At 37.8% G+C, this 72089-nt stretch overlaps 2 protein-coding genes and 1 non-coding gene across 3 annotated transcripts; 2 read left to right on the forward strand and 1 right to left on the reverse strand.

Annotated features, from left to right (window-relative positions):
- The first annotated feature begins 31068 nt into the window (after positions 1 to 31068).
- Positions 31069 to 31175, forward strand: LOC127125137 (small nucleolar RNA R71). Its single transcript, XR_007804596.1, has one exon. It is a non-coding gene; the product is annotated as a small nucleolar RNA R71 (small nucleolar RNA).
- A 3233-nt stretch (positions 31176 to 34408) lies between these two features.
- On the reverse strand, positions 34409 to 36006 carry LOC127121060 (putative pectinesterase 10). The gene is made up of 5 exons (XM_051051676.1): positions 35741 to 36006; positions 35491 to 35659; positions 35114 to 35302; positions 34773 to 35017; positions 34409 to 34651 (listed from the first exon to the last, which is right to left on the reverse strand). The coding sequence occupies exons 1-5, from the start codon at positions 35998 to 36000 to the stop codon at positions 34489 to 34491; spliced, it is 1026 nt and encodes a 341-aa protein (XP_050907633.1). The 5' UTR covers positions 36001 to 36006; the 3' UTR covers positions 34409 to 34488.
- Positions 36007 to 38378: 2372 nt separating this feature from the next.
- Positions 38379 to 39533, forward strand: LOC127121642 (uncharacterized). Its single transcript, XM_051052098.1, has one exon. The coding sequence runs from the start codon at positions 38379 to 38381 to the stop codon at positions 39531 to 39533; it is 1155 nt and encodes a 384-aa protein (XP_050908055.1).
- The last annotated feature ends 32556 nt before the right edge of the window (positions 39534 to 72089 follow it).

The following is a 72089-nucleotide window of genomic DNA, read 5'->3' on the forward strand; positions in this document are numbered from 1 at the left end:
GTCCCTCAGCATGCTTTGTGGAGTACCCATCAACTGTCTTTATGGTTATCCAGTTACGGACAATGTTGGATCAGCAATAAAGCACTCGACTCTACATCTAGGATCCATAGTGGTTTCAGGTCGAAGAATGGTATACACTATTATCACCATGATAATAACTTATGACACTTTGCATAACTTTCTATATAGTATTCTCATAGTGGGTCAATCCGGTATAAATATTACTCCTAATGTTCATACCTATGTTTAAGACTTGATAACTCTTTATCCATGATCCATGAGATGTGATCATCAGTCTACAAACATAATAGTCTTAATGCTTTAATGTTATCCCACTTCACACTAAAGCTCGACTATGGATACTTTAAGAATATTGTCCTTATGTTTAATGTGCTCTCATGATTAAGTCACACTTAATACATTAAACGAACTACCTATTCCAGGGACTTTATTAATCAACCATAATAAAGAAAATGCCTTTTATTATTAATAAATAATTCGATACAAGTACCAAAAGTATTGGCCTCTAGGGCTTACACCAACAATCTCCCATTAGCACTAGAGCCAATCAGGCATACCCCTTATGCCCATTGATCTAGTATGGCCATCATGCTTCTCCTGCGCAAGAGGCTTTGTCAGTGGCTCAACAATATTGTCAAGTGTAGGTACTTTACATATTTTCACATCTCCTCTATCTATTATCTCTCCAATGAGATGATAATGCCTAAGTATGTGTTTGGATCGTTGGTGAGATCTAGGCTCCTTAGCTTGTGCGATAGCACCATTGTTATCACAATAGAGACCAATGGGATCCACAATGCTAGGGACTATGCCAAGTTCACTAATGAACTTCCTGATCCAAACAGCTTCCTTTGTTGCACTTGAGGCAACAATATACTCGGCCTCGGTTGTAGAATCAACAATTGTATCTTGCTTTGAACTTTTCTAGCTCACAGTGCCACCATTTAAGCAAAACACATAACCAGATTGCGATCTAAAGTCATCCTTATCTGTCTGGAAGCTAGCATCGGTGTAACCAATTACAGCCAATTCTTCCTGACCTCCATATATCAAGAATAAGTCCTTAGTCCTTCTCAAGTACTTAAGGATATTCTTGAGAGCTACCCAATGGGCATCACCAGGATCAGATTGGTACCTACTCGTTGCACTTAAAGCATACGAGACATCTGGTCGAGTACATAACATGGCATACATGATAAATCCTATTGCAGATGCATATGGAATCTTATTCATGCGTTCCCTTTCTACCTTAGTTGAAGGGGATTGTGTTTTTAATAGACACCGACCATGTTGCATAGGTATGAATCCTTTCTTGGAATCATGCATATTAAAGCGTCTCGGCACTTTGTCTATGTATGTACTCTGACTTAGGCCAAGCAGTTTTTGTGATCTATCTCTATAGATTCTGATTCCTAATATATAGGCTGCTTCACCTAGGTCCTTCATAGAAAAACATTTCCCCAACCAAGTCTTTACTTGTTGCAGGGTAGGGACATTGTTTCCAATGAGTAATATGTCATCTACATATAATATCAGGAAAACGATCATACTCCCACTAACCTTCTTGTAGACACAAGGCTCATCTTCGTTCTTGATGAATCCATATTATTTTACCGTTTCATCAAAACAAATATTCCAGCTTCTGGAAGCTTGCTTCAATCCATAGATTAATCTTTGTAGCTTACATATCTTTTGGGCTTCTTCTGGTATGTCAAATCCTTCAGGATGTGTCATGTACACATCCTCAAGAAGATTTCCATTAAGGAAAGCAGTTTTGACATCCATCTGCCATATTTCATAATCATGATATGCAGCGATAGCAAGTAAAAGCCGAACAGATTTAAGCATTGCAACTAGTGAAAAGGTTTCATCATAGCCAACACCATGAATTTGTTTGTATCCTTTTGCAACCAGTCTTGCCTTATAGGTATGTACCTTACCATCCATATCAGTCTTCTTTTTGAAGACCCACTTGCATCCTATAGAGGAGGCTCTACCAAGGTCCAAACTTGGTTTGTGTACATGGAATCCATTTCAGATTTCATGGCTTCTAGCCACTTCTCAGACTCGGGACCAGTTATGGCCTCTTGGTAGGTCACAGGATCATCTTGATCCATGAGTAATACATCACCTTGATCTGTTATGAGATATCCATATCTCTTAGGTAGGTGACGTATCCTACTTGACCTACGCTGGTCTTGTTCTACTTGAGTTGGTTGCTCTTCCACAACCACTTGTGTTTCCTGCTCTAATTCCTCCATAGGTGTATCGATGCTTTGTGATTCTTGAATTTCTTTAAGCTCTACTTTCCTCCCACTGGTTCCTTTGGAAATAAAATCCTTTTCTAGGAAAACTCCAGTTCGAGCGACAAACACTTTGCCCTCAGAAGGATTGTAGAAGTAATACCCTCTTGTTTCTTTAGGATACCCTACAAATAAGCACCTGCCAGATTTGGGCTCAAGCTTAGTTGAAATTTGTCATTTCACATAAACTTCGCAACCCCAAACCTTCATGTAAGACATATGTGGTTTCTCACCACTCCATATCTCATATGGTGTCTTCTCAATCTTTTTGGATGGAACACGGTTAAGTGTGTAAGCTGCTGTCAACAGTGCATGTCCCCAAAAGGAGTTTGGAAGATCGGCGTGACTCATCATGGATTGGACCATATCCAACAGGGTTCGATTTCTTCTCTCAGATACACCATTCCATTGGGGTGTTCCAGGAGGAGTGAGTTGGGATAGGATCTCACACTCTTTCAGATGGTCATTAAACTCTAGGCTTAAATACTCACCACTTCGATCTGATCGAAGAGTTTTAATATTCTTACCTAGTTGGTTTTGTACTTCATTCTTGAATTCCTTGAACTTTTCAAAGGACTCTGATTTGTGTTTCATTAAATACACATAACCATATCTACTGAAATCATCAGTGAATGTGATGAAGTACTGAAAACCTCCTTTGGCTGGTATGTTCAGTGGTCCACATACATCAGTATGTATGAGGGCCAAAAGATCATTAGCTCTTTCACCTTTTCCTGTAAATGGAGACTTTGTCATCTTTCCAATTAAACAAGATCTGCATGTCTCATATGATTCATAATCAAAAGAGTCCAACAATCCATCTTTATGGAGTTTGGAAATGCGTTTCTCATTTATGTGGCCTAATCGACAATGCCAAAGGTAAGTTGGATTTAACTCATTAGGTTTCATCCTTTTAGTATTAATGTTATAAACTGACATTTCAAGATCAAAGACATATAATCCATTGTTCATTTGAGCAGTAGCATAGAATATATCATTCAAATAAATTGAACAACAATTGTTCTTTATTATGAATGAAAAACCGAACTTGTCCAAACAAGAAACGAAAATAATATTCCTGCTAATTGCTGGTACATAATAACAGTTCTCTAACTGAATTATTAAACCACTAGGTAAAGTCAATTCATAAGTTCCTACGGCTAAGGCAGCAACCTTTGCTCCATTGCCAACTCGTAGGTCGACTTCACCTTTTGCCAAATCTCTACGCCTTTTTAGTCCATGCACATTTGTACAAATGTGAGAACCGCATCCAGTATCTAATACCCATGATGCAGAAGTAGATAAATTAATTTCAATAACAAAAATTCCTGAAGTTGGAGTCTCTACTCCATTCTTCCTATCTTCCAGGTACTTTGGGCAGTTCCTCTTCCAGTGTGCGGTCTTACCGCAATGGAAGCATGTGCCTTCTTTTTCTATACTTCCACTAGGCTTAAAAGCAACAATAGTGGGTTTGGGTTTGGCAACTTCCTTGCCTTTCCCTTTATCATGTTTGAGGATAATCCTCATGTTTCGCTACTAATCCAGAAAATTTGTCCCAGACAATTTTTCCTTCTCAAGGTTTGATCGCAATATGTTGTTAGAGGTGTTTGTTGTCATGGTTATCTACATAAGGATTAATGAAAATATAAGTATCATTGACATATTTAATTAGGCCTTTTAATTAAACATGCTCCCACTATTTTATTCAAAACAAATGACCCTCATCATTTGATTCGGAAAATCCCGTTGGAAGACTTTCTAGTGGGTCGAGATCCATATTTCACTTCGTTCTAAGTCCGCGTAGGCGGATTACACAAAACTAGGTTATTTAGGTAGGAACTCCTTCCAATTGTATCTCATACAATTCTCGAAAATTTCAGTTGGGTGAATAACTCCTTATTCCATTCCATCATATGGATCATTCCTAACTCTTGCTTCTAAACATATATATATAATCTTATTATAATTTGTTTAGTTAAGTTTGACCCATTGTTTTAACAGTTGGATATTACAATTATCCCATCGCACCTTACTAATATAGAACATGCACCTCGCGTAGGCGAAACCTACATTATTCGATACTAGTCTTGATGAGTGTTAAAACTTGGAAAGCATAAACTTAATATTTATTTTGAGGGAATTGCAATTTTTTATGATCTCACCGGCTTGTTTATCATATAAACCGTCTCTCACATGCATCAACATACATTCACATGCATCAACATACATACAAACATAATGAAACAGTTATGACCCCTAGTGCAATTGTTCTCCCAAGCCAATGAGAGAACCTAAGCTAACCTACAACGATCTAGGCTTCTCCAAGCAAGATCTTCAAGGTTGTCCTCCTTTGGCACTGACTTCTTTGCTTTCTTCATATCATTACATTACAAAAGAAACTCGTTTTACATACGAGGGAGTGAGATGAGAAAAGAAGTTACATTTGGGAGATTAAGAGAGAGGCACGACACGCAGGTCGTATTTTAAAACCCAAAGCAGAATAAAGGAAAACTAAGGCCATAACCGATCACCACAAGACAATAATAAACACTTTATTATTATTATTATTAATTCCTTTAATTAATTAAAACCAAATTAAATCTCGACGACCGATCACCACATTTTAATGAACAATTCATTTAAAATCAATGTCTCTTTTCGCATCAACACTTGATACTTTTAAAGCACTGAGTTAGCCGAACGGGTGAATTTTGCCTTGCGTTAACCGGTTAACCATATGCATTAACCAGTTAACATTGTTTGAAATCTGTTCAAAAAATTCTTTTCTGCCTTGCGTTAACCGGTTAACCAAATGTGTTAACGGGTTAACACTGTTTGAAAATGTCTTGGAAAACTGTTTTTCCGCCTTGCGTTAACCGGTTAACCAAAAGCGTTAACCGGTTAACACTGTTTGAAAAACTCAAAAATTTTATTTCGTATTGCGTTAACCGGTTAACCATATGCGTTAACCGGTTAACATTGTTCCAAAAAGTGTTTTAGAAAGCACAACTCTTGTGGAGTCATAACCCCAATCGCATAACTCTCTGACAACACAACCCTTGTGCCGTCACTAACCCTGATGGACCAATTTCAGACCGTCAAACATATCTCGATTGTTGATTCAGTATGATTGATCAACATGTCATTGCTTCACCATACTAATATCGGATCAAGAAGCAAATGACCATTGATCGCTCAAAGGAAAACAATCATTGAGTGTTTGAATGAACGAAACGAGAACACTATATCATATATATAATGTATTTTGCATCAGGATTACATATATCACATATATGACTTGATCGATCTCAATTTAATCTTTGATTCATTCTGTCTTTAATCATATTAATACAGAACAAAAAACAGTTATCAGATTCATGGTTTCGTAAGTGGCTCTGATACCACTGAAGGAGAATTGCCATCCAAGGCGCAACAGAATTTAAAATTTCTCCATTTAGTGATCCTTACGAATGGGCATGGTCAGTGATAAAATCGTTACCTCTTGTGGCGATTCAAACCTTTGGTGCAGATCTCTTGTAACGTCAAAACCTTGGATACAAATCCACGGGGCGATCACGAACGTTGAACGATGACAATGTCTCTACTTAGTCCACACGAACGAATTCCTTCAATCGCAGTGGTAGCTGTTATGAATGAAGGCTTTGAGTGAGAGAAAGAGAGATACGAAATTCCAACTCTTCAGTTGTGTTGTATTCCCATACATTGCTTATGCACAAGAGTTCTATTTATAGAACCACTTGTGTGGGCTTTAAGCCAAAAAGCCCACTTAAGTGCATTTTTCCCATATCTCATAATATGCCAAAATCATTTAAGTATTTGGTACCTTACCATATTTCGTATTCTACTTAAGGGCACCATACATTACGGTATTCCTTAATTATTCTATCTCTCATCAATCCGTTCTTTGTGTGTGACCCTATAGGTTTTCGCGACGTTGGCAATTATATTAAATCACACATTTAACATAATAAACAGTGAGCGGTATCTAGCAACACATCACTGCTACCCAAGACACGAAAATGTCATGTGATCTGACAAAACCTCCTGTGATAATAATTATGTGTATACTTACCCCTTTGCCCTTATGTCTATATTGAACACAAGGTATAGACCGTGTCACCCTTGTCCAGTTCAATATTGGGCCCATAGACATTTATCCTGTTACGCAGGATGGGCAAATTCCATCTAGGACACTCATGTCCCCCAGCATGCTTTATGGAGTACCCATCAACTGTCTTTATGGTTATCCAGTTACGGATAACGTTGGATCAGCAATAAAGCACTCGACTCTACATCTAGGATCCATAGTGGTTTCAGGTTGAAGAGTGGTATACACTATTATCACCATGAGAATAACTTATGACACTTTGCATAACTTTCTATATAGTATTCTCATAGCGGGTCAATCCGGTATAAATATTACTCCTAATATTCATACCTATGTTTAAGACTTGATAACTCTTTATCCATGATCCATGAGATGTGATCATCAGTCTACAAACATAATAGTCTTAATGCTTTAATGTTATCCCACTTCACACTAAAGCTCGACTACGGATACTTTTAGAATAGTGTCCTTATGTTTAATGTGCTCTCATGATTAAGTCACACTTAATACATTAAACGGACTATCTATTCCAGGGACTTTATTAATCAACCATAATAAAGAAAATGCCTTTTATTATTAATAAATAATTCGATACAAGTACCAAAAGTATTGGCCTCTAGGGCTTACACCAACACATCGCCCTAAAGAAGAAGGAGAGGTTTGAGTGGACCCTCGAATGCAAAGAGGTTGTCACCAACGTTAATAACTTTCTCACATCGCTCCCATCTTGACTCACCCGAGAGATGGGTTACCATTGTTGCTCTACTCGGTCACTTATCAGGCGATGAGCTCAGTCCTCGTCCAAGAAATTGACAGGGAAGATAAATTTATGTATTTCGTAAGAAAAATGTTTAGAGGCGCCAAGGTACGCTACCAAAATATCCAGAAGCTGGCGCTAGTTGTCATTGTGGTGTCAAGGAAACTGAGATCGTACTTTTAGGGTCACAAAATATTGGTAAAACCCAATTATTCTGTTGATATGTTTGAACCGCAAGTGCACAGTTGTGTCAAGTAGTAGAAAGATAGAACCTACAAAGAGATGGATGATTATCGAATTTTTACTTTAACTTTGTTTATCTAAAACGATTGCAAAAATGGTTGTTTAGTGCAAATTGAAAATAAAATTAACATATAATTAAAAGCAGGACTAGAAGTTATGATCATCCATCTAGACTAACCCTTATGACCATCCATGTTTTAATTACGATAATTTCTAAGTTATTTTTACAGAAATTTAGATAAATGTATGCGACACCCACTTTCACGGTATGTGCATCTAGACGTGTTTCAGTCATGGCTAAGCACTTCAATCAAGAGCGTTACGCCTCATCACGCGACGTCGCATCTTGATTGTTTCTCAACTAAGGTCAAGTCGCCTTATCAATGGCGCCTCAAACTCAATCATTTAGTAATCCCCTTTTGAATGTTGAATCATTATCTTTCGATACATGATTGACATCTATATTGCCTTTGCTTTCGCAATCGACATAGACGTGGATAAGAGTTTGAATTCTAAAATAAAATAAACTTATATTTCTTGTAATTAAAAATGAATGATTCAATCAATGTTTCTCATGATATGTAATCTCATAACCACATGTACCTATGGATCTACTCATTCATGGTGAGATGAACAAAATCAAACAATTTATAGACATTGTAAGTAAATAAATAAAGTAAAGCAAGCAAGAGTGATTACTTTGAAATAAAAAATAAGGCAAGATTAAAATACCAAAAATGAAGAATGATTACAAGAGTAACAAGAACATAAGCTTAAAAATTCAAAGCAAAATACAAAGAGAAAATAACAATTGTAGTGTATGATAGGTAGTAAGTGATGATATTTCTTCAAGCCAAATCCTCTATTTATACTAAATTAAGGCATAATTTATTCATGCAAACCAATAATTTCGAGCTTAACTACTACTAATCACTAATCATCAATGCTTCATAGGTTATGGGTGCTAAAGGGTCACAAAAACTGCTCAAAAATCAAGATTACGTAACTGCCTGGCAAGCTGACATGACTTGTGTTAGGGGATACGACCAGGCCGTGTCAGCCACAACTTGCTTGTATGGGGATGAATCCAAAGGGCCAACACGGTATGTGTCATGGGACACGGTCAAACCGTGCCGGTTTTAACAATTTTGTATGGGAAGAGCCCATTTTCACGCAACCTTTGGCCTTTTTCGCTCTGATTCGGTCCAATACCCTCTTATTACCTGAAAACATGAAAGGAATGCCAAAATGCAACAAATATAACTAAAACAACGCAAACACCCATGAAAAAGTTAATAAAATAAGCTAGAAACACGATGCGTTTACCATTTATCATATGTTCAACAAGTCTTGAAGAAGCCTGATCTAGCATGAAGAATGGTATCATGGGCGATGGAACTAGTGGAGTACGACATCCAATATGCCCCGAGGGAAAGCATAAAATCACAAGTTTTGGAATATTTCGTGGCATAACTCAAATTTCTTTTAGATGAAGAGACGCCCACAGAGTGGGTGTTATCTGCAGATGGCGCCTCCAACATAAAAGGGATCGATGTTGGAATAGTCATAGAAGAACCGATGAATATACTCATCGAGCAAGCTTTAAAATTAGAGTTCACTTTGAGCAATAACCAAGTAGAGTATGATGCTCTTATCGGCGAAATGATAGTTTCCTTGGAAATTGGAGCCTCTAGTTTGAAGGCTAAAACTAATTCCTAATTGGACACCAACCAAGTCTCTAGGAAATACTGAGCCAATCAGCCTCAACTGATAAGGTATTTATAAAAGGTGCAAAATATATCGTCTCGCTTCTCTTTCTTTAAGATAAAGCATGTTCTGCATGAACAAAACTTCAGGGCAAACCTTCTGTCTAAGCTAGCCACATAAAAGATGGCGGGTTCAATATACATATATCCAAGAAACCCTCGCCTCCTCTAGCATATAGGTTGAGGAGGTATACTCCCTGGAAGTTATCCCTGAATCTAGTTGGATGTCGCCTATACTGCGCTATCTACAAACTGGAAAACTACCACTAGACGAGGGAGATGCAACAAGGATCTGAAAATAGGCTGCTAAGTACACCCTACTAATTGGAAAAATATATAGAATATGGAGAGATTCTTCCATGTTGCGATGTCTGGGCGAGCATGAAACCACCTTGGTTCTTACAGAGGTACATAAGGGTGCTTGTAGCAGCCACATAGATGGGAAAATCTCACATACAAACTGTTAAGGACAAGGTATTATTGGCCTACCCTATTGAAGAATAACACCTCATTTGTCAAAAAGTGTGATTAATGCCAAAGATATAATGACATCCACAACTCCCTAACATAATTTCTCCAATCAATGACTTTGCCCTTGCCTTTCTACTAATGGCGTGTGGACATTCTTGACCCTTTTTCCTTGACGCTAGGTCAACTAAATTCCTAATAGGGGAGTTGATTACTTCACTAAATGGATAGAAGCATAAGTTGTAGTAAAAGTTACAGCGAAATAAGTGCGTCATTTATATGGGTAGAAGATTATGTGCATATATGGCCTCCTAGGGGCCATCATCTCTAATAATATGACACAATTTGCCAGCACTATGGTCACCTACTTTTGTAAAGATTTGGGGGTACAAATGAAATTCATATGCGTTGTACACCCTCAAGCTAACGGTCAGGCCAAATCGACGAACAACGTGATTATTAAGGGGCTCAAAAAGAAACTTGATGACGCCAAAGGCTTGTGGGAAGACCTGTTCCATGAGATACTTTAGTTGTACCATACCACCCCGTATTCCACTACCAAGGAAAATCCATTTTTCACGATTTACAGGGCGAGCGTCATGCCACCCGTTGATATTTACACACCCTCGTATAGACAATCCCAATTAAATAAGGAGGTGAATGAGATAGGCTTGAAATATGCAGCAAATATGATCGACGAGTTAAAAGAAGTTGCACATGTTCGAGATTTCATTGCCAAACACATGGCTGCTAGGAGATATAGCTCCAAGATTAAACTAAGAGAGATGTTGGAGAGCGACCTTGTCTGGAAAGAAGTAGTTCTACATGCACAACAGGGAAAGATAAAACCTGATTGGGAAGAACCATACTACATATATCAGAAGCTCCCACATGGAGCGTATAAGTTGCAGGAGCTCGAAGGTCTGCTTTTGCCTAGGACATGGAACACTTTTCATCTTATATACTATTATAGTTAAAATTATCTATAATTCTCCATTAAACATCATGTATGTGTACCTCTGAATAATTTTAAGTAATTGATCCCCAACAGGGATGCTCTTTCCTAAATATCTTATTTGTTGGACTTCATGGTAAAGATCATTGTCGCTCTTCAGGGTAACATCTCATTTGTTGGACTACATGGTAAATATATTTATCGCTCTTCAAGGCAACATATCCTTTGATCGACTTCATAGTGAAGATCCTTGTTGCCTTTCAAGGCAACATCTCTGTTACTGGACTTCACAGTGAAGATCCTTGTCGCTCTTCAGGGTAACATCTCCACTGCTAGATTTCATGGTGAAGATCCTTTCCGCCCTGCAGGGCAACACATTTGTTTCTAGACTTAACGGTGAAGATTCTTGCCACCCTATAAGGAAACATCTCCATTATTGGACTTCACGGTGAAGATCCTCGTCGTTCTTAATGGTAACATATTTGTTGTTAGGCTTTATGGTTAAGATCATTTCCGCCCTCAAGGGCAACATCTTTGTTGTTGTACTTCATGGTGAAGATCATTGACATCCTCTAGGGAAATATCTCTGTTGCTGGACTTCATGGTGAACATCTCTGTTGCCGCCCTTTCAAGGCAAAATCTATTTTACTGGGTTTCACGGTGAATATCCTTGTCTCCTTTCTGGTCAACATCTTATTTGTTGGGCTTCACGATGAAGATTTTTGCCGCCCTTCAAGAAAATACCTCCTTTGTTGGACTTCATAACAAAGATCATTTCCGCTCCATATGGAAACACATATAAGATAATTAAATCCCCGCTTGAGGGAATTAGTGTATCCTCGGGCGGGACGAAACTCAAGGGTCACACCTGAGATGGGTGATGGATGTCCAGCAAGACATATGATTGCGACTTAATGAGTCGAATTTGGGGTACAAACTGCAAGTGCACAGTTCTATCGCGTAGTTTTAAAAGATATCGATCCCACAGGGACTTATGAATCGATATACCGTTTTCTAAGGTTACTTCGTAAAGCTAAGGCGGATAATACTTTGATTGTTCGGGGGAAAAGTTAAAACTAAAATAAGATCTAAATTAAATATTAATTAAGCGGATATCGGTATGTAGTTCGTCGTAATTAGGGAATCAATTCTTCGTTGGTTTCTTGGTTTTAAAACAAATCCTTTCAGTAGACACTATTGATTAAAAGTCTTATCTCAAACTCTCGCTCTGTTGAATAAACTATGATTTTATATTAACGTAGCTGTCACTTATTAGTTAAGTCCAAAATCACTTTTTGAAAACAATAGAATCCGTAGAAACTCTTTTTAAGAAAACACTAAACGTTTAAACATCCTTGTCTCAAACTCTCGCTCTGTTGACTTAGATTATATAATTAAATTCAAATGCTTAACTCTCGTCCTCACATTCAACCTTTAAAAATACTTTTTGAAAAAGATTAGAATTTAATTAACTCTAAAAATTGCTTTCGCCCTGATCTAGAATTAATGTCCAATTTACACTGTCCAGTTAAAAACTCAAACTCTCGTTCTATTGATTTCAACTTCTTTATGTCTTTTACTTTCGTACAAAACCTTGTTATTAAACCTGTAAATTGAGACCGTAAAAAGAGTGTTTTTATTTTTAAATGTAAGTAAACCAACTTAGTTTTGATTCCTTCATTCCGCTTACTCTACATACCGATACCTAAATAAATTAGCCAGACATGCTTAACAGATCTAAATAATCAGCATGCATAAATAATTCCATCTCAGGCAAATAATATAAATAAACAGTAAAGCAGAGCATATATAAATTCAAACAATAATTAAAGAACCTGAATAATTTATAGCAATCTCGAACACTCCACCACAGACCGGTTGGATTTGTTCTTGAATTCTTCAATCGGACAGGAAAATAAAAGTGAAGGAATAAAAGTCTAGGGTCTAACGTAAGGTTAGATCTAGTAAAAGATACACAATAGTTTCCGGTGTAGAAACTATTGTGCGAAAAATTAATTAAGTGCTGAAAGATTAACTGGAAAGGAAAGTAAAAATAAGAATTGCAATTAAAAGCAAAAACAGTAAAGGAAAAATAATGGTATGCTTGCACGGCTGGTAGAAGAAAATTGAACGAAGCGGCCCGTCCCAGGGTTTGCCAAAAGCTACTATTTATATTGGTCACTTGTTGTAACTGTTTCCAGAGGTCTTCCGTGTAAAGAGTCTTCACGTTGCAAATGGTCAAGCGTAACAATAGGCCTCAACGTCTTTGTTGCGCTTCTGAAGCCAAAAATATAGGGGAATGGTGTGACGTACGTCACACCATGTGTTACGCTCATAACACAAGTAGGTAGGGCGTGACGCTCGTCACAGCTTGTGTGACGCTCGTCACGGGCGCAGCGCCTTGCTTTTGGGCTGGGCTTTGGCTTGGTGGAATTTGCTTCGTTTCATTTCTTTTTGCACCTCCTTTTCTTCCTTTTTCACTTGTGCTTCAAATAAGCTACCTGAGATAAATAGAAAGAAATACCGAGTAATATCGAATAAAATGAAGTAAATTGAAGTAAATAATAATATAATTTAATTAAATCGAGTCCTAGAATGTGATATTATTTCATGTTATCAAACTCCCCCATACTTAGACCTTTGCTTGTCCTCAAGCAAAATACAGTATAGAACTCGTTTTAAAAATTTAGCCAGATGAAATTTCAAAACACACATCAATTCGTACTAGGTTGCAAGTAGATTTTGTTTAGAAGCAACTTGAATTTAATCTCGACATCAAGAACTACCGTTACCACATCTAATAATCTTACCTCATGCAAACCAGTTCGAGTCATGCTATTATAGCTAGCCTGGTTCTTTTTCTCTTATTTCACCCGTTTTCATTCTAGCGAAATCACATTAAGCCCTTTATCGTTTCACGCACATAGTGGAGTGATCGGTTAGTGATTCTGATCCCCTTTTTAGCTTGAAGCTCTGGTACATGAGTCAGATAACTTTGTTATTTAGTCCATTGCGAATTGCGGGGGATCGGACCATAGTCCTCCCTACCAAGTTCAGTACCAGATACCTGCTGAACCAACTCATAATGGGTCTTTCGTATTATGTTTTTGTATGATCTGCAACCTTTAGATTAAATGATCTGGTAAGGATCACCTAACTTAGTTAGTGCATTTCCTGATATATATTTTTATTTTGGGAATCATTCACTTATATTCATCGGCCCTCCACGTAGTTTGCTATTAAGATGGTGCTGACTTCTTGTATAAACTACTCGGGGTTACTATAAAGTTAAAAATCCAGGGACTTGTATAACAGTTGCCTTTCTGATCTAACAAGTTGAGGTTTGTTTAGAGTGTTGGGGTGGTAATAGTTTTTGTCTTAATTTGTTCAAGTTCGATAAAATACACAACCTTTATACTTACTGAGTGTGTTGAATTTTTGTTATGGCTCATGAAAATTTTTGAGGGAATAGATAATAGAAAATTTTCACACTAGGGACTTAACTTAAAATATATTATAAGATTTTTTTTTTAATTCAAGGGAAATAACAATGAAAAGAAAGGTACATACTTGAAGAAGGGAGGATAGAAAGAACACGACTTTCCCCCCATACTTAAATGAAACATTGTCCCCAATGTTTCAAGGAAATCAAAAGAAATACAAAAAGAAAAGGAAATTAAATCAATGCTGCCTTCCGCCTCTTGTTCTTGGACCTGGTGATCGTTGACGTACTTCTAAGTCGTCAAACCTACTGAGCAACTCAGTGAACCGCTGATCGGTTATAGCATTCCTCGCTTCCTGTTGTTGTTGCATTTGGCGCATCATTTGCATCATTTCGAGATTCTGCGCTTGCATACCATCAATAGAATCCATGATGTCGTCGTTGGTTGCAGGTCTTCTTCGTCGACGACGTCGTGAGGATGAGCCAACTGCATTATCGGAAGGGTTGAGCGGGACTGATTGTTGTGCAGGAGCATGATCACCTAGCTCCATTTCTTCGAACTCGTCTGTAGACGGGTTTGCGTGTGAAGGCTCGGTAGCTTCGGGAGCATTCAGATCATAGAGGTGGCGGTTGGGGTTGGTGACATCCGTTAGGGCAATGTTGGGTAGAACAACGCTTGGGACTTCCTGGTTATTCACCATAAGGTAATATTTTCCGCCTACTCTGTTCTTAATTAGGCGGCTGGACTGACAGTAGCTTATATCCATAAATAGGGGAGGTAAAGATTCTAAAGTTTGGAGTCGGTCCCCTAGGTTTAAGCCAAGTGCTATGGTGGTGATTAATCCTCCAATTACAAAAGGTTGACGGCCTCTAGCACATAATGTGCGGATATGATGAAATAGGAAGGAGGCGGCGTTTACCTTAGTATCCGGTTCGAAGACGCATTCGAGGAAGAATAATTCCTTTGCGTTGACTTTGCTGTTGTTCGGTCTTCCAAAAACTGTGTTTTGCAGGATGCGGATAAAGTACCGGATAGTTGGGTTATGTATATGGGAAACAAGGAGCTCTTCCCAGTTGTTGGCATTTACACCGGATATTTTCCTAAAGAGGTCGAAGGCGTGTATGTTCCACTGGGAATTCGGAGGGATTCTCGGGTGGACTTGACCTTCTACAGGGAACTGTAGCATGATACTCAATTGGTTTTGGGATAAGGAGTATTCGGTGTTGAACATACGGAAGGTTGCGGTACTGGTTAAGTACTCGTCTTCACCGGTGGGAGTGTTGTACGCATATGAACTTAAAAATTCTAAGGTTAGGGACGGGTAGGTAGGTTGATTATGCGTGCATAGAAAGGTTAAATCAGCAAGACGGAGCATCTATTATATACCTTGAAGTAATCCTAATTCTTGTAAACAAGTTAGATCAGGATACCTGGTAGAGGTGACACCTCGTTGTTGGAAACGCTCGAACTGCTTCCTTTGATAATTGTCATCTTCGGATCAGAAGATGATATTTCCGAAAGCTGGGTTGCCCGCCATATCGGTAAGTGGTTTGAAAGAAGTGAAGGTAATAGGAAGAAATGTAGTTTATAGAATGATTTGTGGTGTATGAAGAAAGGTATGGTGGGTATTTATAGGAAAAAAAATTGGAAGTTGGAAAGGGAGTGGTTGAAAAGTAAATAAATGTGGGTCAATGTGAATAAATGGGGAAGGTAAAAAGGTAAAGTGGTGTAACGGTCGTCTCCCAACGGTTAGTAACGTTAACATGGTCAGACGGTGTCACGCTCGTGACAGGGGCGTTACGGGCGTTACAGGCACTTGGTGTGACGTCCGTGATAGATTGTGTGACGCTCGTCACACAGTCTTTCTGGCACGTTACTGCTTGCGTTCTTTCTAATAATTATAGTAATTTATTTTTATTATTTTGTTTTGCTTCAGTTTATTTTATTTGGCTATTGTGATACTTTAAATTGCCTTGCATGCTATTCTACTTTCCATAATATATATATATCTTTAATAAGTTATGTAGGTAGCATACAGTAGAAAGTATTATTGCTAGATATTGCATAATTCATAGTAAAGTAAAATAAATCAATAGCTTCATAAAATAATCATAATGTAACATTGGAGGAGAAAACAAAAAAAAAATGCGAAAGAGAAACAAATACGAACATAATTTGAAATAACATTAATGAATTATCTAACTAAAACTAAATAACTAAGAAAAACAACTTCTATCCATCCGCACGATCTCTGGCCGGATGAGCAAAGGAGTTAACATGGTTCAGCAACTCGTGGAATTGAGTTGTCATACTGTTCATGTATCCCAGAAATTCTTGTCCCATGTTAGCTAACTCTTCTCTGAGGGCGTCCTGTTCTGACATCAAAGCTTGAATGGTGGTGTTATAATCAGCTCCGGGCATATGATGTCTAGGATCAGGTATTGCCGACTCTTCGGACGGGGTAGGTTGAGGAGGAGGATCAATATCATAATAACCAGATGGTGTCTGAGGGTCAGATTCAGCATAAGGGATCTGGTCATCACAAATCTCATAGTCCTGGATGGATTCAGTAGATCTAGCTGGAGAGGGTGTTGCGTTCAGATTGTAGAGCCAGTTATTGCGGTTATGAACACTAGTCCTAGGACTGGGCAAGGTGAATAGGCAAAGAACTTGGTTATTAATTATAAGCTCAAACTCTTCAGATCCTAGGTTTGCTATAAACATCGTGTTGAAGAGGAAGGGTATACTCATAATCGTAATGCCACAAAAAGGGCTTAAGTCAAGCATAGGTTGACGTAATCCGATAGCATTACCAATCATGGTTATCAAACCGCCTATTTGAATTGGTGCTCGTTCATCTTGGATAAGGTGGTCAAAATTTGCCAACATAAAAGTGGCACCGTTTACTGGACGATTCTAGGAAGCACAAAATATGATGAAGAGCTCATCACGTGAAACTGAGGTACTGTTTGACTTCTTCCCAAATAAGGTGTGGGTCAGGATCTTATGGAAATAACGGAAGGTCGGGTTATGTATGTTCCCAGAGAGAAACTCATGTTCCTCGGGATCGTCATTTCCAGTCAAGCTTCCCCAAAAGTGTTCAAGTTCTCTATATTCAAAAAGTTCTTCTTGGCTCACTGTGAATGTATCAAGGGAGGTAGGGAAACCTAAAAGGTTGGTAAAGTATTGAATATTAAATTGATACTCCATGTTAAACATTCTGAACTGGATGAAACCTCTGCTTATTCCTTTCCCATGGCTGGGTAGATAGATCAGGGAGCTAAGGAATTCTAGTGTTAGTCTCCGGTAGGTGACGAAATGTCTACGGATAGGAGAGGTTTCCCACCCAATCTGACTCAACAAATACAGGACACTTTCTCTTAGTCCAAGGGCAGTCATTGCCCAGTCATCAGCATACAAACTAGGCAGCATCTCTCTCGTGGCTAGTTCCTCAAACCTTTGTTTCTGAGCTTTCCCTCTGAATTTGATACCCATACGATCAATTTGTCCCATCAGGTTAGTGTTAGCTAGAGAAAAAGAAAACAAGAGTTTTAGTCAGGATTTGGCCAAATGCCGAAAGAAGAAGAGAAAAGTTTTTAATAAATTAAAATAAATTAAGAAAGAATACTAAATAAAATTTAAAAGAATAATTAAGGAAGAAATGAAAATATAAATATTTGTGGGTTGTCTCCCACTAAGTGCTTTGTTTAATGTCGCAAGCTCGACATAAAAACTATCAATTATAATCTATAAATTCTGGAGGCATTTCGTCTAAGTGCAAGACTTGCGAATCTTCATTGTTTTCTGCATAGTGATAATGTTTTAGACGTTGCCCGTTTACGGTAAATGGTTCCATAGATTTTCCTTTAATTTCCACCGCTCCACTGGGGAAAACATTGGTAATTTGAAATGGACCTGACCATCTAGATCGTAGTTTTCCCGGGAATAACTTTAGTCTAGAGTTAAATAACAGGATTGTATCGCCTTGTTTGAAGATTTTCCTTGCTATGCGCTTGTCATGCCATTGCTTTCTTCTTTCTTTGTAGATTCTAGCATTTTCGTAAGCGTCTCGTCTGAGTTCCTCTAATTCGCTTATATCAAGGATTCTCTTTTCTCCGGCGGCCTTATAGTTTAAATTTAGATTTTTAATAGCCCAATAGGCTTTATGTTCTAATTCTATCGGGAGGTGGCAGGATTTTCCATAAATGAGCTTAAATGGGGTTGTCCCTATGGCAGTTTTGTAAGCAGTTCGATAAGCCCATAAAGCTTCTGGTAATTTCAATGACCAGTCTTTCCTTGAGGTGGCGACTGTTTTTTCTAATATCTGTTTGATTTCTCTGTTAGACACTTCCACTTGCCCACTGGTTTGAGGGTGGTAATGTGTCGCTACTCTATGCCTTACGCCATACTTAAACAGTAGTTTTTCGAGTACCTTGGATATGAAATGTGATCCACCATCACTGACTACTATTCTTGGGACACCAAATCTTGGAAATATTATATTCTTAAAGAGTCTAGTTACTACTCGTGTGTCGTTTGTTGGAGAAGCTATAGCTTCAATCCATTTTGATACGTAGTTGTCATACGGTGAACTGACTTGGGGTATTTTGCTTTTTATCGCAATGTCGCGGATAGCAAGAGTCGCCACCGACTTTTCTTTTATCCAATAAGGAAAGGTGGAAAAGAACAGGAAAGACCTCAATAGATTTTGGGTTCGGGAGGTACATTATACAAAGGGAAGGTGTTAGCACCCTTTGTATCCATGGTTATCCATGGGCTCTTAATTGCGGGATCACTTATATTTTTGTCTGAAAAGTGTTCGTGAATTGTTTTAAAAAATGTTTTGAAAAGAGAGTTTAACTTTGTAATGATTCTCGTATGAATGTATACAAAGTATTTATCTTGGTTGATTTTGAAAACGGTTTAGAAAAATGTAACTTGGTAATGATTCTAGTATGAATGTATACCAAGTGGTGATTTTCTAGGATTTGCAAAGTGTGAGGGGTGGGAAATGTTTTAGGTTATGATCCAGCAATTGAGAGTTATACCTTCCTAAGGTCGGTATGAACATTTCCTATCCTTATGAGGGTAAAACTGTCCTTACTATTGAGAAGTAAGTAATTTTACCCTTTGGATGTTTAAGGGTCATCGTAGGGTCATCGATAGGTCATTGAAGGCAACAATTGTGAGGATACCTTAGCATTCGAAGGGACGATCATCATTTAACCGTAGGCTACACCGAAGGGTCATCGAGGGACAAAATCATATATTCGAAGGCAACATCCGAGGGACTATGATTTATTTTATGATGATTTAATCTAAGGGCCATTGCTAAGTGTATCCCCACATTCGCGGGACATGACCGTAATACCGTAATATCATAAGGCAAAAGAGAGGTCCAAGATCACATATTTAAAGGCCGCATTTTAAAGTTAATTAGGTGATTATGATGAATCTCCACATTAAAATCAATACATTAAAAATAATACATTAAAATTAATACATTAAAATTAATTATTAAAATTAATTATTAAAATTAACACATTAAAATTAATTAAGCAATTTAGGGTGAGCCTCCACAAGGGTATCCCACAAATAAAGTGGAAGACCTAACGGCGGTCTTTTTTTCTGGGACATACGAACCTTTGCAAAATTCAACAAACGGGTTAGCATACCAAATCAAGGTGCAATCGAGGATTACACCGCAAAAGAAATCACAACAATAATAGGATCAAATAAACAATGCCTGGCTATGATAAAACATGAATGAAAAGTCATAACAGAAAAGCTGGCTACTGTCAGGTTCGCGCCTGCCTCGCCTAGCGAAGGCTTAGCGAATACTCGCTGCATGCTCGCTTAGCGATGTGCTAGCGAGCGGCTGCGGATTCCGGTTTTAATAACGATATAATGGCAACAAGCTTCACACTTTATAGCATTCATTACAGAGATTATGTGGTTAGACATTCAACGGTTCATGCATACTTAAATTCATATGTAAAACTTAAGATAGTTTCATAAATTCAATCATGATACCATGTGCAAATTAAGAACATAGGGTAGTAATAGCAATGCCAACCTGTTTGTAATCGAATGGTAACCTTGAATTGGCTGATCGGATCGAATTGAGCGGAAGTGACCTTGCCGCCGCCGGCTTTTCCTTCAGGGCTTCCTTTAGGGTTTTCCGTCTGTAAGCGCTAGGGTTTGCTTGCTAGAGTTCTCCTCTCTCCTTTTTTCACCTCTTTTCCTCCATTTTTACTTGTGCTTCCAAATAAGCCACCTGAGACAAATAGGAAGAAAATACCGCGTAATATCTAACAACATAAAGTGAACTAAAATAAATAATGATAAAATTTAATTGAATTAAGTCCTAAAATATGATATAACTTCATGTTATCACTAGGCGAGCGTGTAGCGAACAGGCCAGTTTGGGTCATTCGTGAGCTGGGCCTTCGTTCCTTTAAGATCAGTGTCATAAAAATGAGTCGGAGTGCCCTGAAAAAATGTCTTGAAATATTAATGGGCAAATTTTGGGGTATGACAGCTGCCCCTGTTCAATATTCTTGAACCGAGAGAGTCAGAATGGTATGTACGCCATTCGTGGTCTGGAGGTGGAAGATTATTGAACACTTAGAACGCCCCAAAAATTTGCACTTGTCAATTAGTTAGTCTTGATGGAGATGGGCTTGAAGATGCCATCTAGGAAGTTTGATGATGAGAGCTTCAGAGTGCGTCGTACGTTAGAAGATATCTGAAGTCATGGGTGTCACTGGGTCATACGCCAGACCGTATAGTGAGTCATTCATTAGGCCGTCGACTTCATTGGGGAGTTAGAATGGGTCATACGCCGCTGGAGATAACAGATCAGAATGGATCATACGCTAGATCGTATCTGAGCTGCAGAATGGGCCGTCTGTTAGGCTGTATCTGACGAAAAGTAGTCGTACGCTAGACTACACCTCAGAATGTACCGTATGCTAGGTATTATCTGAGGAAAGAACGTCCAAATGGGTCGTATGCTAGACCGTATCGGATTTGTTGGAGGAGTCGTATGCTGTGCCGAATCAGGATGAGATAAGAATCCGAATGAGTCATACACTGCTGGGGATAAAGGATCAGAATGGATCGTACGCTAGATCGTATCTGAGTTGCGGAACGAACCGTCCGTTAGGCTGTATCGTTACTGGGGGTGAAGGATCAGAATGGATCGTATGCTAGATCGTATCTGAGTTGTAGACTGAGCCGTCCGTTAGGTTGTACCTGATAATGAAGGGGGTAGTCATACGCCAGACTACACTTCAGAATGTACCGTGCGCTAGGTAGCATCTGAGGAGATGAAGGTCTAACTGGGTCGTACATTAAACCGTATCTGAGCAGAATGAGCCGTCCATTAGGCTGAATCTGACGATGAAAGGGGTGGTCGTATGCTAGACTACACTTCAGAAATGTACCGTACACTAGGTAGCATCTGAGGAGATGAAGGTCTAACTGGGTCGTACATTAGACCGTATCTGAGCAGAATGAGCCGTCCGTTAGGCTGAATCTGATGATAAAAGGGGTAGTCGTATGCTAGACTACACTTCAGAATGTACCGTACGCTAGGTAGCATCCGAGGCCTTGAAGGTCCAAATGGGTCGTATGCTGGACCGTATTGGAGCTGTTGAAGGTCGGAATGGATCGTACGTTAGATCGCATCTGAGTTGAAAGAGTCATATGTTGAGCTGAATCAGAATGAACCGTACGCTAGGCTATATCTGATAGTATTTGTATACGTTGTATTTGCAATAAATGTCTGGGATGGGCTTATAGATGCCATCACTAGGAGGACGTCAGGATGAATGTTGTCATGGAGTGTATCTGAAAGATGTATTTGAATCTGAACGTAATCGATGAAGATGTCCGTCTGAATGACTCTCTATTTTGACTGTATCAGGAAGATAATTAACCTGAAAAATAAAGTCAGCTTCATGCCATGTCATGATGCATGAGATGCTTTATGCTTTCGAAAATAACTGCAAACGATGTATGCATGCGTATGCTGTGAAATGATGTAATGAGTGAATTATGCATCTGGAAAGTTCTTCCAGAGGACTCTACTGGGGAAAACAAATCTCAATCTTCTGGTTGGAGATACTGGTATCGGTGATCCTTTCTTAGCTGGGGATACTTGATTCTGTCTGAGGGTAGAAGTGTTCAACAGAAGCCTGGCTGGGGGTGGAAGAGATGACCCATTTGTCTAGTAATGCCACTCTCTTCTGGGAATGACTGGCTTTGCTGGGGAATAGGATTAGCAACGGATTCATTGGAAAGCATGATTAGACCTTCTCCTCGATCCTGAAGCCTAGTAGTAATCGCTATTTCTATTTTATGCACGCATTTTTGGTAAACATCGATCATATCCAAATGCATATATTAATTCGAATTAAATCAATGGACGTTTACGCAAACAAAACAGAGAAAGTAAAACAAGAGCATTTTTTTTGGAAATGAAATTGTATTGATTTTGAAAGAGGGCCTATAAACAGGCAATTCGTGTACAAGGAGACAGAAATCCTAGTAAGAGGAAATCGTCAGGCAAACAAAGAGAAAGCTATGCAGAAAAAGTCCTATCGATTCTAATTCCACTACTGTCATTATGTCTTCAAGCATCTCATCTCCTGCTGTCGGATAGAAGTGATTGGCTTGTTCAGTCCCTTGAACTTGGTTGAAGCTGACAGAGAACGGGACATAGTCATACGCTTTAATCCCTAATTTTGCCTGGACCACCTTTTCAGGTTTTCAGTCCACCAGGATACCCTTTTTTGCCCAAGCCGCCTTTTCAGGTTTTCGACTTGCCGGGTGTACGTTTTTATATGTTTATCCCTAATTTTTGCCCGAACCCTTTTGGTTCGCCGGGATGCCCTTACTTTTGCCTAGGTACATCGACCTAGCGGGTCTCTTTTATGCGTAGTATTTTTTGACTATGTCTGCGTTCACGGGATGTGGGAAGTCTTCGCCGTCCATCGTAGCAAGTATCATGGCTCCACCGGAGAATATCTTCTTAACTACAAACGGCCCTTCGTACGTGGGAATCCATTTGCCTCTGGGACCACCTTGTGGTAGAGTGATGCGCTTTACCACCAAGTCGCCAATTTGATACACCTGTCTCTTGACTCTTTTGTTAAATGCCTGGGTCATGCGCTTCTGATATATCTGCCCATGACAAACAGCCGCAAGTCTCTTCTCATCGATCAAGTTTATCTGGTCGAGTCGAGTCTGAATCCATTCATCTTCATCTAGGCCCGCCTCTTTCATGATTCTTAGAGAGGGAATCTGAACTTCCACTGGTAAAACGGCTTCCATTCCGTAGACTAAAGAGAAAGGAGTTGCTCCTGTCGAGGTGCGTACTGAAGTGCGATAACCGTGAAGAGCAAAGGGTAACATTTCATGCCAGTCTTTGTATGTTACTGTCATCTTTTGTATGATCTTCTTAATATTCTTATTAGCAGCTTCTACGGCGCCATTCATCTTTGGCCGGTACGGAGAAGAATTATGGTGTTTTATTTTGAACTGCGTGCAGAGTTCAGTAATCATCTTGTTGTTCAAATTAGTACCATTGTCAGTAATAATTCTTTCAGGGATGCCATATCGACAAATGAGATTATTCTTGATGAACCGTGCCACCACATTCTTGGTGACAGAAGCAAATGAGGCTGCCTCTACCCACTTTGTAAAGTAATCAATAGCAACAAGAATGAAACGATGTCCGTTGGAAGCAGTAGGTTTAATCTCTCCAATCATATCAATGCCCCACATTGCAAAGGGCCAAGGGGCTGTCAACACGTTTAAGGGAGCTGGAGGCACATGTATTTTATCCGCATAGATCTGGCACTTGTGACAAGTTCTGGCATGATAGTGGCAATCAGTTTCCATGGTAGACCAATAATATCCTAATCTCAGAATCTTCTTGGCCATCGTATGTCCACTAGAATGAGTCCCAAAAATACCGTCATGCATGTCTTCCATAATCTTTTCTGCTTCCTTTTTATCGACACAGCGAAGCAAAGTCGAATCATGATTACATTTGTATAATACTCCATTACTCAAAAAGAATTTAGCGGAGAACTTCCTCAGAAATTTTCTGTCATTGATGGATGCCCCTTCAGGGTATTCCTGAGCTTCTAAATATCTTTTCACTTCGTGGAACCAAGGTTTCTCCTGTACTTCATCAGTATTAAGCTCATAACAATGTGCAGGTTCATCCAATCGCTCAATGGTGATCATGGGAGCTTCATTGTCCCATCTGACTCTGAACATAGATGACATGGTAGCCAATGCGTCTGCCAACTGATTCTCTTCTCGTGGGATATGTTCGAATGTAATCTCTCCAAAGTAGGGGATTAGTGACAACACCTTCTCTCGATAAGGGATGAGATTCGGATGTTTAGTGTCCCATTCTCCTTTGATCTGACTGATTACTAATGCTGAGTCTCCGTACACACTCAAAAACTTGACCCGCCGGTCTATAGCAGCCTTGAGTCCCAAAATACATGCTTCATACTCAGCCATATTATTGGTACAATGAAAACATAGTCTAGCAGTGAAAGGCGTATGGTAACCCTCGGGAGAAATGATTACCACACCAACACCATTGCCCAACGCATTAGAAGACCCATCGAAAACCATAGTCCATCGGGATCCTAGTTCGGGTCCTTCATCCGATCCAGGTTCTTTATAATCAGTAACAAGCATGACATCCTCATCTGGGAACTCAAAATTCATAGATTGGTAATCATCCACTGCTTGATGAGCCAAATGATCGGCTATCACGCTTCCTTTGATTGCTTTCTGGGTAGTATACTGGATGTCGTACTCTGTTAGAATCATCTGCCATCTTGCTATTCTTCCGGAGAGAGCGGGTTTCTCAAATATGTATTTGATAGGATCCATCTTAGAAATCAACAAAGTGGTATGATTCAACATATACTGTCTTAGTCGGCGAGCAGCCCAGGCCAAAGCACAGCAAGTTCTCTCGAGCAGTGAGTATCTTGTTTCACAGTCGGTAAACTTTTTGCTAAGGCAGTATATAGCATACTCCGACTCCCCAGCAGAGTCGCCAGTTCTGTCATACGGTGAACTGACTTGGGGTATTTTGCTTTTTATCGCAATGTCGCGGATAGCAAGAGTCGCCACCGACTTTTCTTTTATCCAATAAGGAAAGGTGGAAAAGAACAGGAAAGACCTCAATAGATTTTGGGTTCGGGAGGTACATTATACAAAGGGAAGGTGTTAGCACCCTTTGTATCCATGGTTATCCATGGGCTCTTAATTGCGGGATCACTTATATTTTTGTCTGAAAAGTGTTCGTGAATTGTTTTAAAAAATGTTTCGAAAAGAGAGTTTAACTTTGTAATGATTCTCGTATGAATGTATACAAAGTATTTATCTTGGTTGATTTTGAAAACGGTTTAGAAAAATGTAACTTGGTAATGATTCTAGTATGAATGTATACCAAGTGGTGATTTTCTAGGATTTGCAAAGTGTGAGGGGTGGGAAATGTTTTAGGTTATGATCCAGCAATTGAGAGTTATACCTTCCTAAGGTCGGTATGAACGTTTCCTATCCTTATGAGGGTAAAACTGTCCTTACTATTGAGAAGTAAGTAATTTTACCCTTTGGATGTTTAAGGGTCATCGTAGGGTCATCGATAGGTCATTGAAGGCAACAATTGTGAGGATACCTTAGCATTCGAAGGGACGATCATCATTTAACCGTAGGCTACACCGAAGGGTCATCGAGGGACGAAATCATATATTCGAAGGCAACATCCGAGGGACTATGATTTATTTTATGATGATTTAATCGAAGGGCCATTGCTAAGTGTATCCCCACATTCGCGGGACATGACCGTAATACCGTAATATCATAAGGCAAAAGAGAGGTCCAAGATCACATATTTAAAGGCCGCATTTTAAAGTTAATTAGGTGATTATGATGAATCTCCACATTAAAATCAATACATTAAAAATAATACATTAAAATTAATACATTAAAATTAATTATTAAAATTAATTATTAAAATTAACACATTAAAATTAATTAAGCAATTTAGGGTGAGCCTCCACAAGGGTATCCCACAAATAAAGTGGAAGACCTAACGGCGGTCTTTTTTTCTGGGACATACGAACCTTTGCAAAATTCAACAAACGGGTTAGCATACCAAATCAAGGTGCAATCGAGGATTACACCGCAAAAGAAATCACAACAGTAATAGGATCAAATAAACAATGCCTGACTATGATAAAACATGAATGAAAAGTCATAACAGAAAAGCTGGCTACTGTCAGGTTCGCGCCTGCCTCGCCTAGCGAAGGCTTAGCGAATACTCGCTGCATGCTCGCTTAGCGATGTGCTAGCGAGCGGCTGCGGATTCCGGTTTTAATAACGATATAATGGCAACAAGCTTCACACTTTATAGCATTCATTACAGAGATTATGTGGTTAGACATTCAACGGTTCATGCATACTTAAATTCATATGTAAAACTTAAGATAGTTTCATAAATTCAATCATGATACCATGTGCAAATTAAGAACATAGGGTAGTAATAGCAATGCCAACCTGTTTGTAATCGAATGGTAACCTTGAATTGGCTGATCGGATCGAATTGAGCGGAAGTGACCTTGCCGCCGCCGGCTTTTCCTTCAGGGCTTCCTTTAGGGTTTTCCGTCTGTAAGCGCTAGGGTTTGCTTGCTAGAGTTCTCCTCTCTCCTTTTTTCACCTCTTTTCCTCCATTTTTACTTGTGCTTCCAAATAAGCCACCTGAGACAAATAGGAAGAAAATACCGCGTAATATCTAACAACATAAAGTGAACTAAAATAAATAATGATAAAATTTAATTGAATTAAGTCCTAAAATATGATATAACTTCATGTTATCACTAGGCGAGCGTGTAGCGAACAGGCCAGTTTGGGTCATTCGTGAGCTGGGCCTTCGTTCCTTTAAGATCAGTGTCATAAAAATGAGTCGGAGTGCCCTGAAAAAATGTCTTGAAATATTAATGGGCAAATTTTGGGGTATGACAGTAGTCAACTGCCACGAGTATGTATTTGTTACCGAAAGAGGATGGAAAAGGTCCCATGAAGTCTATCCCCCACACGTCGAAAATCTCTACTTCCAAAACGCCCTTTTGTGGCATCTCGTCACGTCTAGATATGTTTCCTGTGCGTTGACATCTATCACATTTCTTAATAGCCGCATGCACATCCTTCCATATATTTGGCCAATAAAAACCGGCTTGTAGGATTTTAGAGCAGGTCTTGGATGTACTTGCATGTCCACCATAAGGAGCGGAGTGACAGTGTTGGATTATATTTTCTACCTCTTCTTCGGGTATACACCGACGGAAAATACCATCGGGGCCTCTTTTAAAGAGTAAGGGGTCATCCCAGTAATAGTGTTTTATGTCATAGAAGAATCGTTTCTTCTGCTGGTAGGATAAAGTAGGTGGAACTATTCCGGCAGCTAAATAATTGACGAGATCAGCGTACCATGGTGTAACAGATATGGCTAAGGTGGTTTCTACCTGTTTATCAGCGTTATTTTCTCCCAAAGTAGCTATAAGTTTATCGTACGAGAAATCATCGTTAATTGGTGTTCTTTCCGGTTCAAGGTTCTCAAGTCTAGAGAGGTGATCTGCTACTACGTTTTTAGTTCCTTTCTTGTCTTTGATTTCCAAATCGAACTCTTGTAGCAACATGATCCACCTTAGGAGTCTAGGTTTAGCATCCTTTTTTGTTAAGAGGTATTTGATAGCAGCGTGGTCAGTGTAAATGATTATTTTGGCTCCGACCAAGTAAGAACGAAATTTATCTAGCGCAAATACTACTGCTAGAAGTTCTTTCTGGGTCGTGGCGTAATTCATTTGTGCTTCATCTAGAGTTCTACTTGCGTAATATATAACGTGAAGCTTTTTATCCTTTCGTTGTCCTAAAACAGCACCTACAACATAATCACTAGCATCACACATTATTTCGAATGGTTCATTCCAATCTGGTGTCTGCATTATGGGTGCGGAGATCAATGCTTGTTTAAGCGTTTGAAATGCTTCTAAACATTTATTGTCGAATATGAATTCAGCATCCTTCATCAATAGCCCGGTTAAAGGTTTAGTTATTTTAGAGAAGTCTTTAATGAATCGTCGGTAAAAACCGGCATGTCCTAAGAAGCTTCGTACTTCTCTCACAGTTTTCGGAGGTTGAAGGTTTTCGATTACCTCTATTTTGGCTTTGTCTATTTCAATTCCTCTATTTGATATAATATGTCCTAAAACAATTCCTTCTTGTACCATAAAGTGACATTTTTCCCAATTAAGTACTAGGTTTACTTTTGCACATCGTTCTAGAACTCTTTCTAGGTTTTCAAGACATTCCTCAAAGCTTTGTCCGCATACGGAAAAGTCATCCATAAATACTTCCATGATGTTTTCGAGAAAATCGGCGAATATTGCCATCATGCACCTTTGGAAGGTTGCAGGAGCATTACACAAGCCAAACGGCATTCGTCTATAAGTGAAGGTACCAAAAGGACACGTGAACGTTGTCTTTTCTTGGTCATCAGGATGAATTGGTATTTGAAAGAAGCCTGAGTAACCGTCTAGATAGCAGAAATGAGAATGTTTTGTTAATCGTTCTAACATCTGGTCAATGAATGGTAAAGGGAAATGATCTTTTCGGGTTGCTTTGTTTAGTTTCCTATAGTCAATGCACATTCTCCATCCCGATTCGATTCGTTTGGTTATAGTTTCTCCTTTTTCATTTTCAATAACTGTTATACCTCCTTTCTTCGGTACTACGTGTACAGGACTAACCCATTTGCTATCAGATATAGGATATATGATACCTGCCTCTAATAACTTGGTTATTTCCTTCTTCACTACCTCACTCAGGATCGGGTTTAGTCTCCTCTGGTGTTCCCTAGAAGTTTTACAGTCTTCTTCTAGCATGATGCGGTGCATACAAATAGAAGGAATTATTCCTTTAAGATCGGTGATGTTGTATCCTAGTGCGGTTGGATATTTTCTTAAGATATGCAGGAGTTTTTCTGTTTCGAGTTTTCCTAGGTCTGCATTAACTATCACTGGTCGTTCAAGTTCTAAGTCTAGGAATTCATATCTCAGATTTTTGGGAAGTGTTTTCAGGTCTAGGGTTGGTTTCTTAAGGCATTGCGTAGGGTCCGGTGTTATTGCTAAACATTGGTTAAGTTTGTCTTCTGCAAGATAGTCAGATGATTTGTCTTTTTCTAACTCTGTTTCTTTTATGCATTCATCGATGATATCCATGAAGTAACATGTATCTTCTATTGCAGGTGCTTTCAAAAATTGGGAAAGAATGAACTCAATTTTCTCTTCTCCTACTTCGAAAGTGAGTCGTCCTCGTTTTACGTCTATGATCGCACCGGCAGTTGCTAAGAACGGTCTTCCCAGTATAATGGGTGTAACTTCATATTCTCTAATGTCCATAATTATAAAATCAGTTGGAATGTAGAATTGACCTATGCGCACGGGAACGTTTTCAAGAATTCCTACAGGATATCTAATTGAACGATCTGCTAGTTGCACAGACATTTTAGTTGGTCTTAATTCTCCCATTTCTAGTTTCTTGCATATGGATAAAGGCATAACACTAATACCGGCTCCTAAATCGCATAAGGCTTTGTCGATGACAAATTTTCCTATGTGACAGGGTATAGAGAAGCTACCCGGGTCTTTGAGTTTAAGAGGCATATTCTGGATTATAGCGCTACATTCAGCAGTGAGTGTAACGGTTTCGCTATCTTCAAGTTTCCTTTTATTAGAAAGAATTTCTTTTAAGAACTTGGCATATGAGGGCATCTGCGTAATAGCTTCTGTAAACAGAATTGTGACGTTTAATTGTTTCAGTAGGTCAACAAATTTTTTAAATTGGCCCGCATCTTTGGTTTTAATAAGCCTTTGAAGGTAAGGGATAGGTGGTTTATAAGGTGGTGGAGGTACATAATGTTCCTTCTTTTCTACGGTTTCCTTATTACTCTTTTCCTTTTCCTTAGTTTTATTTTCTTCCTCAGTTGACTTTTTAGAGTTTTGGTTTTCTATCCTTGGGTCAGATGGTCCTTCCACTTCCGTTCCACTTCTTAGTATGATTGCATGAGCGTGGCTTCTCGGGTTAGGTTGGGGCTGTCCAGGAAATGTACCAGTTGGGGCAGCAGTAGGCGCTTGTTGTTGAGCTACTTGTGATATTTGTGTTTCCAGCATTTTGTTATGGGTAGCCAGGGCATCTATTTTACTTGCTAGTTGTTTAATTTGTTCGCCAGTGTGTACATTCTGGTTTAAGAAATCTTTATTGGTTTGCTGTTGAGAAGCTATAAAGTTTTCCATCATAATTTCCAAGTTGGATTTCCTAGGGGCGTTATTGTTAGGTGTAGATGGGATCGGCTTTTGATATCCCGGAGGTATAGCTGGGGCTTGATTCGGAGATTGTCCAGGTGCGTATAAAGCATTATTACTCTTATATGAAAAATTTGGATGATTCTTACAATTTGAGTTATAGGTATGCGAGTAGGGGCTTCCTTGAGCATAGTTTACTTGCTCCGCTTGGATTCCTGTTAGGAGTTGACAATCTGCAGGAGTGTGACCTTGGATTCCACAGACTTCGCAATTCTGAGTTAGGGCAACCACGGTGGCTGGAGGTGATACATTTAAACTTTCAATTTTCTGGACCAGAGCATCCACTTTTGCGTTAACATGATCAAGGTTACTTATCTCGTACATGCCAATTTTAGTTTGAGGTTTTTCTACCATTGTTCGTTCGCTTCCCCACTGATAGTGGTTTTGGGCCATGCTTTCGATAAGTTGGTAAGCATCAGCATAAGGTTTGTTCATTAGTGCACCACCTGCGGCGGCGTCTATTGTTAACCTCGTGTTGTACAAGAGACCATTATAGAAGGTATGAATTACTAACCAGTCCTCTAAACCATGGTGTGGACAAAGTCTCATCATGTCTTTGTATCTTTCCCATGCTTCGAAAAGAGACTCGTTATCTTTCTGTTTAAATCCATTTATCTGGGCTCTTAACATAGCTGTTTTGCTCGGCGGAAAATATCGGGCAAGAAAGACTTTCTTTAACTCGTTCCATGTGGTGACTGAGTTGGAAGGAAGAGACTGGAGCCATCTTCTAGCGCTATCTCTTAACGAGAAAGGAAAAAGACGAAGTCGAATTGCCTCTGAAGTGACACCGTTAGCTTTAACAGTATCAACGTATTGGACAAATACGGATAAATGAAGGTTTGGATCCTCGGTAGGATTTCCAGAGAATTGGTTCTGTTGTACTGCTTACAACAGTGAAGGTTTAAGTTCGAAGTTGTTTGCTTCGATTGCGGGTGGAGCAATACTCGAATGTGGCTCATCTTGCGATGAAGCGGCGTAATCTCGAAGAGCACGAGCTGGTTCTGCCATCTCGGGTATCGGCGAAGGAAGAAGATTTTTGAGATCAGGAAGTTCGACAGGAGGGAGATTGTTCGCAGCATGGTATTCCCGAATTCGTCGTAAGACTCGGAGATATAGTTCGATATCGTTGATTCGTAAGTAGAACGGCTCGCCTTGTGAGCGAGTATGTGGCATACAAATCAACGAAAGAAAGAAAAGAAAAGAAAAATAAGCCTTAGTCTCTACAGCGTAACAGAAGAGTTACGATATCGACTAAATAAAAGTCCCCGACAACGGCGCCAAAAACTTGATCGCGACTTAATGAGTCGAATTTGGGGTACAAACTGCAAGTGCACAGTTCTATCGCGTAGTTTTAAAAGATATCGATCCCACAGGGACTTATGAATCGATATACCGTTTTCTAAGGTTACTTCGTAAAGCTAAGGCGGATAATACTTTGATTGTTCGGGGGAAAAGTTAAAATTAAAATAAGATCTAAATTAAATATTAATTAAGCGGATATCGGTATGTAGTTCGTCGTAATTAGGGAATCAATTCTTCGTTGGTTTCTTGGTTTTAAAACAAATCCTTTCAGTAGACACTATTGATTAAAAGTCTTATCTCAAACTCTCGCTCTGTTGAATAAACTATGATTTTAACGTAGCTGTCACTTATTAGTTAAGTCCAAAATCACTTTTTGAAAACAATAGAATCCGTAGAAACTCTTTTTAAGAAAACACTAAACGTTTAAACATCCTTGTCTCAAACTCTCGCTCTGTTGACTTAGATTATATAATTAAATTCAAATGCTTAACTCTCGTCCTCACATTCAACCTTTAAAAATACTTTTTGAAAAAGATTAGAATTTAATTAACTCTAAAAATTGCTTTCGCCCTGATCTAGAATTAATGTCCAATTTACACTGTCCAGTTAAAAACTCAAACTCTCGTTCTATTGATTTCAACTTCTTTATGTCTTTTACTTTCGTACAAAATCTTGTTATTAAACCTGTAAATTGAGACCGTAAAAAGAGTGTTTTTATTTTTAAATGTAAGTAAACCAACTTAGTTTTGATTCCTTCATTCCGCTTACTCTACATACCGATACCTAAATAAATTAGCCAGACATGCTTAACAGATCTAAATAATCAGCATGCATAAATAATTCCATCTCAGGCAAATAATATAAATAAACAGTAAAGCAGAGCATATATAAATTCAAACAATAATTAAAGAACCTGAATAATTTATAGCAATCTCGAACACTCCACCACAGACCGGTTGGATTTGTTCTTGAATTCTTCAATCGGACAGGAAAATAAAAGTGAAGGAATAAAAGTCTAGGGTCTAACGTAAGGTTAGATCTAGTAAAAGATACACAATAGTTTCCGGTGTAGAAACTATTGTGCGAAAAATTAATTAAGTGCTGAAAGATTAACTGGAAAGGAAAGTAAAAATAAGAATTGCAATTAAAAGCAAAAACAGTAAAGGAAAAATAATGGTATGCTTACACGGCTGGTAGAAGAAAATTGAACGAAGCGGCCCGTCCCAGGGTTTGCCAAAAGCTACTATTTATATTGGTCACTTGTTGTAACTGTTTCCAGAGGTCTTCCGTGTAAAGAGTCTTCACGTTGCAAATGGTCAAGCGTAACAACAGGCCTCAACGTCTTTGTTGCGCTTCTGAAGCCAAAAATATAGGGGAATGGTGTGACGTACGTCACACCATGTGTTACGCTCGTAACACAAGTAGGTAGGGCGTGACGCTCGTCACAGCTTGTGTGACGCTCGTCACGGGCGCAGCGCCTTGCTTTTGGGCTGGGCTTTGGCTTGGTGGAATTTGCTTCTTTTCATTTCTTTTTGCACCTCCTTTTCTTCCTTTTTCACTTGTGCTTCAAATAAGTTACCTGAGATAAATAGAAAGAAATACCGAGTAATATCGAATAAAATGAAGTAAATTGAAGTAAATAATAATATAATTTAATTAAATCGAGTCCTAAAATGTGATATTATTTCATGTTATCAACATACTTGATAATAATTCTTGCTTGAGGGCTCGATAGAAGTCCCGCCCAAGTAGGTCAAAACGCCTCGCCCAAGGGACTGGTAGTCTTATCAGCCGAGCTATAAACAATTTTGTCTAAGGGACTTATATTCCCCATGATAATTATACTCTAGTCTGAGGGACTTAATGTCTCCTCGTGTGGGACGAAACTCAAGGGTCATGCTTGAGAGGCGCGGTAGATGTCCAGTCTGAGAGACTTGATAACAAATCTTACTTGAGGGCTCAATAGAAGTACTACTTAAGTAGGTCAAAATATCTCGTCTGAGGGACTGGTAGTCTTGTCAGGCAAGCTATATACAATTTTGTCTGAAATACTTAGATTCTATATACTAACTAAACCCTCGTCGGAGAGACTTAGTGTCTCTTCAACCAAACCTCCCAGGGTGGCTAAAGACCTTATTAGAGGAAGCTGTAGTTCTTATGTCGTATATTAATGACATTGTGTTGGCAAGGAAACACCATGCATGAAATTACAATTGTTAAGTCTATTTTAGAACCTTAAATATATTCATGGAACTTATGGATGAACTTGAATGCATTCACCACTAAATTTCTTTATGCATTGAAGCCTGAATTATGGATCATATAGTGATACAGTAACTGAGCTATTAATCAGAACCAGATTCTCAATTAATACATATAATATTAAAAACATTTCATGTTAGTTTGAATTTTGATCATATCCTAGGTAAGTTATAAAATTTCATATTGGTTTGGATTTTGATTATATTCTAAGTAAGTTGTAGTACTAATACATATAAAATAGATGATAATGCTCATTCTTTAATCTCAACCAATAAATATTATTAATAACAAATTAAAAATTATGAAAACAGTCGAATCATAGTAGAAATATTTTATATGTAATTATACAAAATGCCACCATTAAGATAAGGAATTTCCATTATATTGATGGTAAATTATCAAGCCATCCATCCTTATTTACAAAGGATGACAAACTATATTCATTTAAGTTTAAGCTATTTGCTTTCTTCTCCCATCCAACACGTTTCTCAGTACTAGCCCCTGGTCCTGTACAATTTACTTCTGCAAAGATAGTATTTTGCCTGCATAAATTTATTTAAAAATTAAATAAATATATAAATATAAGAGAAAATTGAAAGAAAACCGAGGACGACCTTCAAAAAATACTTGTGTTTTTCTATTATGTAATAAAATAAAACTTACGCTTGAATTGTCGTTAAATTCCATTGATCCCATCCTTGAGGAGTTACCACGGACGAGAAATATGTTTCCCAAAATATAACTCTCGAGTAAGGACCCCAAGGTCTACCCAGATTCACTTGACCATTTCCATCGATGCGTCCTCCTTTAAAAACATAACCATTTGGCTTATTTGGTGAATCTCTACGTTGTGCGGTGACAAAACCTATAGGTTTGGATTTCGCTTGAACAGCATTGATGTTACAATTCTATAACAAGTAAAAATTCATGAAAAAATCATATAACTATTACTAAAGGTTAACATGTTTCATCAAAATGAAAGAACTTTATTCTCAATGAATTACCTCAAAATAAGATTGACCTTCACCAAAAATGAAGTCCGTTTCACCTTCGACATAACAATTTTTAAAATATTGACGCCTCTTTGATGAAAGCAAAGTATCTTGATAGCCGGTGAAACTACATTCAAAAATTGCAGTCTTATCACCATATAGTGAAGCAGCTACTGCTGGTCCATCATATCCATGTGTGTTCTACAATCGCACAGAATGCATTAGAAATAGTCAAAGATTCAAAGTTGATATTTCCCTCTTGAATCGATCTAATTAAAGATAGAACAAAAATCTATATAGACTAATCTAACACAAAATATTAACCTTATTAACAAATAATAAAATCTAAATCTAAAATCTCAAGACAAACACTTTCTATATCAACAAACCTTGAATGTAATGCCACTCAAAATTACATTAGGTGGAGATGAATGAAATGTTGCACTATTAGAAGTGCCAATATCATTAGCTGCATCATTGTAGGTAATGATTGTGCTATTATTACCAAATCCTTTTAGAATAATGCATGGCTTTCTTGGGTGTATAAAAACTTTTTCCCTACACAATTTAAAAATATGAACACATTATAAAAAAAAAATATTTATTATCAAATTAACATGTAACAATATTTTTACTTACTTGTATACACCAGGATTTATTTTAATTAGAACCCATTGATCATTTGGATTCTTTACAGAATCAATGGCAGCTTGAACTGTTTTAAATGCTCCTTTTCCTCCTTGATCAACAATGATGGTGTTTCCAACTTTATTACCACCACAATCTATAGCTCTTCCAAGAGAAAAACAACTCATAAACAATACTATAAGAAACATCATTGATATTGGAAGAAACATTGTCATAGTTGGTGATAATCTTTTTTTTTCTTCTTCGAGCATAAATACACTTGAAAATTAACACATCAATACTTAATAATTTATTTTGTCAGATATTATTAATTTATTTATTTTTAAATATGAGATTCTCCTCTTTAAGATATGGGATCATTTTCCTAAAATGTGCCAAACTTTTTCAACAAAGATATCTCATAGTATATTCACGTTATTTCTTTTTCTATATATAAAGATCATGTTGGATACACCAAACTTTTTCCTTTGACTCTCAAAAATAAAGTATATTTTAACCCTTTTTCTATGTTAATTTAGCAAAACAATGGGCTCATTTTGAAAGTTATTAAATATTAATAAGTTATTAGATACATATATTTGAAATTAACTAACTTTTTAAAATTATATATCAAAATAATCATATTTTTAATTTATTTCCCAAACTAATCAATGTTTCATGTAAAATGTGAGAGCATACGTAACTTCAATTGGCGCATGTATGTAAAATGTAAGAGCAAGTGTCACTATAAATGATGCATGCATATAAAATATGGGAGCATGCGCTATTCCAATTGACGCATGCATGTAAAATGTGAGAGCATGCATCACTGCAATTGACGTATCCATGTAAAATGTAGAAGCATGCGTTACTACGATTGACGCATGCATGTAAAAGAATAAAGGAGCAGCCACATGTATGCTGTTAATTGCAATTAAATTCTGTTTTTACCCTTTCAAAACTAACATAATTTATTTGTAGAGTCACTTTAGTTGTATTTTAGAGTTGTATCATTTTATTCTCTCAATGTATAAATACACTTGTAATATTCCCAATTCAAAATTAATGCCAAAATCAATATTCATCCAACATTACTCTTTTCTCTAATTCTCTCTCAACTTCATCTTCCCCAATTTTCTTTTCTTCCACCATTGTCAAACCTTCAATTTTCAGTTTTATGTTCTAACATTTGGCATCAAGAACATTGGTTATCGATCCTAATCCGCTGCAACAATGGCAACCGTTTCCAATGATCGAATTTCCACAAATCTCCCGATTCTTGATTCGAAGAACTATGATAAATGGACAAAACAAATGAGGGTTTTTGTTGGTTCTAAGTGTTGGCAGCAATTTTGGTAAAACAAAGAGTGTTCACAAGATGTTGCATGTGATGTCTTAACATAAGATATCTTGTACCTGCTGGAGATTTAAAATGGAATTATGCAGGATTGTTTCAGGATGTCATACCCGATGTCATGACATCTAATATAATGTACCTGCTGGATATTTAAAATGGAATTATGCAGGATTGTTCCAGGATGTCAGACCCGATGTCATGACATCTGTACACAGAACATTCAGGGTGAATGTTATGTGTTATGTGATTGCGCTTTTAATGGCAATCTATGTTTGATTGAGGAGTTAATTGCAAACACATTCAATCATTAATTACAACCTGATTTACTTATTTTCCAAAGAGATCTAATCAGCTGTCATAAGAAGATTTGAATGGAAAATAGTTTTAGGGTTTTATGATGTCCAAGCCCAGCTGAAAGCTTCTATAAAAAGGACATGGAAAACCTGATTTGATACACAAGAAATATAGAGCGAAATATTGAGAGAGAATAAGGGTTTGTGTCTTGTGTGGTCGTGTGACTTGTAAGCCATTCAATTCATCCATAGATGATTGAATGGTCTGATTTGTGAGTTATAATTTGTCACTCAAAGCTTTTAAGCATGGGTGTGTGTTGACTTGATTGAAGCTGCTAAGTAAGATCAAGTGTGTATCTTTGAAGAGTATCTTTTTTTCATAAGTAATTGTTGTTTATTATCACTTGTGTGATTGAGGGGGAGTGAATGGGATCTCATATCTAAGAGTTCTTAGGTAGAAATCATACGGGTAGAGATTAGGTGAAAAAGATTGTAACTTGTGGAGTGTAATGAGAGTCTTTAAACTGATTCTATTTAGTGGATTTCCTTCCTGGCTTGGTAGCCCCCAGATGTAGGTGAGTTGCACCGAACTGGGTTAACCATTGTTTGTGTCTCTTGCATTACTATTCTTTATCTTTATCCTGTTTGCATTATTCAGATATTAGTGTCGTGACATTATCTTCGACATCTCATACCTGATACCAGAATTTCAGTTTTGTTTGGTTATCAAGAGGTGCTTGAGATCGTCGTCAATGGAGTTACACAATTAGGGGCAGAAGCTACCGACATTCAAAGAGCTACACACAAAGAAGAGAAGAAGAAGGATTACAAAGCCCTATTCTTGATTCATTCGTGTGTTGATAACGATAATTTCGAGAAGGTTGGCGATTGTGAGTCGGCGAAGCAAGCATGGGAAATCTTGGAGAAAGCATATGTCGGTGCCGTCAAAGCGAAGGTTGTAAGGTTACAAACTTACAAGCGACAATTCGAGTTAAAACAAATGGAAGACAAAGAAACGATCAACGATTACATTACGCGTATTACCCGGTTAGTTAATCAAATCAAATCTTGTGGGGAAACGATTCTTAAGCAGAATGTTGTATCGAAAGTATTGCGTTCGTTAACGCCGCGTTTCGATAACATAGTTATGGCTATTGAAGAATCAAAGGATCTAACAACTTTGAGCAAGGATGAATTACAAAGTTCGTTAGAGGTACATGAACAAAGGATGGATGAGAGAGGCACCGACAAAGCCAAAGCGGAGATTGCTTTGCAAGCGCGTTTCAATGAAAAGAATAAGAGGTCGAAAGGAAAATTTGCGGCGAGAGGTAAATCAAATTTTCAGAATTTTGGTTCAAATGATTCGCAAAATTCAAAGCATTCGACGAGTGAAAAGGGTGAAAGTAACTCCAAGGATAGTGGTCATAGAAATGGTTTCAAGAAGCGTGATGTGAGTAAGGTGCAATGCTACAAGTGTATAAAGTTTGGACACTTTGCAAATTCGTGTCGTGGTAAATCGAATGAGAATCACAATAATGAAGCCAAGGTTGCTAGGGAAGAGGTAGATGATGAGGACACACTTCTAGTAATGATCACGGAGGAGAGTTATGGAATTACGGATGTTCTGGGAAGCAGCTACAGTAGTGACAGTTTGCGGGACAACAACTGTACCGTTCTGGAAAATAGCGAGAAAATGAATTCGGATCGAAATGCATTGGTTATCGTTCGTGATGGAGTCCAAGGGAGAAATGAGTGGTACTTGGATTCCGGTTGTTCAACACATATGACGGGTCGAAAAGATTGGTTTGTGCAAATCAATCAAGCGGCAAAAAGTAAAGTCAAATTTGCCGACGACACCACTTTAAGCGCCGAAGGGGTAGGAGATATTTTGATCGGAAAAAGGAATGGTGGATATTCAAGGATCAAAGATGTCTTGTATATACCGAGAATTAAGTGTAATCTTTTAAGCATTGGCCAATTACTTGAAAGAGGATACAAAATTCGGTTGGAGGATAATATTTTACGCGTTTTGGATTCAAATGGTGTGTTGATTCTAAAAGCACCAATGGCTGCCAATAGAACCTTTAAGGTTGAGTTAAAGGTTATGGAGCATCGTTGTCTAGCTATCTTGGCAAGTAGAGATGAGTGGTTATGACATTACCGTCTTGGTCACCTTAATTTTAGGGATCTAAGAAAGTTGCAACAAGTGAAATGGTAACGGGGCTGCCACACATTAGTAATCCAACTGAATTGTGTGAGGAATGTGTGAAGGCTAAAAAACACAAGAATGTGTTTAGCAAAGATGCGGGTCGAAGAACCAAAGGCTTACTTGAGGTGGTATGTTCCGACGTTTGCGGACCGATGCAAGTAGAGACTTATGGTGGCAATCGATATTTTGTTACGTTCATTGACGATTTTAGTAGGAGGCTTTGGATATATCTTATCAAGAGAAAAGATGAGGTATTTGGAGTTTTCAAGAATTTCAAATCCATGGTGGAGCGCCAAAGCGGTCGGAAGCTCAAAATTCTCAAAATGGATGGTGGAGGTGAGTATACCTCTAGTGAGTTTGGGAAGTTTTGTGATCTTGAGGGAATTGTACGTGAGGTGGTGCCTCCGTATACGCCTCAACAAAATGGGGCTGCCGAGAGGAAAAATCGTACGATAATGAACATGGTGCGTAGTATGCTTTGTGGGAAAAATTTGCCTAAGGAATTGTGGGGTGAGGCCGTGTCTACAGCCACCTACTTGTTGAATAGGTGTCCCACTAAGAAGCTGTAGAAACTCACACCGAAAGAGGCTTGGAGTGGCTTCAAACCGAATTTGAATCATTTATGCGTTTTTGGATCGATTGCATATCGTCATGTACCAGACCAACTTCAGAAGAAATTGGATGATAAGGGTGAGAAGCTGATATTTGTAGGATATCACTCTACTGGAGGGTACAAGTTATTTGATGGAAAAAATTGGAAGATCGTCATAACCCGGGATGTGACTTTTGATGAAGTCAAAACTGCAGAAAATGCAGTAGTAATCGGTTACCCTACTGGCAGTAATAGATTACCCACAGAAAAACAGCAGTAACAGTTTTTTGAAATCACTGATCCGGAGACTTCCGACACCGTTGTACCAGCACCTATAGTAGCGCAAAATGATGTTGTTTATAATGGTAGACCAGTGAGACAAAGAGCCTTGCCTCATAGACTCCGAGATTACGAAAGATTCCAAGATAACGAAATGAATAACGATGGTGATTTTGTTCATTTCGCGCTTATGGCCGAATCCGAACCGGTAAATGAGGAAGAAGCCTTAAGTGATCCTAAGTGGATATGTGCAATGAAAGAGGAGCTGGAATCTATTGAGAAAAACGGTACTTGGGAGTTGGTCGATTTATCACTTAGAAAGAAACCGATAGGTGTGTGATGGGTCTATAAGGTTAAAGCAAATCCCAAAGGTGAAGTAATCAAGCACAAAGCTCGATTAATGGCGAAGGGATTCTTGCAACGAGAAGGTATAGACTATGAGGAGGTATTCGCACCGATGGATAGATTAGAGACTATTCGTTTGGTTGTTGGTATTGCGCATAACAACAATGGGATGGTTTACCAAATGGATGTCAAATCTGCATTTTTGAATGGTCCTCTTGTTGAGGAAGTCTATGTGGGGCAGCCACCCGGTTTCATGATAAAAGATCAAGAGATGAAGTATTATAAGCTACACAAGGCGTTGTATGGTTTGAAATAAGCTCCAAGAGCTTGGAACAAACGTATTGACGACTTTCTTATTGACATTGGTTTCAAACGATGTGTATCCGAACATGGAGTTTATGTGAGATCGGATACGAATGATGGTGTGATTATACTTTGCTTGCATGTTGATGATCTCTTGATTACGGATAGCCATGACAAGAGTGTTTCAAGGTTCAAAAGTGAGCTCATGAGAGAGTTTGAGATGACGGACCTTGGTGTCATGAATTACTTCCTTGGCATAGAGTTTCACAAGTCAAAAGTGGGGCTGCTGAAGGTGAGAAAAACAAGAAAGGGGGGGTTTGAATTGTTTGGAAAATAAGCGCTTTTTCAAAAATAAAAATCACACAAGGAATTTATACTGGTTCGCTTATAACACAAAGCTACTCCAGTCCACCCGGCCAAGGTGATTTCGCCTTCAACAAGGACTTAATCCACTAATCTTGAAAGATTGATTACAAACAACGTCTAAGAGAAAGATCTCTTAGTCCTCTCAAGTATACAGACTGCGCAGAGTCACTTGAGGAAATAAAAACAAGGATAAAGACTTATGTAATCTAGAGTGCTTCTAAGATAAGCAAATATTACAACAGCAAGAACAAAGTGTTTCACGTTCTAAGCAAAAGCTTCGTGAAGATTGAGAGAATAAAACGTGTTTATGTGTGTTGATGTTTCAGTAAATTCTTCTGCTTTTAATGTTGATTTGCAGTCCTTTATATATAGGAGTGAAGTAGTCGTTGAAGGTGATGGCCAATAATTTAAATTAATGCCATAACTTATATAGCTTCTTGCCAAGACAACTTTCTTTCCTCGAATGACTACTTTCCAAATATAGTTCCTTTTCATTTGAATTTGGAGTTAACGTCTCTTTTTGTATTAGGAAATCCATTGCCAAGCCTTTATTTGAAGTTAACGTTACTCTTTCTTTATTAGGAAATCCATGATCAGAGTCTTCATGTTTCTTGGAATCTTGCTATCTAACTTGATGTTGATCTCTTTTGAAGTTCTGATGGTTTCTTCAGATAGCGCTGAGAGCTTCTGGAGTTTGACATACCGTTGTTCAGAGTCAGAACTTCTAGAGCGTACTTCTTGTTCAGATGCTTCTGATATTTTGCTGTTTTGATCAGAGTTAGATCTTTTTGAACGTGTTTCTACTTCAGATGCTTCTGGTCTTCTGATAATTTGTATCTGATATGATTCTGTATCTGATGACGTCATCAGATCTCTTCCTTCTTTCCTTAGAACCCTGCACACTTAGAAACTTTTCGTTAGGGTGCCATTTTTGGTTTCATCCTTTGTTATCATCAAAATCATGGAATCTGTTGTAGAACAATTTTTGTTCTTACAATCTCCCCCTTTTTGATGATGACAAAACAAACTTAATTAGCAGATGAAACATAAACAATATCAGATCAGATAGACAAGAGCTCCCCCTGAGATAGGCTAGGGAGTTCAGAAGTCCTTACTAGAGCTTCCAAGCAATGAGGTTTCTTGATACCTTCTGCAATTTCTTAAGTCTAGTGTTAGATAAATTTATTTTTAAGAAAAATATGTTGCAGAGTGCTTAAGGTATTTAGACAGTATTTTCATCAGAGCTATTAATGACTTCTCCCCCTTTTTGTCAGAATCAAAAAGACATAGCAAAAAAGAATAATTCAAGAGAAAAAACATTGTATTCAGATAAAAAGGCAACAGAGACAAAGGACAAAAAGAACAAGTAAACATCAGAAACAAGCAAAACAACAGGCAAACAAAATCCTAAGTGCCTAGGGGTTGGGAGGCGGAGGCATTCTCTGAAGCAATTGAGCTAGCATGTTCTGAATGTTGTCGTTGACAGTGTCTTGTTTATCCATTCTGGCATGGAGTTCCTTCTGACCTTTCTTCAGTTCTTCCAGCGTCTGGAGAACCATAGGAACAACAGATGAGGACTCCCCCTGAGTCAGAGCCTGCTGTGCTTCAGCAGCAGCCTTTGCTTCAGCTTCAGCAGCAGCCTGTGCTTCAGCTTCGGCAGCAGCCTGTGCTTCAGCTTCGGCAGCAGCAGCAGCATCGGCCAGAGCTTTAGCTTCAGCTTCCTTTGCCCTTAGGATTTCAGCTTCCCTTGCTCTTTCTTCCTCCAGCCTTCTGGCTTTTTCTTCAGCTTCTCTTGCAAGTCTCTCTTGTAGTCTTGCCTCAGCATCTCTGATGTAGCCATTTCTGACTTGCTCAGAGATGTTCTTCAGTTTAAAAGCCTCAGAGGTCATCCAGCCAATGACTCTGTTCCAGTGTGTCCTTACAGAGTCAGGATCATCACTGACTTCAGAGTTAATGGTCAGAGACTTGACCTTTTGTACTGAAGCCCCTGCGACCAGCATTATGGCTTCCTCAAGGGTAGGTACGGAAAGGTTAGGTTCAGAGGTTTGAGGTTTGAGGTTGGAGGGCTGAGGTTTAATGTTAGAGGTTCAGGTTCAGCTTCAGGTTCAGGTTCAGGTTCAGCGGAGGTGTTTGGAGGGGTGATATCAGAGGTGTGGAGGTCAGAGGGTTGAGCTTCAGAAGGTTGGTCGTCAGAAGGGATGTTGGTTGTTTGTTCTGGGGGAGGTGAAGTTACTTCAGATTGTGTTGGTTGTTGTGAAGCAAGGTTTTGAGCCTGAATTTGGGCTAAGGTTGGAGAGCTAGGGTCAGAGTGTTCTGGGTCAGAGGAGAGGATAAGGTATGGAGGTGATTCTGGGTCTGAAGATGATGAAGAGGAAGTGGTTTGGTTCATTTCTTCAGCTTCAAATAGATGTAGTGATGTATGGGCAAGATTAATTTTGGGTAGAGGTTGTGAGGTTCTGGTCGTAGAAGGTGGGGTTTCAGAGGATGTGTATATAGGTGGTGTTGGGAGAGGGTTAGAAGAAGCCATAAGATGTTCAGAGGGAATAGAGGGAGCAGACTTACCAGTAGTTACTTGTAGAGGTGCTGGAGATCTGGTTCTAGAAGTTTCTCCTAGCCTTGCTCTCTTTGCCTTTGAAGACTTCTTTGAAGAGGGACCTCTTTTGAACCTAACAAAATCTTCTTCTGAAGCTAGACAATCATCCAGTCTGAAGTCAGAGATGTCGACTCCTTCATCCTTCAGACGCTGCATATAGAAGAGGATAGCTTCTCTGGGTTCATTCTTGTAGAACCTTGCAAGACCATGGGGCAGCTTCCTCTGATCTTTCAAGGCGTCCCAGGAGGTGTCCAACGTGGGTCTGACTTGAATCTTCTTCAAGATTCCCATACTTTTCAGATTTCTGGCGTTCATAGGCCTTCCAGTATCTATCGCCAGATCATCCATAAGCTTGTTCTTCTCCAGATGATCTACCAGCCCATTTTCGATGAAAACATCAGACAGAAGCCTTCCCAGAGGGATGTAGGCTCTGGGTTTCATGTTGTTTCTTGTCTCCCTTACAGAGTCTCTGAGATATCTGAAGAGTAGTGCAGGAAGGCAGAGCTTCAAACCCTTGTGAATGCAATACAGAATGCATTTCTGATCTGTATTGATGTAGTCAGAGGAGTTTGATGCTGGACGGTGATGAATGGTTCCCAGAATGATCTTGAGCCATACTCTGAGGTTCTGATGAAGTTCTTTGTTCTTTGATGGATTGCCTTCAGTGTTTTGTTTGAAAATGGTTGGATTTATTTCCTGAGCAATGCGCCTTGACCTAGGGTTGATGTTGTAGATCCTTATTCCTCCATCTTTCTCCATGTTCAGTAAAGAAGCAATTGACTTTTCAGTAATTACTATCTTTACCCCCAATACGTAGGAGACGATGAAATGGTCATCAGCGTCAGCAAATCTCCAGAATTCTTTGATGAGATTTGGGTAAACAGGGCCATAAAGCCTTTGGAAGTAGTTTTCCCACCCTTGTAGATGGAGTTCTTCAGTAAGATCTACTCCATTTCTCTTCATGTTGTTGAAGTCCACTAGAGTTTCACACAAAACTTCCAGTCCCTCAAAGGGAGTTGCTAGGTTTATGTGGGGTTCACGATCAAGAACATGGGGTTCCTTGTAAACTGGAGTAATGGAAACGCCTGTAACTGTTGGAGTGGAAATGCTTGAACTTTGGGCTGTAGCGTTGGATTCCATTTGTTGAGAAAAGTTGAAAACTTGTTGTTGTTGAGCATCCATAGTTGATGAAGAAAAAGATGAAGATGAAGTGTTTGTAGAAATGCTTCAGAGAGGGTTTGAGAGTGAGTGAGAGTGATAAGTGTGTGAAATGTGAGAGGAGTGTTTAAATACCCTAAACGAAAACACATGCAAAACGACACACAATTCAGCGTTGGCACAAAACACAAGTTAGCACGCTTGGGGGAAAAATGATTAAGGCTCATTAATGAATGTCTAATCCCAACAGTATGCACACTGCTCGAGGAGATCTCAATCGTCTGGCCTTTGAATTTCTTCTGGACAGCTGTCTAGAAGTTCCAAAGTTAGACGCTAAGTGCTCCACGTGTTTTGATGTATCTGATCTTCAGGAATACCAAAGGATTGGTTCCTGGAGATTTCTAACTCAGATATCTTCTTAACTGGTAGAAGTATCAGAGTCAGAGGCAGAAGCACATTTGTTTATGTCAGAGTCTCATTTTACATCTTCAGAGCCACACTTCATTCGGGGCAATTTTGAATGTTCAGATTTTCTAAGATAAAAAGAAATCTATCTTCAGCTAGAGGCTTAGTAAAGATATCTGCCCATTGATGATCTGTATCAATGAACTTCAATGTTACTATCCCTTTCTGAACATAGTCTCTGATAAAATGATGTTTTATTTCAATGTGTTTAGCTCTGGAGTGTAGAATGAGATTCTTACTTAGACAAATGGCAGCAGTATTATCACAGAAGATAGGAATGTTACTCTCGAAGATTTGCAGATCTTCTTACTGATTCTTCATCCAGAGCATCTGAGTTGTGCATAGTGATGCTGAGATGTATTCTGCTTCTGCAGTTGATAGAGCAATAGTTGACTGTCTCTTGCTAGCCCAGGATATCAGATTGTTTCCCAAAAGCTGACAATTTCCAGATGTGCTTTTTCGTTCTAGTCTATCTCCTGCATAATCTGCATCACAGTAACCCGAAAGTCTATACTCTGATGTTTTCTCATACATCAGGCCCAGGTTAGGAGTTCCTTTCAGATACTTGAGAATTCTCTTAACTGCTGTTAAATGAGATTCTCTAGGATCTGATTGGAATCTGGCACAAAGACAGACACTAAAGAGAATATCAGGACGAGTAGCAGTCAGATAGAGAAGAGAGCCTATCATACCTCGATAGAGCTTCTGACAAACCTTTTTGCTTACTTCTTCCTTTTCAAGAATGCATGTCGGATGCATGGGAGTTTTTGCAGAGTTGCAGTCAGCCATATCAAATTTATTTAGAACATCTTTAATGTATTTGCTTTGATGAACATATGTAACTTCTGAAGTTTGGTTAATTTGAATTCCCAGAAAGAACTTTAGTTCTTGCATTAAGCTTATTTCAAATTCTGCATGCATTAACTCAGAGAATTCTTGACAAACAGAGGCGTTAACTGAACCAAAAATAATATCATCAACGTATATCTGGCATATCATGAGATCATTGTTAAGGTTCTTACAGAAGAGTGTGGAGTCAACTTTCCCTCTGATAAAATTGTGTTCCAGAAGAAAATTGCTTAAACGTTCATACCAAGCTCTGAGAGCTTGTTTAAGTCCATATAAAGATTTTTTAAGTTTAAAAACATGTTCTGGAAAATTTGGATTTTCAAAACCTGGAGGTTGGTTGACATACACTTCTTCTGAAATATAACCATTAAGGAATGCACTCTTGACATCCATTTGATATAGTTTGATAGAGTGGTTAATAGCAAAAGATACCAGAAGACAAATAGATTCTAACCTTGCGACTGGAGCAAAGGTTTCATTATAGTCAATACCTTCTTGTTGACTATAACCTTGAGCTACCAGTTGAGCTTTATTTCTGACGACTTCTCCTTTCTCATTCAGCTTGTTTCTGAATACCCATCTGGTTCCAATAACGTGAGTGCCTCTGGGCTTTGGAACAAGATCCCAGACATCATTCTTTGTGAATTGATCTAATTCTTCTTGCATGGCTGAAACCCAGTCGTTATCTTGAAGTGCTTCATCACAGGACGTAGGCTCAATCAGAGACACTAGTCCCAGAGGAGTATCTTCAGAGGTCCTGAAGGTAGATCTGGTTCTGACAGGTTCGTCCTTGTTTCCCAGAATCAAATCTTCAGATACGTTGATACGACTTTTAACTTTCTTTGGGATTTCTGGGGATTTAATTTCTTCAGAGTTCTGAGTGACAGTTGCTTCTGGAGTTTTATCAGATCCTGCAAGAGTGATTTCTAAATCTGCAAAATTTTCAACTAGCTTTGACTTTTCAGGGTCAAGCTTATCATCAAATCTGACATGAATTGATTCTTCCACAATTTTGGTTTCTGTGTTGTATACTCTGTAGCCTTTAGAGCGTTCTGAGTATCCTAACATAATACCTTTCTGTGCTTTGGAATCGAACTTGTTCAGATGTTCTTTAGTGTTTAAGATAAAGCAAGAACATCCAAAAGGATGAAAATATGAAATGTTTGGTTTTCTTCCTTTACACAGTTCATAGGGAGTCTTTTCCAGAATAGGTCTTATAGAGATTCTATTCTGAATGTAACACGCTGTATTTACAGCTTCTGCCCAAAAGTGCTTTGCCACATTAGTTTCATTGATCATGGTTCTGGCCATCTCTTGGAGTGTCCTATTCTTCCTATCTACAACTCCATTTTGTTGTGGAGTTCTAGGACAGGAGAAATCATGGGATATTCCATTAGAGTCAAATAATTCCTCAAAATCTTTGTTTTCACATTCCCCACCATGATCACTTCTGACTCTAATAATTTTAGAGTCAAATTCTTTTTGCACTTTGGAGCAGAAACTAGTGAATACAGAGTGAGACTCACTCTTGTGCTTTAGGAATTTCACCCATGTCCAGCGGCTATAATCATCAACAATGACTAGTCCATACTTCTTTCCATTGACTGATGCTGTTTTCACAGGACCAAATAAGTCAATGTGGAGAAGTTCCAGAGGCTTAGAGGTAGAAACAACATTTTTCTTTTTGAAAGACGTTTTTGAAAATTTTCCTTTCTGACATGCCTCACATAGAGCATCTGAAGAAAACTTTAGTTTAGGTAGGCCTCTGACTAACTCAAGTTTATTTAGCTGAGAAAGTTTCCTCATGCTAATGTGGCCCAAGCGTCTATGCCATACCCATTGCTCTTTATGAACCGACATCAGACATTTAACATTTTGTTCTTTTAAATCAGAAAGATTAATTTTATAAATGTTGTTTTTCCTCTTGCCTGTGAAAAGGACAGAGCCATCGTTCTGATTAATGGCTTTACATGTTTTTTGATTAAAGATTACATCATAACCGTTATCACTTAATTGACTTATGGATAACAAGTTATGCATTAATCCTTCTACGTAAAGGACATCAGATATAGAGGGAAGAGTACCATTACCAATAGTTCCGGAGCCTCTGATCCTTCCTTTCTGATCTCCTCCGAAGCCTACAAACCCAACGTCTTTAAGTTCCAGACTTTGGAACATAGACTTTCTTCCCGTCATGTGTCGCGAGCATCCAGAGTCCAGGTACCATGACTGGTGTCTGAACTTTGCTGCATAGGATATCTGCAACATAAACAATCTTATCTTTCGGTACCCAGAATATCTTGGGTCCTTTCTGATTAGTTTTCCCAGAGTTTCTTATAACTTTAGGTTTTCTAGCATTTTCAAATTTTTGTTCTTGTGTGTGTGTATAGTGATACGAAAATGGAGATTTAAGTTGGTCACTAGTAGAAGTTTTATCTTCCTTAGGATCATACCCAATTCCCTTTTTATTGTTCTGACTGACTCCATAAATCATGGATGCCATAATACTCCTACCTATTCCATTTTTCAGAAATTCTTGAAAGGCTTCTTCATATTCATAAATTAATTTATTTGAAGTTTGTGGTGCTTGAGACAACGCTTCTTCTAATTCTAAGCTTTTTCTTTTTGCTCCATCTCTTTCTAATGTTAAAGATCTGATTGTATCTTCCCGCGCTAGAATTGTCATCTCAAGCTTGCCACATTCTTCAAATTTTGCTTTAAGACAGCCTTTTATGTTTTTAAGCTTTTGTTTTAATTTCTGATATGAGCTAAGAGTTTCTGACAAGCATGATTCTAGATCAGATCGAGAGAGTTCAGAAAATACCTCTTCAGATTCTTCATCTGAGCTGCTCCTGGATGTGGTAGCCATAAGTGCCACGTTGGCCTGTTCATCAGAGTCAGATTCTGATGACCCAGATTCACTATCATCCCAGGTAGCCATTAATCCTTTCTTTGTCCTGAAGGTATTTTTCTTGAAGCTTTCTTTTCTAGAATTGTCTTTCTTTAGCTTGGGGCATTCATTCCTGTAGTGACCTGTTTCTTTACATTCATAACAAGTAATATCTTTGTTAGTTTTACCTTTTGAGGTTGATTCTGATCGATCCCCTCTGGGTCTTGGTCTTCTGAAGTTGTTGTTCCTCTTTTTCCAGAGTTGTTTAACTCTTCTGGTCAGGAGGGACAATTCTTCTTCATCATCAGAATCTTCTGGTTCAGAGTCATCAGTATCTTCAGTTTTTGCCTGGAGAGCTTTGAATCTGTCAGGTTTGCGTCTTTTATATCTGGACTTTAATGCTACGGACTTGTTCCTTTTCTGAGGCTCATCTTCCTCTAGTTCTATCTCATGGCTTCTGAGGGAACTGACAAGTTCTTCAAGACTGATATTGTTCAGATCCTTTGACAGCTTCAGAGCAGTAACCATGGGTCTCCATTTCTTTGGCAGACTTCTGACTATCTTTTTGACGTGGTCTGCAGTTGTGTATCCTTTGTCTAGAACCTTGAGACCTGCAATCAGAGTTTGGAATCTAGAGAACATTGCCTCTATGGCTTCATCATCTTCCATTTTGAAAGCATCATATTTCTGGATAAGCGCCAGAGCCTTTGTCTCTTTGACCTGAGAGTTTCCTTCATGAGTCATCCTCAGAGAGTCAAGTATGTCTTTGGCTGTTTCTCTGTTGGTGATCTTTTCATACTCGTTGTAAGATATAGCATTGAGGAGTATGGTTCTGGCCTTGTGATGATTTTTGAAAACTCGCTTCTGATCATCTGACATCTTACTTCTGGGAACTTCAGCTCCATCCTCTGTGACAGGAGGTTTGTATCCATCTGTGACAATGTCCCAGAGATCAACATCATAGCCTAGAAATAAACTTTCAATTCTATCTTTCCAGTAATCGAATTTCTCTCCATCAAAGACAGGAGGCTTAGCATTGTAACTATCCTTTTCATTTGTGTGGGCCATAGTTTTTCTCGTTCTGGATCTCTCTACACTGTTAAGTGTTTGATTAGAAAATCAATAACAGAGCCGGAGCTCTGATACCAATTGAAGGTGAGAAAAACAAGAAAGGGGGGGGGGTTTGAATTGTTTGGAAAATAAGCGCTTTTTCAAAAATAAAAATCACACAAGGAATTTATACTGGTTCGCTTATAACACAAAGCTACTCCAGTCCACCCGGCCAAGGTGATTTCTCCTTCAACAAGGACTTAATCCACTAATCTTGAAAGATTGATTACAAACAACGTCTAAGAGAAAGATCTCTTAGTCCTCTCAAGTATACAGACTGCGCAGAGTCACTTGAGGAAATAAAAACAAGGATAAAGACTTATGTAATCTAGAGTGCTTCTAAGATAAGCAAATATTACAACAGCAAGAACAAAGTGTTTCACGTTCTAAGCAAAAGCTTCGTGAAGATTGAGAGAATAAAACGTGTTTATGTGTGTTGATGTTTCAGTAAATTCTTCTACTTTTAATGTTGATTTGCAGTCCTTTATATATAGGAGTGAAGTAGTCGTTGAAGGTGATGGCCAATAATTTAAATTAATGCCATAACTTATATAGCTTCTTGCCAAGACAACTTTCTTTCCTCGAATGACTACTTTCCAAATATAGTTCCTTTTCATTTGAATTTGGAGTTAACGTCTCTTTTTGTATTAGGAAATCCATTGCCAAGCCTTTATTTGAAGTTAACGTTACTCTTTCTTTATTAGGAAATCCATGATCAGAGTCTTCATGTTTCTTGGAATCTTGCTATCTAACTTGATGTTGATCTCTTTTGAAGTTCTGATGGTTTCTTCAGATAGCGCTGAGAGCTTCTGGAGTTTGACATACCGTTGTTCAGAGTCAGAACTTCTAGAGCGTACTTCTTGTTCAGATGCTTCTGATATTTTGCTGTTTTGATCAGAGTTAGATCTTTTTGAACGTGTTTCTACTTCAGATGCTTCTGGTCTTCTGATAATTTGTATCTGATATGATTCTGTATCTGATGACGTCATCAGATCTCTTCCTTCTTTCCTTAGAACCCTGCACACTTAGAAACTTTTCGTTAGGGTGCCATTTTTGGTTTCATCCTTTGTTATCATCAAAATCATGGAATCTGTTGTAGAACAATTTTTGTTCTTACAACTGCTTATGCACCAAAGGAGGTATGCTCTAGATATTTTGAAAAAGTGTGATATGGAGCATTGTAATGCTTCTATTACACCTTGTGAGGCTAGAGTGCAGCTGTCCAAAAGTGATGAGGAGGATGATGTCGATCCAATGCTTTACCGAAGCTTGATTGGATCGTTACGGTATTTGTGCAATACGCGGCCGGATTTGGCTTTTAGTGCCGGTATTGCGAGTAGATTCATGGAGAGACCGAAGGTGTCTCACTTGGCGGCGGTCAAAAGGATCCTTAGATATGTGAAAGGTACTCTTGGTTGCAGAATTCTCTTTCCCGCATCGGACACGGGGCGTAAGTGCAATTTACTTGGCTACACCGATTCTAATTGGTGCAGAGATAAAGATGACCGAAAATCGACGGCGGGGTACATCTTTATGTTTGGTAGTACACCAATCTCTTGGTGTTCGAAAAAGGAACCGGTTGTAGCACTCTCTTCTTGTGAGGCCGAGTACATTGCGGCGTCGTTAGGTGCGTGCCAAGCTATGTGGCTTATGAATCTATTGATGGAATTGGGATGTGGTGATGATGTTGCCACCACACTGTTTGTAGACAATGTTTCCGCAATAAATCTTGCGAAGAACCCGATTGCACACGGAAGGAGCAAGCATATTGAGATGCGGTTTCATTATTTGAGAGAATTGGTTGGTGATGGAAAGCTTAGATTGAGCTATTGCCGAAGCGAAGACCAAGTCGCGGATTTGTTGACAAAGGGTGTGACAAATGATGTGTTCAAGAGGCTAAAGAAGTGCTTGAGCATGGTGGACTTGGAGCAACTAAAGTGAGGTGGTGTGTTAATTGCAATTAAATTCTGTTTTTACCCTTCCAAAACTAACAGAATTTATCTGTAGAGTCACTTTAGTTGTATTTTAGAGTTGTATCATTTTATTCTCTCAATGTATAAATACACTTGTAATATTCTCAATTCAAAATTAATGCCAAAATCAATATTCATCCAACATTACTCTTTTCTCTAATTCTCTCTCAACTTCATCTTCCCCAATTTTCTTTTCTTCCACCATTGTCAAACCTTCAATTTTCAGTTTTATGTTCTAACATATGCGTCATTGCATGTGGCGAATTAGCGTTCATACGTCACTTTCAATGACGTCTGAGTACAACTTGATCAATGCATGCGGTATAGCAAATTGTGTCTTGTTTATTTTTTGAAAAGTAGTTATATTGATAAATATTTTAAAATTATGATTATTTTCGTATTATTCTTGAAAAAATGGTTATTTAAAAAATTCATATATCTTTCTATTGTTTTTTGTTATAATTTATTTTTTAAAACATAACAATTTATTAACTTAAATATCAATAAGTTATTAGACTATGTATAAAAGAAAATTTGAATTAATTGTAAAACAGTATTGTGATAATGGACTAGTTTGTTTTGCTTTTTTTTTAAAAATGATTTCTATAGTGTTACAATTTTTGGTGTAAGAAAATTTATAATTTTTTTATAAAAGCTTTAAATGAAATTTTACTTTGAATAGTTTTTTATAAAATATTATTTTAATTTATTTATCATTTTATCAGAAAAAAAATTGAATATTAAAATTTCAAAAAATTACTTAATTTTGAAACTATTCCAAATAGTTTTTCATAAAAATTGAGATAATTTTTTAAAAAAAAATATGATTTTGAGTATATTTAGATCTTCAATAATATATATTTATGTTATAAAATAACAAATTTACTCTTTTAATTTATAAAGAACAAATTTAAATTTTTTTATAATATATTTTAAAATATAATTTTTGTAAAACTCATTTTTATAAATATAAATAAAAAATCTATTTTTTTAAAGCCAAAACAAACTGATCTAATGTATCACGTCTAAAATATATTTTCACTCTTTATTAAAATGTGTCATATACTCTTATTCTCATTTTTGATTTAATTACTTAAATATATAATAATGAGGCAACTTCCAAAAGAAAAATAGTTGTAGTTATAAAAAACACAAATTTGTCCAAAAACCCATACTAATACTTTCCATAATATACATGAAATTAAAAAAGAATACTTACCTAGAAATGATTTAAAATTATAATACTTTATTAACATTACTTTAATGTTACATAGATAGGCGCAATATTGTATTCTTTTTCTTTTAGGGTATGTTTGCAAAAAAATGAATGGAATGGAATGGAGTGTGATGTAACCAATTCCATCCAATACCACTTTTTAAACCTATTTTTCATTCCCCCCAAATTGGAGTGTATCCAATGGAATTGAATCAATTAATAACACAATTACAATTTTGTCCTAAAAAATTTCAACTTTATTAACCGTTCTTATTCTTCATTCTTCATTTCACGTGACATTTTTCTATTCATTCACTATAACTCTTCTCCTTTCTAGACATACTTCTTCTTCTACCCTAACAAGGTATGTCATAAAAATGGTAATAGTATGACAACAAGTGTTATGGATAGTATTATTAAAGAATTGAAGATTCATTTTCCGGAAAAACCAATTTCCAAAGAAAAGATAAAAGATCACATGAAACACATCAAAACAAAATTGAATTCTTGTTACGACCTTTTCCAAAATGGCCTGAGTGAATTTGGATGGGATTCAACGACAAATATGTGGATTGCTGAATATGAAGTTTGAAACAAGCTAATTGAGGTATTATTTACTATAGTTATTTTACCAAATTATTTTTATTTTATTTCATTTAGTGATTCCTTGTTTCGTTTATTATGGTGTAGGCAAAATCCGAAGTTGTTGAATGAAGAAACAAGCCAATATTATTTTATGATAAATTGGTCAAACTTTTTGGAAAAGATCGAGCAACAGGAGAGCATGAAGATACAACTGCTGAAATGAGAGTAAAAAAGGCTGCAAATGTTGAAAAAAGTTATGACATAACCATCGAAGAAATAGACCACCTAGTTGAAACCAATAAAGCTATTTTGGAGGGATTCGATGATGATGAACATCATTCCAACAATTCTCCTACAAGACCTTCTGTTACCAATTCTCAAGATGCATCATTATCTAGGACTAAGAAGCGACTAAAGAACGTTATTGAAGATGATACAAGCATGATCGAAATTTCCAAAACTTTCAAAAAAATGGTTGATGTGTTTGAAATGAATACAATGGAGTTGGTCAAATAGAGTAAGAATGCTAATGATGAAGATATTTAGACTGAATTGGTCGAGAGTGGCGTTGAAAAAAGTTCTTTGTCTCTTGTATACATGTACCTTGTTAAGAATGTTGACGCATTGAAAGCTTTTAATGGAATTCTGATCAATAAGCGCAAGGAAATGTTACATCTAATTGTTCCAGACTATCCTTTTTGTTAATCGTAACATATTTATTTATCACTTTTATGTATTTTTTTATCTTTAACGAATGAAATTTAACGTAATTTATTATATGTATTTTTACAGGTTCTGTGGAATACTTAAAGAAGAGAGTCATTATCTATAATAGACTTATATTTGTCTTTTGTTTTAGCAAGACTTGATATCATTATTTTCAATAGACCTATATTTATCTTTTAATTTTAGCAAGACTTGATTTTGTTTATTAAGTATGGTGTGAAAAACTTATGCACGTTAAATATTTTGTTTATTAAGTTTATATATTTCAAATTTATGATAATATATTTTTATTTTTTTTTAAATGCTAAGTTGATATTTTTATGATTATATGTATTTTTTTATTGTGTGAATGTTGGATCTATCAATATTGCCGTGGAATAATTTTTTTTAATCATTATATATATTATTTTAAGTGTTAAGTGTTTAAGGGTATAAATGGAATAAAAAATTATAATATCTTTCCGCTCCGTCCAATTTTCAAACAGTGGAATGAAATATTAGTTCCGTTCCGTTATAAAATATTCAAACAGTGGAATGAAGTTTATGTTCCGTTCCGCTTCATTCCATTCCGTTCTATTCTGCTCCGCTTTGTTAGTTTTAAATTATACAAAGATAGCTTTAAACTACATAGGTCATTTAACAAAACTACTTTGTCTAAGAGATAATTAATACTCTTGTCATAACGTATATTAAAATTAAAAAGAAAGATGACCAAAGTGTTAAACTTCAATTTATTTAAAAAAAATCCCTTCGGAGAGTTTATTTATAGAAAAAGGTATCCCTCTAAGTCAATTCTATGGATTTGCTAGTTGAATTTTCAAAAACAAAATCAATCATTATTCAACTGCTCTTATTTAAAAAAAAATATTTTGCAAATTAGTAATATATTATCATTATTCTATATTTAACTAAAGGAGAAATTTATACTATTTTTCAATAAAAATATGATAATTATATTTAAATATTATTTAGAGAATAAAAATAAGAGGAAAGTGCATAGATGCAAGAGGAAATTATATACTTTAGTATAAATCACATCTAAGAAATTATATCTAAGTTTTTGAAGGAGAATTGCGACCCAAAGCGCAGCGGAAATTAAAAAATTTCTCCTTTAGAGATCCTTACGAATGGTCATGATCAGTGATAGAATATTTACCTCTTGTGACGGTTGAAACCTTTGGTGCAGATCTCTTGTGACGATCAAAACCTTTGATGCAAATCCACGAAGCGATCACGAACGTTGAACGATGACAACGTCTCTACTCAGTCCACACGAACGGGTTCCTTCAATCTCAGTGCTAGCTGGTACGAATGAAGGCTTTGAGTGAGAGAGAGAGAGTGATAGAAAACGAAAATAATGCAACCGCAAATTTTTGCTTCTGCACAAGGGTTCTATTTATAGAACCACTTGTGTGGGCTTCAAGCTAAAAGCCCACTTAAGTGTATTTTGGCCCATATCTTATAATATGCCCAAAATCACTTAAGCTCATGGTACCTTACCATATTTCGTATTCTACTCAAGTACATCGTACCTTACGATGCTCTATAACTCACTTAAGGGCATCGTACCTTACGGTATTCCTTAGTTACTCTATCTCTCATCAATCCGTCCTTTGTGTGTGACCCTGTAGGTTTTCGTGACGTTGGCAATTATATTAAATTACGCATTTAACATAATAAACAGTGAGCGGTATCTAGCAACACATCACTGCTACCCAAGACACGAAAATGTCATATGATCTGACAATTCCTTATGTGATAATACTTATGTGTATAATTACCCTTTTGCCCTTATGTCTATATTGAACACAAGGCATAGACCGTGTCATCCTTGTTCAGTTCAATATTGGGCCCATAGACATTTATCCTGTTACGCAGGATGGGCAAATTCCATCTAGGACACTCATGTCCCTCAGCATGCTTTGTGGAGTACCCATTAACTGTCTTTATGGTTATCCAGTTACGGACAACGTTGGATCAGCAATAAAGCACTCGACTCTACATCTAGGATCCATAGTGGTTTCAGGTCGAAGAGTGGAATACACTATTATCACCATGAGAATAACTTATGACACCTTGCATAACTTTCTATATAGTATTCTCATAGCGGGTCAATCCGGTATAAGTATTACTCCTAATATTCATACCTATGTTTAAGACTTGATAACTCTTTATCCATGATCCATGAGATGTGATCATCAGTCTACAAACATAATAGTCTTAATGCTTTAATGTTATCCCACTTCACACTAAAGCTCGACTACGGATACTTTAAGAATAGTGTCCTTATGTTTAATGTGATCTCATGATTAAGTCATACTTGATACATTAAACAGACTAGCTATTCTAGGGACTTTATTAAACAAACGTAATAAAGAAAAAGCCTTTTATTATTAATAAATAATTCGATACAAGTACCAAAAGTATTGGCCTCTAGGGCTTACACCAACAATCTCCCACTAGCACTAGAGCCAATCAGGCATACCCTTAATACCCATAGATCTAGTATGGCCATCATGCTTCTGCTGCGCAAGAGGCTTTGTCAGTGGGTCAGCAATATTGTCAAGTGTGGGTACTCTGCATATTTTCACATCTCCTCTATCTATTATCTCTCGAATGAGATGATAACGCCTAAGTATGTGTTTGGATCGTTGGTGAGATCTAGGCTCCTTGGCTTGTGCGATAGCACCATTGTTATCGCAGTAGAGACCAATGGAATCCACAATGCTAGGAACTATGCCAAGTTCACTAATGAACTTTTTGATCCAAACAGCTTCCTTTGCTGCACTTGAGGCAGCAATATACTCGGCCTCGGTTGTAGAATCAGCAACTGTATCTTGCTTTGAACTTTTCCAGCTCACAGCGCCACCGTTTAAGCAAAACACATAACCAGATTGCGATCTAAAGTCATCCTTATCTGTCTGGAAGCTAGCATCGGTGTATCCAATTACAGCCAACTCTTCCTGACCTCCATATATCAAGAATGAGTCCTTAGTCCTTCTTAAATACTTAAGGATATTCTTGACAGCTACCCAGTGAGCATCACCAGGATCAGATTGGTACCTACTCGTTGCACTCAAAGCATACGAGACATCTGGTCGAGTACATAACATGGCATACATGATAGCTCCTATTGCAGATGCATATGGAATCTTATTCATGCGATCCCTTTCTTCCTTAGTTAAAGGGGATTGTGTTTTTGATAGACACATGCCATGTTGCATAGGTATGAATCCTTTCTTGGAATCATGCATATTAAAGCGTCTCAACACTTTGTCTATGTATGTACTCTGACTTAGGCTAAGCAGTTTTTGTGATCTATCTCTATAGATTCTGATTCCTAATATATAGGCTGCTTCACCTAGGTCCTTCATAGAAAAGCATTTCCCCAACCAAGACTTTACTTGTTGTAGGGTGGGGATATCGTTTCCAATGAGTAATATGTCATCTACATATAATACCAGGAAAACGATCATGCTCCCACTAACCTTCTTGTAGACACAAGGCTCATCTTCGTTCTTGATGAATCCATATTATTTTACTGTTTCATCAAAACGAAGATTCCAGCTTCTGGAAGCTTGCTTCAATCCATAGATTGATCTTTGTAACTTACATATCTTTTGGGCTTCCTCTGGTATGTCAAATCCTTCAGGCTGTGTCATGTACACATCCTCAAGAAGATTTCCATTAAGGAAAGCAGTTTTGACATCCATCTGCCATATTTCATAATCATGATATGCAGCGATAGCAAGTAAAATCCGAACAGATTTAAGCATTGCAACTGGTGAAAAGGTTTCATCATAGTCAATCCCATGAATTTGTTTGTATCCTTTTGCAACCAGTCTTGCCTTATAGGTATGTACCTTACCATCCATGTCAGTCTTCTTTTTGAAGACCCACTTGCATCCTATAGGGTTAACTCCTACAGGAGGCTCTACCAAGGTCCAAACCTGGTTTGTGTACATGGAATCCATTTCAGATTTCATGGCTTCTAGCCACTTCTCAGACTCGGGACCAGTTATGGCCTCTTGGTAGGTCACAGGCTCATCTTGATCCATGAGTAATACATCACCTTGATCAGTTATGAGATATCCATATCTCTCAGGTAGTTGACGTATCCTGCTTGACCTACGCTGGTTTTGTTCTACTTGAGCAGGTTGCTCTTCCACAACTTCTTGTGTTTCCTGCTCTAATTCCTCCATAGGTGTATCTATGCTTTGTGATTCTTGAATTTCTTCAAGCTCTACTTTCTTCCCACTGGTTCCTTTGGAAATAAAATCCTTTTCTAGGAAAACTCCAGTTCGAGCGACAAATACTTTGCCTTCAGAAGGATTGTAGAAGTAATACCCCTTTGTTTCTTTAGGATATCCCACAAATAAGCATTTATCAGATTTGGGCTCAAGCTTAGTTGAAATTTGTCGTTTCACATAAACCTCGCAACCCCAAATCTTCATGTAAGACATATGTGGTTTCTTACCACTCCATATCTCATATGGTGTCTTCTCAACCTTTTGGATGGAACACGGTTAAGTGTGTAAGCTGCTGTCAATAGTGCATGTCCCCAAAAGGAGTTTGGAAGATCTGCGTGACTCATCATGGATCGGACCATGTCTAACAGGGTTCGATTTCTTCTCTCAGATACACCATTCCATTGGGGTGTTCCAGGAGGAGTAAGTTGGGATAGGATCCCACACTCTTTCAGATGGTCATCAAACTCTAGGCTTAAATACTCACCACCTCGATCTGATCGAAGAGTTTTAATATTCTTACCTAGTTGGTTTTGTACTTTATGCTTGAATTCCTTGAACTTTTCAAAGGACTCTGATTTGTGTTTCATTAAATACACATAACCATATCTACTGAAATCATCAGTGAATGTGATGAAGTACTGAAAACCTCCTCTGGCTGGTATGTTCAGTGGTCCACATACATCAGTATGTATGAGGGCCAAAAGATCATTAGCTCTTTCACCTTTTCCTGTGAATGGAGACTTTGTCATCTTTCCAATTAAACAAGATCTGCATGTCTCATATGATTCATAATCAAAAGAGTCCAAGAGTCCATCTTTATGGAGTTTGGAAATGCGTTTCTCATTTATGTGGCCTAATCGACAATGCCAAAGGTAAGTTGGATTTAACTCATTAGGTTTCATCCTTTTAGTATTAATGTTATATATAGGCATTTCGAGATCAAGGACATATAGTCCATTGCTCATTTGTGCAGTAGCATAGAATATATCATTCAAATAAATTGAGCAACAATTGTTCTTTATTATAAATGAAAAACCAAACTTGTCCAAACAAGAAATGGAAATAATATTCCTGCTAATTGCAGGTACATAATAACAGTTCTCTAACTGAATTATTAAACCACTAGGTAAAGTTAATACATAAGTTCCTACGGCTAAAGCAGCAACCTTTGCTCCATTGCCAACTCGTAGGTCAACTTCACCTTTTGCCAAATCTCTACTTCTTTTTAGCCTCTGCACATTTGTACAAATGTGAGAACCGCATCCAGTATCTAATATCCATGATGCAGAAGTAGATAAATTTATTTCAATAACAAAAATACCTGAAGTTGAAGTCTCTACTCCATTCTTCGTATCTTCCAGGTACTTTGGGCAGTTTCTCTTCCAGTGTCCGGTCTTACCGCAATGGAAGCAGGTGCCTGCCTTTGCTATGCCTCCAGTAGGCTTCAAAGCAGCAACAGTGGGTCTGGGTTTGGCAACTTCCTTGCCTTTCCCTTTATCACCCTGCTTGGTGGGCCTTTTGTTCTGTCTCTTTCCATTTCTGATCATCAGAATGGACTTCCCTTTTGTCTTCAGATTCTGTTCAGCTGTTCTTAACATGCCTAGCAGTCCAGGAAGAGATTTATCCATATCATTCATATTGAAATTTAGGACAAATTGACTGAATCTATCTGGCAACGATTGCAAGATCAAATCAGTCGCAAGTTCCTTTCCGAGGGGAAAACCCAACCTTTCAAGGTTTTCCACATACCCAATCATCTTGAGCACATGGGGACTTACAGGGGCTCCCTCAGCTAACTTGCTTTGAAAAAGGGCTTTTGAAACTTCAAACCTCTCATGCCTTGCTTGCTCTTGATAGAGCAACTTCAGGTGTTCGATCATATCGAACGCTGACATGTTCTCATGTTGCTTTTGCAATTCTGAGTTCATGGTAGCTAGCATGAGACAAGCAGTTTCATTGGCATCATCGACATGCTTCTTATAAGCATCTCTTTCTGCCTTAGGTGCAGAACTAGGAGGTTCCTCTTCAGGAACAGGAGTCTCTAAGACATACAGCTTTTTATCATGTTTGAGGACAATCCTCAGGTTTCGGTGCCAATCCAGGAAATTTGTCCCAGACAATTTTTCCTTGTCAAGGATTGATCGCAAGATGTTGTTAGAGGTGTTTGTTGTCATGGTAATCTACATAAGAATTAAGAAAATATAAGTATCATTGACATATTTAATTAGGCCTTTAATCAAATATGCTCCCACTATTTTACTCAAAACAAATGACCCTCATCATTTGATTCGGAAAATCCCGTTGGAAGATTTTCTAGTGGGTCGAGATCCATATTTCACTTCGTTCTAAGTCCGCGTAGGCGGATTACACAAAACTAGGTTATTTAGGTAGGAACTCCTTCCAGTTGTATCTCATACAACTCTCGAAAATTTCAGTTGGGTGAATAACTCCTTATTCCAATCCATCATATGGATTATTCCCAACTCTTGCTTCTAAAACATATATGATATTATTATAATTAAGTTTGACCCATTGTCTTAGCAGTTGGATATTACAATTATCCCATCGCACCTTACTAATATAGAACATGCACCTCGCTTTGGCGAAACCTACATTATCCGATACTAGTCTTGATGAGTGCTAAAACTTGGAAAGCAAACACATATAATATCATCATAATTTGTTTAGTTAAGTTTGACCCATTGTTTTAGCAGTTGGATATTACAATTATCCCATCGCACCTTACTAATATAGAACATGCACCTCGCTTTGGCGAAACCTACATTATCCGATACTAGTCTTGATGAGTGCTAAAACTTGGAAAGCATAAACTTAATATTTTAGTTTGAGGGAATTGCAATTGTTATGATCTCACCGGCTTGTTTATCATATAAATCGTCTCTCACATGCATCAACATACATTCACATGCATCAACATACATACAAACAAAATGAAACAGTTATGGCCCCTAGCGCAATTGTTCTCTCAAGCCAATGAGAGAACCTAAGCTAACCTACAACGATCTAAGCTTCTCCAAGCAAGATCTTCAAGGTTGTCCTCCTTTAATATTGAATTCTTCTCTAAGCTTCTCCAAGCAAGATCTTCAAGATTGTCCTCTTTTGATATTGAAATCTTCTCTTTCTCCATAACATTGTCTTCTTCTCTTTCTTCATAACATTACATTCCAGAAGACACTCGTTTTACATACGAGGGTTTGAGATGAGAAAAGAAGTTACATTAAGAGATCAAAAGGAGAGGCACGACACGCGGGTCGTATTTAAAAACCCAAAACAAAATAAAGGACAACTAAGGCCATAACTGATCACCACAAGGCAATAATAATAAACACATTGTTATTATTAAATTTTAATTCCTTTAATTAATTAAAACCAAATTAAATTTCGGCGACCGACCACACTACGCAGAGTCAGCCGGGGAATGGACATTGTTTTGTATGAACACAACCCTTGCGTAGTCACAAAACAGGAACCCCGAGAATTCTGACCTTGTGAGTGTGACGACCGTCACAGGCATGTTACGCCCGTCACAGGGCCAAAACAGAAATGCCTAGTTTTCTGGACTTGTGAATGTGACGACCGTCACAAAGCACGTGACGACCGTCACGCCCTTGTTACGACCGTCATGGGTCTGTTACGAACGTCACGCGTCTTGTTTGTTACGCCTGTTGCGCTCGTCACACGAGCTTTACGCGGCCAAACTAATAGGGCTTTGAAACAGTCTACGGACCTCTTCCAAAAAGCCCTAAATTCACAACTCCTTGACGGCACAACCCTTGCGCCGTCACCAACCCTAATGCGCCAATTTCAGACCGTCAAACACACCTCGATTGTTGATTCAGTATGATTGATCAACAGGTCATTGCTTCACCATACTAATGTCGGATTCCGAAGCAAATGACCATTGATCGCTCAAAGGAAAACAATCATTTAGTGTTCGAATGAACGAAACAGAAACAGTATATCACATATACCGTATTTTGCATTAGGATTACTTATATCATATATAAGTTGATCGGTCTCAATTGCGTAACCTATGGACGATCGATGTATCGCTGCTTCACCATACTAATGTCGGATTCCGAAGCATAGTCAACATCAATCATCCAACTCGTACACTCATGATGCCAAATTTAATTACTCGTTTAATTAATTGATTCATTCTGTCTTTTAATCATATTAATACAGAAAATAAACAGCTACCCGAGTCATGGTTTCGTAAGTGGCTCTGATACCACTAAAGGAGAATTGCGACCCAAAGCGCAGCGGAAATTAAAAAATTTCTCCTTTAGAGATCCTTACGAATGGTCATGATCAGTGATAGAATATTTACCTCTTGTGACGGTTGAAACCTTTGGTGCAGATCTCTTGTGACGATCAAAACCTTTGATGCAAATCCACGAAGCGATCACGAACGTTGAACGATGACAACGTCTCTACTCAGTCCACACGAACGGGTTCCTTCAATCTCAGTGCTAGCTGGTACGAATGAAGGCTTTGAGTGAGAGAGAGAGAGTGATAGAAAACGAAAATAATGCAACCGCAAATTTTTGCTTCTGCACAAGGGTTCTATTTATAGAACCACTTGTGTGGGCTTCAAGCTAAAAGCCCACTTAAGTGTATTTTGGCCCATATCTTATAATATGCCCAAAATCACTTAAGCTCATGGTACCTTACCATATTTCGTATTCTACTCAAGTACATCGTACCTTACGATGCTCTATAACTCACTTAAGGGCATCGTACCTTACGGTATTCCTTAGTTACTCTATCTCTCATCAATCCGTCCTTTGTGTGTGACCCTGTAGGTTTTCGTGACGTTGGCAATTATATTAAATTACGCATTTAACATAATAAACAGTGAGCGGTATCTAGCAACACATCACTGCTACCCAAGACACGAAAATGTCATATGATCTGACAATTCCTTATGTGATAATACTTATGTGTATAATTACCCTTTTGCCCTTATGTCTATATTGAACACAAGGCATAGACCGTGTCATCCTTGTTCAGTTCAATATTGGGCTCATAGACATTTATCCTGTTACGCAGGATGGGCAAATTCCATCTAGGACACTCATGTCCCTCAGCATGCTTTGTGGAGTACCCATTAACTGTCTTTATGGTTATCCAGTTACGGACAACGTTGGATCAGCAATAAAGCACTCGACTCTACATCTAGGATCCATAGTGGTTTCAGGTCGAAGAGTGGAATACACTATTATCACCATGAGAATAACTTATGACACCTTGCATAACTTTCTATATAGTATTCTCATAGCGGGTCAATCCGGTATAAGTATTACTCCTAATATTCATACCTATGTTTAAGACTTGATAACTCTTTATCCATGATCCATGAGATGTGATCATCAGTCTACAAACATAATAGTCTTAATGCTTTAATGTTATCCCACTTCACACTAAAGCTCGACTACGGATACTTTAAGAATAGTGTCCTTATGTTTAATGTGATCTCATGATTAAGTCATACTTGATACATTAAACAGACTAGCTATTCTAGGGACTTTATTAAACAAACGTAATAAAGAAAAAGCCTTTTATTATTAATAAATAATTCGATACAAGTACCAAAAGTATTGGCCTCTAGGGCTTACACCAACAGTTTTCTCCTAAACTAAATTAAACAATTTGAAATTTGAAATAATCAGACTTAACACCGGTCTTATTAGATAATAGCGTTTCTTATTTGGACTTTGTTGTCTGATATTAGGTTTATTGGTTTTTACTTGTTATGGCCCAATATCTTTTCTATATAGTTTAGGTCTTTACTTTTTTTAACTCATGTGATTCATAATTCAAATATAGTTTATGGCGTCAATTGCCTTTTATCATCATCAATTATCAATTGTAATGTGGTATCAGTATACTATACCCTTTCTTTCACCTTTTCCCATTTCCATCGTCATCTTCTATCCACGCACAAAACAAAGATTCATTGCGTTCATCCCTACTTTCCATGGCTTTCGACGATGAATCAGACGACAAATCCACCGTCGAAGAAATCCCTAAGAAAGATGACAATGATAATTTCAAGAACGATCCCACAGATCTAATCTTGAACCCTAGAAACCCCTTTTATATTCATTCTGATGAGAACCCTAGCGTCACCCTTGTTGCACCACATTTTGATGATAATAATCATCACAACTGGAGTAAATTCATGTGCTGTGCAATGACATCGAAGAATAAAATCCCCTTCATCAATGGCAATATCCCTAAACCAACCTTCTTTGATCCGAATTACAAGCTATGGGATCGTGTCAATAATATGGTACTTTCTTGGATCAATCATACTTTTTCACCTCACATCACACAAAGCACCATTTGCTTCGACTCAACTTTTAACCTTTGGGAAGATCTTTGAGAATGCTTCACCAAAGGTAATCACTTTCGCTTCTCCGATCTTCTTCGTGATTTGCATTCCATTCACACAAAGTGATAGATCTTTGTCAACATACTTCACTAATATCAAGATCCTCTGGGATGAATTATAAGATTTACGACCAACCCCGTTCTTGTTCATGCCCCACACCTTGCACCTGTGATTTGGCCAAAGTCGTTCGCAATTCCAAGCATATGAAGTATGTTTTGTGTTTTTTTAAGGGTTTAAACGATAATTATCATAACATTTTGACACAAATCTTGCTCCTTGGTCTGCTTCCCGACATCATTCGCGTCTATTCGCTTATTACTCAATAACAAGTGGTTGCTCCACCTACTTCTACACTCAACTCAACCATTCTATACACAAACAACACCAGCAATAATAATAACGCTAGAGGTAAAGGTAAAGGAAACTCGAAGAATTCCATGCTATGAACCAATTGTAGCAAAATAAATCATACAGTGGAAACCTGTTATTTCAAACATGGGTTTCCACCTGGATATAGGAACAAGAATGCCAAGTTTTCTTTGGAGTCCAAGACCACACAGACTCAATGAAGGTGTGAAAAACACAAGAAATGGGGGGTTTGAATTTGGTTTTACAAAAACAAAAGCTTTTTACCAACTCAAGAACACCATTTAAAAGTTAATAACAAAGAGATAAAAACACAAGTATTTGTATCCTGGTTCGCTTAAAACTCAAAGCTACTCCAGTCCACCCGCCAAGGTAATTTCGCCTTATACATAATTACTTAATCCACTATAATCAACTGATTACAATAATCACAGAAAATAATCTTTTTTGTCTTCTCAAGGATCCGACTATACCCTAGTCTTCTTAAGGACTCACAAAGAATAACCTTCTTTGTCTTCTCAATGATCCGACTATATCCTAATCTTCTTAAGGAATCAAGCAAACAGTTTGAATAATACTTTGTATGTTACAAGTTGCTTCTACACAAGCAGGTTTTACACAAATGATAAACTATTACTTAAAGAAAAATTGTGTACGAAATTGATAGCTTTTCACAAAGAAACATACTTGTCAAATTGTTGTAGCACGCGACTATTTTCTTCAAGTCTCCAAGTCTCACTTATATAGCATAAGAAAAGAGACCGTTGGAGGGAAAAATGGGAAAAACAAATAGAGCGGTTTTCCTCTATTGGATGGTGAAAGGAGTGATACTGCATATTGTCCTTCACCCACAAATTCAGTGACAAGTGTGATGTATAGTATTGTCATTGCCCACGATATCAGGTAGTGGAAAGAATACTTGATTTGTACTATATACTATTTAATCACACGCCCATTTGATCTTATCTTCAAGTTCATTGACTTCTGATGATAGTTGATGAAGCATGAAATGAAGAAACATAAAGTTGGATTCAGAAACTTCAGAATCTTCAGTCAGAATCTTAACAACGTTATTAGTCTAGCTTGAGATCTTCAGTATCTTCAGAATCTACAATCAGAACCTTGATAACCTCAATGTATGGCTTGAGATCTTCAAAATTTTCATTTAAGTAACACAACTTCAAAAGCTTGCCATTCTTCAGAAGCTTAGTGATCAGAGTCACGTCCAGAAGCACAAACTGAGAGAACGTTGCAACAACAACATAACATCTTCCCAGAAGCTTCTCAGGAGTGAATCAACACAGAAGCAGAAAGATCATTGCAACATCAACTTTGAACATCTTTCAAAACTTCTTATGACTGGCGCATAAGCGGAATTGGAACTTATTGTTCAGAAATTGATGATGTTGCACGTCATATACTCTGAACCGAAACTGTCTGTTAAAGCTACACAATAACAAATCATTAGGATACCAAAATTGTTTTCACACAAATACAACATTGTTATCATCAAAACTCAAGGTATAGATGCATAACCAAATCTTGTTCTAACATTCAAGACAAAGAATGTGTAATTTCTAAAGAGGATTACCAACACTCACTTCTTCTCCTCCAACAATCCCGGAAGGATCATAAGTATTCCAAGACTAATAAAGTTCCTAATCATGACAACCATATAATTTCAGGTATTATCAACACAGGTACTGAATCTCAAATACCCTTTATGTGGATCCTTGATTCTGGGGCGTCTCATCATGGCTGCCCCTATATCAAGTGTTTTTCAGATATCAAAGTCATTGATCCTGCTTATATTCATCTCCCTAATGAGACTCACATCGTTGCTAATTTTTCTGGAGCTGTTATACTTGATCACTCATTTCACCTGCACAACGTTTTTTATATCCATGGGTTTAGGTTTAGCCTAATCTCTATCTCTAAATTATGCCATACATCTAAATATAACATTTCATTCTTATATAAATCCTGTTACATTCAAGACATGTCTACCAAGTGGATGATTGGACATGTGACTCATCATAATAACCTTTTACATCATTCACAAAGTCCCTGTCCATAATTCACCCTACAATTTCACACATCCTAATACTTGTAATTCTGTTAGTTTTAAAGATTCTAATAATGTAGATTCGGCCTTATGGCATCATCACTTAGGACATACCTGTCATACCCCAAAATTTGCCCATTAATATTTTAAGACATTTTTCAGGGCACTCCGACTCATTTTTATGACACTGATCTTAAAGGAGCAAAGGCCCAGCTCATGAATGGCCCAATCCAGAAAATGGCCCAAACTGGCCTGCTCGCTAGGCGAGCAAATCCTTCGCCTAGCGAACGTTCGCTACACGCTCGCCTAGCGAACGTTCGCTACACGCTCGCCTAGCGAAGCTGGCAGATAACAGAAAATTCTGGGCTTCACTCTGAGCCCATTAGGTCACAAAAAAGAGCATTATAAATACCAGCACTTCAGTAATGAAAAGAGGACGAAAAAGGACGAAAGGAGAACCCTAGCAAGCAAACCCTAGCGCTCACAGACGGAAAACCCTGAAGGAAAAGCCGGCGGCAGCAAGGTCACTTCCGCTCAATTCGATCCGATAGGCCAATTCAAGGTTACAATTCGATTACAAACAGGTTGGCATTGCTATTACTACCTTATGTTCTTAATTTGCATATGGTATCATGATTGAATTTATGAAACTATCTTAAGTTTTACATATGAATTTAAGTATGCATGAACATCTGAACGTCTAACCACATAATCTCTGTAATGAATGCTATAAGGTGTGAAGCTTGCTGCCATTATATCGTTATCAAAACCAGGATCCGCAGCCGCTCGCTAGCACATCGCTAAGCGAGCATGCAGCGAGTATTCGCTAAGCCTTCGCTAGGCGAGGCAGCGGCAACCGGGACAGTCGCTGATTTTTCTGTTCTGTCCTTTGCTAACCTGTCATGTTTTTATCATAGCCATGCATTGTCTATCTGACCCTACTGCTGTTCTGGTTTCTTTTGCGGTGCAATCCTTGATTGCATCCTAACTTGGTACTCTAACCCGTTTGCTGAATTTTGTAAAGGTTCGCCTTTCCCAGGAAAAGATTGTTGTCTAGGTCTTCCACTTTATTTGTGGGATACCCTTGTGGAGTTTCACCCTAAAGTACCTAATTAATTTTAATGTATTAATTTTAATGTATTAATTTTAATGTATTAATTTTAATGTGGAGATTCATCCTAATTACCTAATCGATTGTAAAATACGGCCTCTAAATATGTGATCTTGGACCTCTCTTTTGCCTTACGATATTACGGTACCACGGTCATGTCCCGCGAATGTGGGGATACACTTAGCAATGGCCCTTCGATTAAATCATCATAAAATAAATCATGGTCCCTCGGATGTTGCCTTCGAAAATACGATTTTGTCCCTCGATGACCCTTCGGTGTAGCCTACGGTTAAATGATGATCGTCCCTTCGAATGCTAAGGTATCCTTACAACTGTTGCCTTCAATGACCTATCGATGACCCTACAATGATCCTTTAACATCCAAAGGGTAAAATTACTTACTTCTCAATAGTAAGGACAGTTTTACCCTCATAAGGATAGGAAACGTTCATAACGACCTTAGGAAGGTATAACTCTCAATTGCTGGATCATAACCTAAAACATTTCCCACCCCTCACACTTTGCAAATCCTAGAAAATCACCACTTGGTATACATTCGTACTAGAATCATTACCAAGTTACATTTTTCTAAACCGTTTTCAAAAATCAAACGAGATAAATACTTTGTATACATTCATACGAGAATCATTACAAAGTTAAACTCTCTTTTCGAAACATTTTTAAACAATTCACGAACACTTTTCAGACAAAAATATAAGTGATCCAGCAATTAAGAGCCCATGGATAACCATGGATACAAAGGGTGCTAATACCTTCCCTTTGTATAATGTACCTCCCGAACCCAAAATCTATTGAGGTCTTTCCTGTTCTTTTCCACCTTTCCTTATTGGATAAAAGAAAAGTCGGTGGCGACTCTTGCTATCCGCGACATTGCGATAAAAAGCAAAATACCCCAAGTCAGTTCACCGTATGACAATACCTTTACTGAGATTTTACATAATATGGCACAAAATTTTTATATTATCAAATACAATAAGAATTCTCTTTATCACACTTGCCATTTAGCTAAACAATGTAGGCTTCCCTTTCCTATAAGTACTTATATTTAATATCATTGCTTTGATTTAGTGCATATGGATATATTGGGTCCTATATTTGTTCCTTTTTTGGACGACTCCCAATATTTTTTAACTATTGTTTATGATTTCACACGTTATACTTGGACTTTTCTCAGGACTCATAAATTTGAAACTAGAATTCACATTAAAAATTTCATCACTTACTACCAAACTCAATTCTCTTGTAAAATCAAAATCATTAGAAGTGATAATGAAACTGAATTTCTTATGCCATCTTATTACGCATCTCTAGGGATATTACATCAAAGAAGTTGTATTGAAACACCTCAACAAAACTCCACTATTGAGAGAAAACATAAGCATTCACTTAATGTTACTAGATCCCCTATATTCCAAGCTAACTTACCTAAGTGTTTTTGGTCTTTTTCCCTTTGTCATGCAACTTATTTGATCAATGGATTATGCATTCCGACCATCCAAAACAACACTCCTTATGATCTTCTTTTCAAAGCACCCCCATCCTTCACATACCTTAAAACCTTTGGGTGCGTTGCCTATGCTTCCACCATCACAAGACATAGGGACAAACTAGATCCTATAGCCACAAAATACTTATTTTTAGGTTTTCCCATGGGTATTAAAGGATATATCCTTTTTTATCTCAATACTAGATCCATCATTACCTCCAGAAATTGTGTTTTCTATGAAAACATATTTCTCTACACACCTCATCCCACCACTAACAACAATCATGCTCCTATCTGGATACTGACCAATTAACCATTCCATTACTTTTTGACCACCTTACTTCTGTAGACCTTCCCATCAACTTTGACCACATACATGACAACTTTACTCATCGAGATTCCCCTGATTCTCCCACCACCCCTCAACATTCCTTACCTGCCAATAAGCCAATTCAACATACTGATCACACACCTACTTCTAATTTTCATATTTCTCCTAAAATCACTTCTATTAGGAAGTCCACTATACACAAATCTTCCCCTGCATACTTGAATGATTTTATCTGCATTGCATATAACACACCTATTCCTTATGATATTTCAAAATACATTTCATATCATCATATTTCCCATGCATATTATTCTTTCATATCTGCATTATTACTGCATGTGATCCTGCTACTTATAAAGCAAGCTAGTCTTCATCCTCATTGGATCAAGGCTATGAAGGTTGAGATCCAAGCTTTAACAGACAACCACACCTGGAATTTTACCACTTTACCACCAAGTAAGAAAGCTATAGGTTGTAAATGGGTCTATAAAACCAAATTCAATTCAAATGGCATAATAGAAAGACATAAAGCAAGGTTAGTTGCTCAAGGCTTCAACTAAATTCAAGGTATTTATTTTTTTGATATAATTTCTCCTGTTGCAAAGCTCACAACTGTAATATTACTTTTGGCCCTTGCCTCTTCTTTAAACTTATATGTTCATCAACTTGATGTGCATAATGGTTTTCTTCATGGATATTTGGATGAGGAAGTGTACATGTCTTTACCCAAAGGTATTTCATCTTCTTACCCAAACCAAGTATACAAACTTCTCAAATCTATTTATGGATTAAAGCAATCAAGTAGACAATGGTTTGAAAAATTATACAATGTTTTACTCACCAATAACTTCAAACAATGCTCTTCTGATCACTCCCTATTCATACACCAGTCTAAGGAACACTTTACTGTATTGCTGATATATGTTGATGATCTTATCATTGTAGGAAATAATTTGGACATTATCAACAAAATAAAGTATACACTACAACATCATTTTCATATC

Source organism: Lathyrus oleraceus, chromosome 2, assembly GCF_024323335.1.
Source record: "Lathyrus oleraceus cultivar Zhongwan6 chromosome 2, CAAS_Psat_ZW6_1.0, whole genome shotgun sequence".
Taxonomy (NCBI): domain Eukaryota; kingdom Viridiplantae; phylum Streptophyta; class Magnoliopsida; order Fabales; family Fabaceae; genus Lathyrus; species Lathyrus oleraceus.

Excerpts from the sequence above, each read along its gene's own strand:
- LOC127121060 (XM_051051676.1), bottom strand. The coding sequence starts at position 36,000 with ATGCTCGAAGAAGAAAAAAAAAGATTATCACCAACTATGACAATGTTT. Across the intron at positions 35,018-35,113 it reads AAGGTCAATCTTATTTTGAG|AATTGTAACATCAATGCTGT; the intron begins GTAATTCATTGA and ends TACTTGTTATAG. Across the intron at positions 34,652-34,772 it reads AATTTAACGACAATTCAAGC|GCAAAATACTATCTTTGCAG; the intron begins GTAAGTTTTATT and ends AAATTTATGCAG.
- LOC127121642 (XM_051052098.1), top strand. The coding sequence starts at position 38,379 with ATGGAAGACAAAGAAACGATCAACGATTACATTACGCGTATTACCCGG.